This window comes from Pygocentrus nattereri, chromosome 2 (assembly GCF_015220715.1).
Source record: "Pygocentrus nattereri isolate fPygNat1 chromosome 2, fPygNat1.pri, whole genome shotgun sequence".
NCBI lineage: Eukaryota > Metazoa > Chordata > Actinopteri > Characiformes > Serrasalmidae > Pygocentrus > Pygocentrus nattereri.
The window spans coordinates 18,164,146-18,236,234 of NC_051212.1; the positions used below are offsets into that span (position 1 = coordinate 18,164,146).

The window sequence follows — 72,089 nt, forward strand, 5'->3', positions numbered from 1 at the left end:
TAACTGCTTGTAACAACTGCCTGAAACTCAGAAACTCAGGTTACAACTTGTCTTTGTAGTCTGTGATGTATCGCAGGTTTCCAGAAGCCTCATGTTGACGTTTTTACCAAGAAATTCGTACACCTGAAAAAAGTTGCTGACTTACTTAAGGGTGTGATGTTCCAGAGTTAATTACACGTGTGATGTTTCTGACTCTGTGAAAGGTGTAAAGTTACTTACTGAATTAAAGGTGTGATGCTCCTGACTCAACAATTGGCATGATGCTCCGGACCCTAATAAAGATGTGATGTTCCTGACTCACTTAAAAGTGTGAGACTCCTGACTCAAAAGATGTAATATTCCTGACTCAATTAAAATATATGATGTTCCTGACAGACTTAAAGATATAATATTCCTGGCTCAATTAAAGGTGTGATATTACTGACTCAATGAAAAGCATGATGTACATTACTAAATTAAAGATGTGAAGTTCTTGACTCGATTAAAAGTGTGATGTTTGTCACACAGTTCAAATGTGATGTTGCTGACTGAATGAAAGGTGTAATGTCCCTGACTCAATTAAAGGTTGTTAAAATGTTGGTTAAGTACACAGACAAACTAGATAGTAACAATAATGTCAGTTATAGGTGTTAAAATTAGTGTCCATTTCATGGAAACAGTTGATAAACTGCCAATTGAAAATATCTGTTTCTTACTAACAGACTTTACATTTTTAAACATTATATTCCTTTTATAAATAGCTGTGTTCTGCTGGCAGAAGCAGGCTAGACAGGTAGGAGAAAGCCAGCTGGCTATTAGGCTAATCCTAAAACTGTTAAAGACTTCAAGTTCAAGCCTTTAAATAAAGCATAGAAAAACAGACATACGAAGTAAATATTGTTACTTACATGCCTGTTGTAAGCTAAAAATATCTGTCTAGCTTTATGCTAACACAGCTAGCTACTGTAGAGAAGATATATGGAGCATTATCAAAGCAACTGGTTTACAAACAGATTTCTATGTTAGAGATGGTTCTGTGCCTGTACTGGACTCTCAGTGTAAACACAATTTAACAGTTTAAATCAAAAGATTTTATTAGCAGGACTAATTGGCGTAGGGTGTAAACCGGATCCTCTGACACAAGTGCTTCTGTCCTGCAGGTTTACCTTTCTGTTGACAAACTGATTGAGCTACAAACATCAGCACACACGTATTTGAGCATCAGGTTGTGAAAATCAGATTGTGTATCATGACACGATGAATGACTTGTCTTCATACTGAAATCTTATCTTTATGCATTCTTTTCTCTTAGAAAGTAAAGAAACCACAATTTCCACAATGAAACTTCCACATTCATTATATAAAAAAACATCCATCAAAAGTTGTCAAAACCAGTTCTCTATAATCTGTTTCGGTTTTAAAGCATGTTTGTCTTGGAAAGTCACAGAACAAAGCTAGAAAGCCAAGAAGATGTTCATCATCCTTTAAAAAAAAAACAAAAAAAAAAAAAAACAGATAGACCAGAATCACAACCTTAACACTAACAATGAAGAAATAAGATGAAACAGATTACGTATGTTCATTGTGGTCATTTATTTAAACTGTGTTTATAAACAGGACAGGCATTGAGTGTTAAAAGTGAAAAACAAGAGTTGTGCTAAGTGCTCTTAGGAATGAAAAATCAAAAAAGAAGATCTACTTTATATGTTACTGATTTCTCCCAGATAAAAATGAGATCAAATGGAAAGAAAAATACTTGATTTCCAAATTTATGTATAAAAGAATAAAGGTCTAAACAATGTTATTCAGTGGTGTGATTCAAAATGTTCTAGGGAAACTTACTGAATCAGAATTCCAGAGCCTAACACACACACGTACACACACACACACACTGACATGAGTCAGTAAGTTCACAGAGATATACTTATATCTCAAGCACTAGATAATGCATACATTTCCAAATCACAGTGAAGTCTCCTGAATCAAAGAAAGTTATTGCTCAAAAAGGCATTTTCCTCTATGTGAACCCTTCTTAAGATGCTCTTATGCTTTCATGATGTATGTACACAATAATGGTGTCCAGTGTTGTGCGTGAACGAGTTCATTGAACACGCTCATTTTTTCGTGAACGTTGAACTGAACGCAACACATTTTTAATAAAGAACTTGAACGTGAATTAGTTCACATTATGTGTGATGAACGGCAGACATCGCTGTAAATGAACGTTGGAATTAGTTTTCCATTGAAAACTGAGTGACATCTGTTTTCTCTTTTGAAACGCAACGAGAGAAAGTTCCTCCCTCCTGTCTTCTCGCTGGTGCCGCTTAAATCATGCATCACCACACAGAAATGGTTTCGACATTGTGTGCGCAATGCATTGCGGGCAACGTAGTGTCCGGCTGAGAATAGTTAACATACTGGCTTCCGCACGACGTTACCCGTGATGAATTGCAGCAGAGCGGGGTAGGCAGAGCCACGCCGCGTAGCAGGGCAACGACGAGAGCGCGGAGGGCTGGAGGAGCGAGAGAGAGAGAGAGAGAGAGAGAGGAGAGAGAGAGAGAGAGAGAGAGACAGAGAGAGAGACAGAGAGAGAGAGAGACAGAGAGAGAGACAGAGAGAGAGAGAGACAGAGAGAGAGACAGAGAGAGAGAGAGAAAGAGAGAGAGAGCGCTGCAATTAAAAAAATGGCTAGTGGAAGTGATGGCACGGAGACAGACACCGATTCTCCTTATGAACGTTTAAAACAATTTTACACTCTTGCAAACCAAGACCCCGACGGCAAAAATCTTACCTTTCTGTGTAAGATATCTCCACCTGCGCAGCAATGACAAGTTAGGACTTCAACAACGTCCTTCTCGAATTTGAAACGGCACATTGAGTTAAAACATCCATCCAGTGTGAATGCATATATGTACGCCCTCGAGGGTCATAAGGGAGGAAAGGGGAAAAAGACCCCCTGCCAACCCCAAAAGCAAATGACACTGCCAGCAGCCTGTTCCTGTAGATCATGTCCCCAGCACTGAATTGAAAAGGTCACCAAATACTGTATGAAAGTTGAAGTTACCTACCTAAAGTTGCATAAAGTTCCATCTTACACAAAGTTACATCTTAAAAATCACTGTATCAACCATAAAGATACACAGTTTCCTTAAAAATAAAGTTTTTTGTGCCTTTGAGTTTTGCCTTCATTACCTTCATTCAAGAGTTTTGCTCATTTCATACACACACATATGTATATATAATATCATATATATCAAATAATATATACATATTTCATATTATATATTCTTTTTTTAATTCAGAATTCAGCTCAACATTCCTGGACTGGGTTTCAATGATTTTGTGCAAGTTTGTACTCAAGTTTGTATGTAAGTCTTTACTAAGTCTTTAGCTAACAAATTTTTCTTTTACTAAATTTGCGTCACACATCCTTAAGTCATGTCTTAACCAATAATGACTAATGCGTAAGTCACTTTTACATGAGGAAAATATTTAGAAATAATGACACAGCTGCAATGAAAACGTGTTGGCATTTTTCAATGGAAAAATATCCCACATACAAGAGAATGTGTAGAAGAGAACATGAAACTTATAGAAGAGAACATACATATTTAGTATATACTAAGCTTAATGTTAAACTTTGCGTGATGCAACCCCTTTTGATTTAGTAATGCATAAGCCTGACCTCAGTAAGCACTTCTGTTTAAAGTAGCCTATGTTTGAACTTTCAGTGAATGCAGAGGCACACAGTGCACAGAGGTCACCAACTTTCTGCAGAGTCAATCGCTACATACCTCAAAACATCATGTGGCCTTCAGATTAGCTCAGGATCAGCGCAGAGAGCTTCATGGAATGGGTTTCCAATGCCGAGCAGCTGCATCCAAGCTTTGCATCACCAAGTGCAGTGCGAAGCGTCGAATGCATTGCTGTAAAGCGCCGCCACTGGACTCTAGAGCAGTGGAGACGTGTTCTCTGGAGTGACAAATCAAGCTTCTTCATCTGGCAATCTGATGAACAAGTCTGGAACTTCCGGAAAGTTTAGCCACTTATTCCAGGGACTCAAAGGCTAATATTGAGACCAGTGAATGCAAGGAGTTTTATGGCTTAATCTGTCTTAACCTGAACAAAATGTAAATATAGGCACTGACTATGTTTAATTGATTTCAGTGTCTTGGACAGGGTGCACTACTGTGTGGTCAGGTGAAAGACAGGAAGCTTAAAGACAGAGTACCAAATTAATATTTTGTTCATTTGAAGACTTAGATTAGGGCAAATGTGCACAGTAAAGATGAAAACTGCTAACTGGTGTCTGCAAAGTGTAAAGCTATAGCTGCTGTGCTAACAATAGTGATTGGCCATGATTGTTAGAGCTGGGCCTCCAGTTTGAGCCAAAAATGTAAATCTCAGAAAAGAAAACAAGCAATTAAACCATGTAGAGCATAATGCTATTATTTATTAGCAATTTTTTATTATTTAATATTTATTGTTAATATTTTTGTCTCTGTATCTTTGAAGCTTGTATCAGACATTACTTTTTAACAGATATATTAAAGTTTACAATTGGGGCAGTTTGTCAGTGATTCGCTATTTGGAGACTCTCCCTCTCCTGAGTACTGAGTACTGAGCCCTGTTCCAATCGAACCACCTGTGCCCAAGTTCAGTAATCAGCCTCTGCTTAAATATTCCTTCCTTTTGGCCAGGCAGTGCGAAGTATTGCCAGTTCACTTGTGTCTGCCTGCTAAGTGTTTTGCATATTCTCTCTTTCTGGTGTTTTTGGCTCTCTGCCTGGACTTTTGGATTTTGCTTTTGCCTTTTGCCCTTTTTGTGCTGGATGCTTGGTTTTCTGACGGATTTGCTTGTTTTAACCTTTTTTGCTCAACCTTTTGACCATGAGTTTTAGATTGCCCATTCTTCTATTAAGTCTGTATATGGATTGTCCTCCAGTTTCAGAGTCTGCTTTGTCACACAGTTTTAAAGTAACTCCTATCAAACACAGAGTAACTGCTTGTAACAACTGCCTGATACTCAGGTTACAACTTGTCTTTATAATCTATGATGTATCTCAGGTTTCCAGAAGCCTCATGTTGACGTTTTTACCAAGAAATTCGTACATCTGGAAAAAGTCAGTCCCTCAGTTCAGCTGCTGCATGTTGTGCTGGGTGTTTCACTAATTTAATAATTTTGCTTCCTACCAGAACCTAATAAGAAAATAAGAGTATTACTGTAGTACTTGCAGAGTTTAGATACAACAAGGATGACCATTCCTCTTCTATCATTAGGCCTTCTCTGAAGACCTAGAAGACCCTGGGGCTTCCCCATTGACAACTCTTGCTGTTACAATTAAGAACACAAAACATTAATAAACACAAGCATGTGAAGCACAAATTTAGGAAAAAATGGATGAGAAGCCAAGAGACTGGTTTAAGCCTTAGCTCTTAGAATTGGTCATTAAGCTAATTGGCTGTTCACTCAAGTATTAGAGAAGAAATAATGAATGTGGTTATTTTTATCCTTATATCAAAGCTATGCATAATGGTTGATGTTTGCATAATCAGTTAGGTGGTTCATTATGACTTTCATTAATCCCAATTAGCTGGGAAACAAAAACTTACAAAGATTACACACACACATTTTCTAAGCCGCTTCTCCCTCAGGGTCGCAGGGGGGTGCTGGAGCCTATCCCAGCAGTCATGAGGTGGAAGGCAGGATATACCCTGGACAGGTCGCCAGTCCATCGCAGGGCAGTACAAAGAGTATTCATCCTTATATAATGGAAATGTAATAAAATTAAAACACATACCCCATCTTCTTACTCATATTATCTAAACAGAGAGGCCATAGCAACAGAGTTTCTGAATTGCATCTGAAAACTCTCTTTTTGAAACTTACAGACACAATAAATGTACAGCACAAGCAAAATTTACATTTCAGTCCAAGATGCTTTTCTGCATTTCTCTTCTAATGATAAAGCAAAAATAAATGTGGCTTATGTAGTCAGTCATGTAAAGAAATTTGATACATTACACATGTATTTATTATATTACACATCACACACTCCCAATTCACTTAGCAGCCATGTTAGATACAGAGCCGGCAATAACTGTGTTTGTCATTTAGCATTAAACATTTTTATCAGTACATATTCAAGTGGCTGAGTTTCTGCAGTGGATGCACTCACACCTGACATTTGTGCTGCCTGCTGACCTCAGTTTTACATATTGTACAGGAAACCACATTTTAGGTGACATAAAAATCAATTGTCTTCATAGTTAGTTTCTATTTATTTATTTATTTTTATTGGGGGTGTTTGCATGATCTTACACTGCAGTCTCCACTAACTACATTTTCCTGATATAAATCCAAAGGGCAAACATCACTAGCAAACTATTCAATAGCATAATTTGTTGCCAACATTTTTTTATTATTTTCAACACTGAATATTGATAATATTCATCAGTTGTTGCAGTCATATTTCATACATTGCAATGTTATTTAAACCATACTAAAATAACTCAAATTCTCCATATTCTATAACAAAAAAAAACTTTAAATTGTTCATAAGGCAACTGAAGCCCAATTTTTTTATATGGCAGTTTATTAGAAAAAAATCATCATAAAGAGTACAGAGGTGTTCACAACTGAGACAGTCACTCTTGACAGTTCATATTGAGAAGTGAAACTGGAGTTTTGAAATACACCAGTTCAGAAGCCAATGGCTGCTCATTGCATGGGACAGATATTGTAAAATGAAGTCGTGTTGCGTCTTCCAGACTCACGTGAACTAGAACAGATTTTTGCTCCATTGAGATCCTTAAGGCTTTGTGTGAGATAATATACTATACCTATGGTCCCTTTTTCTGTATGTCACATTGGAAACAGTAACAGGTCAATCTATCTCACAACACAAAGTATGTATTATAAACCAAGAAACTGACCTCCAGTTTCAAAAATGAAAAGAAAGGCCTTCAGTCTTTCACACTGTGTAACATTTTATGATAATGACTGCTAAAAAACTGTAAAATGTATTTGTTTAATATAATGTGTCTATATGGGGAACTATCAAGATTAAGAAATAAAAACGTTTCCTAGAAGCATATAACGGATGAAAGCAGTGATTTAAGCCATTCCAAACTCTTGTCTGAACAATAAATGACTTATATTTAAATGAGGTGACTAAGCTGAGAACCATGGAGGAAGCTCTTAATGACTATGGGATGTCTTACACAACTAAAGCTTACATGCAGCTTATCCCATGCCAACTCACCATGAAAAACTTCAAGTAAAAACATCTATTCAATTTATATTGAGCAAAATTTTATCAGTTTTCACCCTCTGGTTCTGAATCATATCTAATACATTGTTCAAACTGTTTACAAAATGACTGAACAGAGCTGAAGTATCAACTTGGTATGAGTACAACACTAAGAATAATAATTGATAAAGAATAAACTAACATCATTTATGTCAATAATTTCTAGCAAACCAGTGAATTAGCAATTTCTGCAAACAACATTTGAAGCTAAACTGTAAACATCTTGAAGGCATTTTAGATCATACATTATAAAAGTAATCTTACCTAAAATATTTTTCTGGAATAAGAGCAGTTCTATCACATCAACATAATAAGGCTTAAAGATAAGCTATGACTCCTTCACCCTTTAGTAGTTTTCTGAACATAATATGTTAGACTAACAGGCATAATATGAACAAATCATAAACAGGAAAGCACTGGATTTCCAAAGTAGCCTGTAAAATGTTCCCGACAGTCTGAATCCCCTTTCTGAGAAAAGATATACTCTTCTAATGAATTGTGATCTATTACACAAATAACGTCTTGTAAAGACCCCCCAACAATGTGCATTATCCCATACCAAAATTACAGGAAAATAAGACCAGTGTATTCCATGATGCACCATGTGGCCCATGCTGTCATCAATAACTACTTCTATGCTTATCATTAGTAACTATTGCTGTGAGGATTACATTCACCAACAACTGCAGCAGTGGTCAAACTAATCTTGTAGGACATCAGCAGTGTATTCATATGTTATGCATAACTTGATAATAGCTGAAAAGAGAATTCATGATAACTGTCCTCCATGTTATGTGGAATAGTTTATGGAAAAGCTGACTCACTCCCACTTTCAAACATGTCTTTGGGTTGATGTATGGCAACAAGGAATATAGAAAGGACAAAAACTGACACAATAATGGGTAACACTACATGTGAAGGCTGCCTATATAGGGACTTTATAACACCTGCATAAGCATTGAATAACCTATTTATAAAGCATTTTTGTTTTCACATAAAGGACCTTAAGCTAAGAATCATTTGTTCATTTTATAAAATTGTTATAAACATTCCCACATGATAGAACTTGAAATACAAAGGCCTAATTAGGAACACACTATATAAGCCAAAAAAATAAATAAATCAAAAGGCTAACCTCCTCATCAAAAAAGGACTTATAAAGAGTTGAATCCAAAAAAGAGAGTTGAAGAATAGAAAATGGGACAGCACTCATACATTCATGGTATATTCAATGAACAGATTTAATGAATTCAACACCGACGACTTTCAGCACAAGGCCTTTCTCAGAGTGCTAATAGTATTCTACCCACCATTTCGCTAAATAATGCAATGATTCCATGATGTCAATGAGGTGAAGCAATAACCAACAGTGCAACACCATGAAAGTGGCTCAGATCAGACTGAAAAGATCTGATTTGTGTGTACACATAGCTCTGAAAACATCAGATCAGAGTCATATTTGGAAAAAATAATTAGATTTGTTCCACTTTAGCTGGGTAATGTGAATTTAGGTTTATATTACAAAAAAGAAAACCTATTGTGCATTTTGCAATGAAACCATTCAAGTATTCTTTATAAATACATCAATCATTGCTTAAACATGTATTATAAGATCCCTTTGTGAGTAGCTCTCAAATAGTGTTACCCAATAATGTATTTATGCTGTAATTCATAATATAATGCTTGTCTATTGGTATTTATTCTTTTGTTTTTGTCTTGTTACCATTGTCCAAAATTCAACTTATAGGAACACTGAATGACTGTGACAAATGTACTAATGTAGATGCTATAGGCACTTAAATCTAAGCATCAGAGCAAGATGAAATCATAATTCAAAGAGATTGACAATGGCATCACTTATTATTGCATGTCTTTTTCAGTCTAGCCTGTTGGATGTCAAAATCAAAAAGCATTGCATTAGCTAAAGAATAAGTGTCTTAAATTCAGCCAGGAGATGTAGAAGCACCTTCATTTGAATGTAATGAGGTAGTCTGGATATGCCTGGCAGTCGTGGAACACCACAAACATCTCAGGATTCTGCATGTTGTCAACCACGCTGTCGAAGCGGTCACTGGGGTCCTGAGAGGAGCGGGGAGGTGGAGTCTTCATGTTACTCTCTCCCTGAGCGAAGTGACCCGTGAGGACAAGGACAACAAACATAAGCTGTGTGCCGTCTGCGGCAGGTACAGAGTAAGTGGGATGGGCAGAGTAGCTGGCGTTTACGGCAAAATATGTTCCAAGACCAAACCTTGTTGCTGCAAGGCAGTAAAGAAGAGGAGAGATGAACAATAAAAAGAGGGGAAAGAGTGAATAACACGATAATGCCTAGTAAGCCTTATTAAGCCAGTAGCTGGTGAGTAACTTGCTATAAATTACTAATTTTTTAAGCAATTAAAGCAAATCAGTCAGGTAATGGGAAGCCAGGTAATTACCATTTGTTACTGATTGACAATTATTTATCAGCTATTGGTTGATGAGGCTTAATACAGGCATAATAATGGACACTTTATTAATAAACTGTTGTACAAAACATTATGATGTATAATCAGTGGCATTGGCAGGATTGGACAGGCCAGTCGGTAGGCAAGTTTGGCCAATAAAATTACCAAACAGGCATTGTCCCACAGTGTCGTAACATCAGGAATTAATCTTAATTTGGCCACAATTGGAGCTTCAAATTTAAACATTGGTATGTTGACATCAAGCTGATGCAATGAAGGCTGAAGGCGGATGCAATGGCTGATAGCTATGTTTTCTAAGAGGGCAAAGAAAGCAATGCAGAGTTTGGTGGAGAGTATAATAATTTTGATTAGCCATGATATAATCACAGCAATTATAGAAAATAAATTTCATTATAACAAATTATAATAAACTGGCTTGGAAGTGCGAAGTCAGAGCTCAGAATTTTCTCTTTGCTTTCTAAACACAAAGTGCATGAAAATAGATGGCTCCATTAAAGTAAGTACTGTTAGCAACATGCTAGTCAGCTAAAGTTAGTGATATGATATGACTATTATATATTATATATTATGAATTATATATTTACCTTGTGAACTTTATGATCAGTGTTATAGATTTTACCAATAACTGTCTGTATATTGATTGATCTCATTACCAAAACATTGTAATTCCACCTTGAACTGAAGTGTTACCAATTAGTCTATCATATTTATCAATCAAGCTGTGACAACTGAAATGTTCGAACTAAAACAAGCTCTTAAATGTCTTTATAGAAACACATTTCAGTCAATTATTACCATTTTGCCCTGCAAATCTGCGATCAAAGTTAGTCCTCTGTATAGATGAGCAGGCTTCTTCTTTGCTTCCATGGTATAGAACTTTCTCTCCTGCTCCCCCTTGAGACCCATTCTTATCCTGCAGCTCTTTCTTGCGTACTTCATAAGCCCGACGGAGGTGCACATTTTGTATGCGCTCAATCTGTGGAGACACAAAATACTTCTATAATATTTCGTGTTTTTTCACTGCCCACTTGTTTTTGTTTCATGCTCCATGAGCATCTGACATCAGCTACTGCTCATTTCACTTTATAGATGTGAGTCAGTCAACTGATGCAATGTTCTTTACTGTTTGGTCTACGTTAACATTCCTATCAACTAAGTCACTGACTAACACTGAAGACTTACTTTGAGCACTGTTTTGTGGACTGTTCTCTTGAAGTCTGCTTTCACCCTTTGGAACTCAGCAGAGCTGGAGGTCAGACATACCAGCTTTAGGGTTTCTCCTGGGTCCATGCTGTCCCAGTACAGAGGGAAAGAGAAATCTAATAAATGGACACAAAACAACATAATCTTTACTTTATAAAGTTAAATAATTTTAATATAAAATGGACTAAAATACATAGGCTTGCACCTGAAAGGTTCTCCAGTCGTTTCAACTTGGTCACTGTCCTTGGAATTGCAATTGCAATTGCTGTGGCCTCCATTTTTGTCAGATTTACTGCCCACATCTGTCCCTGTGCGTCCTTCACCCCTCCCAATAAGTTGTTGTATTCTAGCTGGTGATGGGCCTTTTTGGGCAGTCTCTCCCAGTCACCCCGTGATCCCAGAATGCACCAGCTGAAACGGCCAAAAAGAATGTCCTGTTCTCTTTCTGTCACCTAAAGTGTACACACAAAGCAGAAAAATGTGGTTATGATCAGTCATTTCACTGGGAGCACAGAACCTTTACACAAACGTAAGTGAAGCACTCCATTTGAAAATAGTTCATTTCAATAGGTTGGTGTGGGTTTTCTGCAGGAATGTTAAAGTTAGTGATATGACTGTCATTATATATTTACTTTCTTAAATATGTGAACTTTATGGTCAGTGTTATAGATTTAACAAATTACTGTTTGTATGTTGACCGATCGAAAACTGATATCATTTAACAAGTAGAGACGTGTCTTTATTGCTGTAGACTATGTAAATGGTCAGGTTGTTCAGATGTCATATGCTGATCTCTTGTGAACACCATCCCAACTTTCCGAATTTACATTTTACAGTTGACTTTTTTTTTTAGTTGGCGGTGGGAAATTCTAACTTACAAGCAGTGAAAACTGCATAGGTTTTCATAGTTTTCAGCTTTAGAATGTTCTCAGAAAAACTCACACAGACTGAATCTGAAATGCTAATGTCTGGAAAACTGAAGTGTAATTTGGTGACTAAATATTTTTTTACCATATATTTACCAATATATATTTTAATTAATACAATGAGCAAAAACATACCACTTTAGTATTAGCTCATTTTTTTAGTGACGAGGTGAAAAATACTAGGCTGTAATGTTGACAGAATTATTAAATAATTGTCTATTTATCCATAAGACTTTCTCAGTGTAATTAAATTTCAAGCCAGATTTCAGGTCATCATCTATGGCTTTCAGGAGTCTTATTTTGGGTTTAATTTAATATACAGATGAAAGAATAATGCGCAGCATGCTGCAGCACACAAACACATTTAACACTCTGAATGTTGGCACCAATATGTGCACCTCCATGAAAAACAATAGTTTTGAATTTCTGGACTATGCATGATGCTTTGCATGATGATGTGCTGGCGTTAAATGTAAAAATCATATCTATTGATACAGATATGAAGTTATATGATACTAGTAATACTTGCAGTAAAAACTATAGTAATAATCTTCACAAAAATGCATTGTGAAAATAGCATGCATCAACACAGCCACCTCATAGACCAACCAGGGACCCCCCCCCCCCCCCCCCCCCCACCAACCTCCACTGTTTAATTTCCAGGTTTATTACCAAATACGGTAGTAATTAGCTTTTACATGACAATTTCAACCTCTCTTTATACCTTTTTATTTTTTTAATTCACATTTTGAACTGATATACAGAAATGAGCTCTGTCCTGATCAGCTGCTCCATATTGTGTCTCATTCTCTGCTGCAGATGAAATGGGCAGATATATGTAAATGTGTTGGGTTTTGTGACATGACAAAAATAATGAATGGGCAGTTTGGAGCTTGACTGGCATATATAGACTGCATGGGGAGTGAATGGTATGTTTTGAAACAATGCTTACACTGCATCAGACTCTTATTTAAAACAGAGAAGAAAATTTGGTTTTGTATGAGCCCTGTTAGAAAAAAAACATATCGGATGACATCCAAAATATCAAATCATAATGCTATCCTTAATTGAACAGTAATACGGTACTGAATCTTTTTTTTTTAATTCTGTACATCACACTACGTTTAATTCTACTCCATACCTGTCTAAGAAGAGCCCCTTGCATCATGCGGGTCATTTCATTTACTCCAGTTGTCAGTCCGCATACTACCAAATCATTTCGGCTACTCTGGTTTATCAGGATACCCAGAGATTCCATATTACTGGTGATACGGCCAAATTCATCAGGAGCCAGGTATCGGAGTTCATCTGCAGAGAATGACTGAGATGAGCACGCTCTCTCGTACGCCTGACGAAGTTCCTGACAGGCGTCTGAGACATTCTCTGCAGATGAGCCTATGACAAGAAACTTAGCTCTGCTCCTCTGTTGGTGTGGCAGGGCTTGAACAAGGGAGCTGAGATCTATGGCCAAAGATGGTGGTTGGTGCCCTCTAGTGGCAGCTCTGAAAGGTCTTAGTGGTGCAGGAGCTAGAAAAAACAAAGACAGTGATACATTAACACTCTGTTCTGTTCTACTGAGACATCATTCACTGCATTTTTAATGCTAGCTAGGACAGCTATAAAATAGATACAAAAGATACTTGAGTTTAAAGTTAAATCTAATATAATTTTTATACACATTGCTATATTCCCACCTGTCGCCTGCGTGAATGTGCCGAAGAGCTGCTGTGCCACTTCTTTAAATGCCAAGAAGACATTGATTTTCAGGATGACAATCCGAATTGTTTTGAGTTGTCTGAAGTTAGCACCTATCACAGCATCCTTCACTCCCTGGAGAATGGACTGAGCTACCAAGCGTGCCTCCAGGCCTCCTTTTCCTACATGGCTCAACAGAGTGGTTGTTATTCAAGATTAAACTGTGAAGCTTTCAGAAGCTGTGAACTGTGCTAATCTTTGCACCAACTCATCCAGGGTTCAAATTTGGGGGGGAACCTGGATCCCACATGAGAGTGAAGAGTTACATGTTATATTACATGATGTGGTAAAGCTGAGGCACTCAGACAGCTGTAGATTCACAAAAGAGCACATAATGATATGTATATTAGAAATACAGGAGTGCAGCAAAAATATACACATACAGTATTGAGCTGTGTTTAGATATACAGTAAACTACTGTAATTGCACAATACAGTGTGAGTGTTGAATTGCTGTCAGTTGCTAGGCTAATTGTAAAGTTTCAGCACAGTCATTATATGTGCTTGCAAAATGTGTTCTGTTATAACATAGATTGCAATATCTGTTTAAGCCAAAATGTTTAATTATATTGCATTTAAAGTCTTTATTATAGTGCAGTTGTAAAAGCGGCAAATTTCCCAATATGCCTGTTAAAAAATATTTCATTTACTTTTTATACACTTAATTAATTCATTTTGCTTTATTTAATTTTCAATAAGCAACAGCTCTTTTTTATATTTTATTCGTTCAAGCTGAGGGAAGTTTTAAGAGTTTTTGTGGAGGTGTACAAGATAAGCCTATTAAAAAATTAAGCTTGCAGCTAAAAATGGTGGTGTTGGGGGGGATGTATCATATCATAAGCAAATGTGCCTGGCCCATCCTATAAGTACATTCCATGGTCCATATGCTGAACACTTTTTAATATATTGCTGCATTAATGCAGGATTTAGTTGATGTGTGCAGTCATAAGTATGCATGTATCAAGCATTTTAAGGATTTCAAATTGAATACTTTTCACAACAGGTTATTGTACATACTGGCTGCCCAACCCTGATTATAGTTAAAAATTGGGGTTACTAACCGGCACAGATGGCAGGAATTGCTACTGATTGGTAACCGTCTCTTTCACATTTTGACACTATATCTCGTGCCAGTCCTTTGATAACACCTGCGTCCCTTTCTCCACACACATGCATGAGCTCCTTGCAGGGGAAGTTTCCAGGTTGGGTGGTGAAGATCTCTCCTTTGTTTACTTGCACTAGAGCAAAAGATTATGAGAAAGTACTCAAACTTCTCAAATGCAACCCCACAATCTACATATTGTCATAGCAATCAATAGCGACATATTAAACAGGAACAGTGCTGTGGATCATTTAACTGCACTTTGATTTCAGCAACTAAGTTGTGGGATCAAGGCCAGATTTTAAAGCACAAATAAAATACAGAAATTGTCACAGACAAGCTCTGAAACCTTTAAACAACACTGACAAACCTCTGTTGCAGTTGTCCTCCACTGTAGTCTTAAATGAGCCCCACTAATGGGCTGAAAACAAAATTTTGCAGTATAAAATCTGATTGTCACTACTCTTTCTTACCTCCTGCTAGAGCAGCTTGCACTTGTGGCCCAGCAACAGTCAGGATGTCATTGCATACATCTGAAAAACGCATATTTCATAATAAAGGAACCTGTCCACTCATAAACTTTTAAAATAGCACACCATTTAGAATGATATAATGGAATGAAATGGATACATTTGATATTTAGCAAAAGACAGTACCTGTTCGAAAGTCACTAAAGTCTGTGGTGTTTACAACAACATCGGTAATCTCATTACTGATGTCACCAAACACTAGATGGAGCTGACACCTGCCCGCTGGGATGGTGATTTCATCAATTTCAGAGCTTAGAGACTGAAAAAGAGCTGTGGCAGCCAGTGAAATTAGATAAGGGGAATATGTTTGCAGAGGATCAAATGAACGTATATGTGCATAGACACTAAGGCTGGTAATTACACTACATATTATAGATTATATTTGAACGAATGGACATACCTTGCCCTGTCTGATCCACCATTTGTGCACTCAGCCCTGTGAAGACTGCCTGGTAGATCTAGCAACAGTGGAAAAATATGTGTACAGCTGATTTTCATGATTTTCATATAAGAAGAGCACCAAAAGTAATTTCATAAGAGTGGGACTATAATGTTATTATTAATAGAACATTAATTGCTGGCAGTTAGCAGCAAAGAAAACTTTTCTGAATAATCAGCTGAAAATATTAGAAATACTTTACCTCTTCAGAATTGGCATAATTAGGCATTATGGCAATACGTATAGTGCCACTGAATGTAGACCTGCCAATAGTCTCTGTCAGAATATAAGTGGCATCTTTGACAGGTACTGATAGAGCCGGCCCAGATCCGATTACCGGCATAGCAATAGAGCTACAACCCTGCTGCTCAGTTAGTGATAGGGCTCTCTCCAGGCCATAGCGTAGTGCCTGTAACACATTAGCATTAGTAACACACTGGTTACATTACAGCAGTTGTTCCTATTCCTAATCCAGATGACCCCATAGTTTGCACATTTATTTTCATATTCTCTCCTACTATCACACTCAATTTAACTTCTTAACTTATTAATAAGCCCTCTAATGCAGAGTCAACTAGCTATAGTAAATTAGCAGCATCATTTCAATGGGGCTGGACAGGCACACTGCACATTTTATGGAGGACTGAATCATTCTATTGCATTAGTTCAAAATCAGAATTCAGAAACATTTCAGAGTTTTACAGATTTGTGAATCATTAATCATGTTTATTTTTTAAAATAAATGATTACCTATAAATGTTTCAGTAGTGACAAATTTAGCTAATTTAAAAGATAACTCAAAAACAGTAGCCAGTACATCACTAGCAAACATAGCTTTGAAAAGCTGTTCACACATAAAATTTTAGTTTTCCTTAATATGCAAAAAGGTTTACTTAACTGAAGAAAATAGGCGTTTCAATAGTGACAATTCTTAAGGTTACAGACTGATTTTCAGACTTTGGGACACATTCAAAACAGTGCGATCTAAGTGCTTGCCATGTGGTCATGAGGGACAGGGATATAGTCTCATTCCCGCTCCAAAATAAGGCTCCGCCTATGGACTAAAACTTTTTTTTTTTCAGAAGTGGCATGAAAATGTGGGACAGCATATTTATATATTTAGCTTATTACTTATATTTAGCTTATTACTATCTCAATTGATGCCTTGAGATTAAATAGATTACAACATATTCTAGTGAATACCTACAGTCTAAATACTAATTAGTTTTTAAATAGGTTTTTATTGTAGGGCCACAGTTTAAATTTATGTCCCATAATGATCCATAAAGAAATCAATATGCATGATTTCAGAACACAATATGTATGATATTAGGAAAGCTTATGTAAGGTGACTTGGTGAAGAAGCCCCCTAAGCTAAGATGCCTCCCAATTTATCTCTTGACAAAATGATGGGGTCAAATCTAATATTGACATTCACTAAATGGCTACAGTTTAACTAATTTAGACAATATATCTGAATCACTGCATCTGTGGGACCTATTCACCCATAAGTTTTTGGAATCAGATTATTATACATTATGTATATTATGTACTGGAGATGACTGCATGTGAATTTGGTAGTTAGGCACCTGACTGCATTTGTTATGTGCTCTGATCAACTGCATATGATAAGATTCATGAATCATCATCCTGTATATGCTAAAAATGATCATGGAAAGATGTGGTTTAGTTTACAATAAGTGAACACTGATCTTAAGGGGGGCATTTTTCCTATTTCTCCCCTAAAAGACATGCACAATTTGAGGAATGCCTACATAGAACACAATGTTCACCGCATATGTTCACAGATGTTCATCACCTATTTCACAGACTGCTACTGCCATGATCTTGCAGCTTGTGAGATGCTACCTCAAACATGCATATTTCCCAGTTCTTTAAGCAAAATTCAGTGTCACTAAATTTCCCAGGATTTCTTCCTTTTGAGTCGATTCAGATAATTATAGATAATTTTGCCTGGTTCACTCTTTCTCTACAGTAACTCTTACCCTTTCGCCATCATTTGTGTTTCCACTCCAAGACACGCACTCAATAAAGAACACCTTGCTGCACCCCAGTGGAGTCCCATCTACCTCCAGCACATCTCCAGGAGTTATTCTGCGTCTTCCTTTGGCTGTATCAAAATTGGTTTTCAACTGTTGTCCAGCTTTATCCAACAAGCACATCCCAATTTTTGTTGAGTTCAGGGTGTTTTTCAACATGGGGACAACAAGTACATCAGCCTGTTCCAAACCAATCTGCATTATTACTTTGATATTTATCAAAAATGTATGTAATATGACAAAACAAATCCTTCAAGATTACTTTAGGATCTCCCTAAACTTGTACTGCTGCCCAACATAGTCTTTGTTTATTACAATAGACCATGGCAAACTTTTTTGCCAATGACGGTTCTTCAAGGGTTCTTTAGTAAAAAAAAATGTATGTAGAGCCATGAACACTTTGCATGATTAAAGGGTTCTTTGCATCATAAAAGTATTCTTCAGATGGAGATGTAAATGGTTGCATATAGAAACTTTATAAAAATTTTCTATTTTTTCGATGTCAAGCTTGTAACAATAGAAAAACTATTTTTGGTGCCATATAGAAGCCTTTTCATAAATTTCATATATATAGGACCATCTACAGCATATTCTCTTTCAATCTGAGGAATGCTTTCACAGTGCAAAGAACCTTTTCATCCAGCAATGGGTTCTTTGAGCATTCATGGTTCTATATATAACCATTTTCTTTACTAAAGAACCCTTGAAGAACAATCATTGTTAAGTGTATATTGTTGTTTGAAAATCTTCATTTATGTTTTTGTACCAAAAGTTGTCAGATGCAGCAGTACTTGACTAGGACTTTAGTAGAATACTTAGGAATAATTCATTATAAGCTTTACCTGTTGTTCTTCAAGACCCCCTAATACAATTTCAAGGGCCAACGATGAATCAGAAGGAGTTTGGGGTGTAGATATGGCACTGGATAGATTAGGGAGGCTGTGTATGGCTCTGTGTATGGCTGCTGTAGGACTACTTCTTGTAGTATATTCTGGTATTATCAGAACCTGAAAGGAATTTTGCACTAATGATTGGGTCTTTAAACCGTCCCCTTGAAAGAACTGCACAGCCCCTGGTCCATCCACTTCAATTTTGTCCCAGACAAGACAGCCAATAGCTATACTCAGCTTCTCTTTTATGTCGTTTACTTCACGACGTGGTCCTGAGAGTCGAATGCATGGGCCTGGTAAGTGTGAGGCCACTAGATTCACATCACCCTTCTTCACTACTACTAGTGAAAGAAGGTCTGAGATGTTATCTACCATTTCTGGTAAGGGTAGAGGCAAAGTGTCACTGCATTCTGCATGGTTCTCCTTGTAGTCCTGTATGACATTTTTTAATGTGGAGACATCAGCATTGTAGCCCACCAACTGCACCTTCATTCTGGGGTCAATATTTGTTCCTGGTTCATACGTAACTTTCACATTTGTACTTCCATGGTTAGCTTGTTGCAAGGCTTGCCTCAAAGCTTCTTTCAGAGTGTCTATTCCTGGTGACTCTGCTTCAGCTCGTTCCAGTGGCATTGATTCCATGCACACGTCCCTCTGCACTGCAGTTGCTGCTTCCTGTAGAGCCCCAGTAGACAGACTTAGCAGGACCAGGTCTGAACCTCTGGTCTCAAGCAAAACTGGCCTACGCAGACTCTGTTGGAATCGTGTCTGGTACTTCTGCACTGCACCACTTGATGACAAGAATGCTGTGAGCGCAGGATGAAGCTGAATCCTTTTCTCTTGAATCTGATTCACTAACCCTTGAAGCTTTTTGCCAGCAGTCTGAACTTGTTCTTCAAGACCTTTCAGTGCAACATAGTTTGGCCTGTCCTTTACAATTTTGATTCCTGAAAAATTTGCCTTCATCTCCTGTTCAAACTGCTCTTTCACAAGAGCGTACTGCGTGTCAGTCAGGGCATACTCTTTATAGACCTGCTGCTGCAACTGCAACTCATCCATGAATTTTAAGAACTTCTCCATCTCCATATTCTCTCCAACAATCACTGTTAGACCACCTTCTCTATAGATTTTAAGGTAGTCACTGGGTGGGAAGGGGTTCTGCTTCAGGATCTTTAGCCTTTCAGGCTCCACCTCAAAACGAATAAGATAGCGGTCCTGCAGGTCTGAAAATAACTTTTCCACTTTTGCTTCCCACTTCTGCTGGGCAACATCATCTTCAGCTGATTCATCCTGATCCCTGATTACAACTACCTTCTCAGACAAAAGGTCTAACTTATAGGAACTGGACAGAAAGGCAAGACTCTTCTCCAAGTCTGAGCTTGCTGCTGCACTCTCTTTCAGGAACTGCAATAAAAAAGGGTCCAGTTTCAAAGTCTTTTCCACGGGCTTACCTCCAGAGGCCATCTGAAAACAGAAATGAGTGAATTAGAGTATAAAATGCTAATAATTGCTAGAAACTCTCACTAGTTTGGACAAGCTTCAGGCATGGCCCACCTCCCATACTTCAGTTATTTATCAACTATGTGTTATGTTTAGGTTCTTGTAGATCCCAGGTTATTCTTTAAACTTAATTGTTTCCATTTCCAAAGAAGCTGGATGTAAAAAAATTTAAATAAACTGAAATGATGTGCAAATCATTTAAGCCAAATATTTCATTAAAAATAGTAGCAAGACAACATCTTCTTCTTCTTCCGGCTGCTCCCTTTAGGAGTCGCCACAGCGGACCATCTGCCTCCATCTTGCCCTATCCACCGCCTCCTCTTTTACACCAACCATCTCCATGTCCACCTTTACTACATCCATAAACCTTCTCTGAGGTCTACCTCTTCTCCTTCATGGATGGATGGATGGATGGATAGATGTTGTTGGCATCAAATTCAAAATGGCCATATATTTAGCAAAAAAAACAAACAAAGTTTTCTTTGTAGTATTTTACTTTAAAAATATGGTTTATATGATCACTGCATTCTACTTTTTTTTTACATTCTGCATAGCATCCCAATTTTTTTGGAAATTATATTCTACATTTATTGTGGCAGTAAGATGTTTTTTTTTTTCTACGGTTTTAAAAGGAAAACGCAAACTTTATAAAGAAAGAGCGCTGTCAATAACTCTTGCTAAAGTTTTGAAGGAAGAACATATTGCTGGTGTCTTTTTTTAATTTTATTTTTTCTTTAAACCCCGGGCCACTATCCACACCACCACCCCCCACTGGGGATTCTTAACTTCTTTTAAGCATCTTTTTCCTCATATATATATATATATATATATATATATATATATATATATATATATATATATATATATATATATATATATATATGAGGATGTAATACTGTAAGTATCAGGAGTATCCTGAGTGTCCTCAGGAGAGGTTTGGAAATGCTTACATTAACAGTTACATACATAACACTACTTGTTTTTTTTTGAGCAAATAAATCTGATCAGACAAACAGCTTTTTGACATAAGGTGCTTTATATATTGCTTTATATATAATTTGTTTTAATAAAATTAATGCACACACACACACACACACACACACACATATATATATATATTTATATATATATATGTGTGTGTGTGTGTGTGTGTGTGTGTGTGTGTGTGTGTGTGTGTGTGTGTGTGTGTGTGTGTATGTGTGTGTGCATTAATTTTATTAAAACAAATTATTGAACTTTACACTTTGTTGCTACTAAAACAATCAAAACACCACCCAAACTTTACCAAATGTTTTGGTGGTGACTGTTTTAGTAGTGATGATTTCAGCTAATTTTGAGCATAATTAAATAATTAAATCAGTTTTAAATTGAAAATGTAATTAACAATTATATAAATTAAAAACACTAAAACATTACCATGAAAGCAGAAAATATACGTGTTTATGGTGACAATTCAATAATTTTCAGACTTTTCAGATACATCTAAGCATTTTCTGTCTACTGGATTTTAATTGGACCAAAAAAAAAAACAAATGAAAGCAATCTGTTGAAGTAAAAATATATTAATATTTATATTTAACGTGTTATTATTACACATTTGGACTTTATACTTGACCTCAAAAAATGAGGAAGTAAATCCAATAAATCCAGTTTCAACAAAACAAGGAGTCGAGAAAATAGATCCAGCTCATTTTGTGTCAGATACTGATTTTTAAATCAGCTGATTTTTGTTTTCATTTCCTGCAGACGTGTTTGTTAGCAGTACACACTGAGATCAGCCCCTACAGTGAAAGAGCGAAACATGTGCTCGCACTGGTCGAACCACATGCCTGTTAAATGACGTGCATTACCTGCCGATCCTCTGAGGAGGATGGTTGTTTTTTATCATGGCGACGAAGCAAGATGTGCAGATTTCTTTGACTGGCTACAGGGACTGTGTGCTCTGTTTTGCCTAAAACTCGTTCCTGGTCTTTCATTTGAAAAATGAAAACAAACAAAATTAATGAACATTTCAACTTTTTACATCACACTGACAGCCCAGCCAGCGGGCACAAAGCACAGCAGCTTTACACGACGGTTCAGTCATTAATGAGAGACGAAGCGCAGCCAGTTGTCTGAAACCCACACCCTCACTAACCTGCTTGCTCTCTGAAGGCGATCTTGTAGGTGTTCTCTCCGACTTGCTCCACTTCCCCACAGTCCCCCCCGCCCGACCGCCGCCTGATGTGAAAGTACTGTCCAATCCTTCTCAAGTCGTCATTTGAGAGGCCACTCGCCTCAAAAAACACCGCGTGCTGGAAGACGGACATCTTCAGATTTGAACTGCCACTGTAATTTAATGACCTGCCTTAAACATTTCACTCCACTCCGAACGCAGCGCCCTGTGCGTCCTACCAGCCTACATGTCAAAGGAGAGGCGGCGACCCACTGTATGCTTTCACTTTCACTCCAGGCCCTCTGCACAACACTTCCACAAACGATATGGTCACTCTTTACTTTCAGGAACGTGCCCTCTTGGTCAGCGTATAGAACAGTAATGTTTTATGTGGCCATTCTTCAAGACCCATTTCACGAATAGATAAACGAGTCGATCTGCATCAGTTTGTGTCCACAACTTTTATCCCACTTAGTCGCCCCCTGCGGTGCAGTACAGGGGCGTCGCCTGGCCTTGGCGTCCGAGCCTGTTTACTATTATTATTATTATTATTATTATTATTATTATTATTATTATTATTACTACCACAAGACACACACTTTTGGGGAAGACATAATAATATAAATACAATTAATTAATGAATTAAGTCAAAACACATAATTTACCAACCAAAGTATTCAGTACGCTGTGAGTTTTAGCAGTTTGCTGTTCAAAGGCCTTGACATGTTGCCTAACAACTGGTAAAGAGACTCAAAATAAAAAAGTTTAAAATCAGGTTTAAGCTTTATGAATTTTTGAAACTGTCCTAGAAGACAAAACAATAGTGTGTAAATATTCAATATGTTTGTTTTTCTGTAAGGACAGTAGTAAAATAAATGTTAAATTCATTAATCTTCCTTTTTGCAGAAGGGGCATTGAACATTGAAGAGATACACTTAAGAAGAACTTAGTAACATATTATACAGACAGTGATTATCAAAAAAAAAGTAATATTTTTCTTTTTTCAAATAAATCTAAATAGTAAAGGGTCAATAGGTTTAACAACTTAATGTCCATATGAAGAGAAAGTGCTAGGTACAGCAGATATGATATATAGCCTTAGACAGCAGAACCCTGCCATAAATGTATATATATACTGCTCAAGAAAATAAAGGGAACACTCAAATAACACATCCCAGATCTGAATGAATGAAATATTCTCATTGAATACTTTGTTCTGTACAAAGTTGAATGTGCTGACAACAAAATCACACAAAAATCATCTATGGAAATCAAATTTATTAACCAATGGAGGCCTGGATTTGGAGTCACACACAAAATTAAAGTGGAAAAACACACTACAGGCTGATCCATCTTTGATGTAATGTCCTTAAAACAAGGCAAAACGAGGCTCAGTATTGTGTGTGGCCTCCACGTGCCTGTATGACCTCCCTACAATGCCTGGGCATGCTCCTGATGAGGTGGCGGATGGTCTCCTGAGGGATCTCCTCCCAGACCTGGACTAAAGCATCCACCAACTCCTGGAACGTCTGTGGTGCAACGTGATGTTGGGCTGTGAGCACAACCCTCATCTGTGGACGTCGGGCCCTCATACCATCCTCATGGAGTCAACAGTTTCTAACCGTTTGTGCAGACACATGCACATTTGTGGCCTGCTGGAGGTCATTTTGCAGGGCTCTGGCAGTGCTCCTCCTGTTCCTCCTTGCACAAAGGCAGAGGTAGCAGTTCTGCTGCTGGGTTGTTGCCCTCCTACGGCCTCCTCCACGTCTCCTGGTGTACTGGCCTGTCTCCTGTTAGCGCCTCCAGCCTCTGGACACTACGCTGACAGACACAGCAAACCTTCTTGCCACAGCTCGCATTGATGTGCCATCCTGGATGAGCTGCACTACCTGAGCCACTTGTGTGGGTTGTAGAGTCCGTCTCATGCTACCACGAGTGTGAAAGCACCACCAACATTCAAAAGTGACCAAAACATCAGCCAAAAGCAGAAAGGTACTGAGAAGTGGTCTGTGGTCCCCACCTGCAGAACCACTCCTTTATTGAGTGTGTCTTGTTAATCACCAATAATTTCCAGCTGTTGTCTATTCCATTTGCACAACAGCTGTGAAATTGATTGTCAATCAGTGTTGCAAGTGAACAGTTTGATTTTACCGAAGTTTGATTTACTTGGAGTTATATTGTGTTGTTTAAGTGTTCCCTTTATTTTTTTGAGCAGTGTATATATATATATATATATATATATATATATATATATATATATATATATATATATATATATATATATAGCACTGCAGCCATACAAGAGGTGTTTGTTCTAAGAGAAAACCAGTGAAGGGAAGCATACAACTTTCCTCTCATAATCATGTATTTTGTGTTCTCATTATCTTTGTTTCCCATTCTACTCAGCCTTTGTTTGAGCACACCGGTTGTGGTGTCGCCTTTGTTTGTCATTCCTACGCTTTTTCCCCGACTTCTGTGAGTTACGTTGACCATTGCCACTTGTACACTCTAGGTGTTGCCTGTTTGTTTTTGATGGGTTTTAGTTCTGTGCTTGGGTCCACCTCCCTGCCATCCTGTAACAATAAGACTATGTTTCAAATGGATTTCACAGGGAACTTCCTTGTAACACCCACATGCAACCAACTGCAGCGCTCTTTCTCTTCTTTGAATTTATGACAGTTAACATAATGCAGGGAATCACCTATAGTTAAAACAGAGGGGCTTGTGTTGGCCGGGTCTGGGCATCCTGGTGATTAGTGAGCTGGGTGAAAACAATTTTTTTCCATTTCTGAGCTGAGGTTCTCTGGAGTGCAAATGTGAGAGATAGTGGTGGTTGATTTTCTTTTTGATCTGAACTATGGCCTCACAAAGTTCAATAAACTATTGTTCTTAAACGGGTTTTAGTTTGTTTCAAATGAGGTCACTACATTGAATATCAGAAGCAAAACCTCTGAGCTGGCTGTCCCTGGTATGATGTGTTATTGTGTTTTAGCTTAGTTGCTAAAGGAATTAGCTCACCAACATATCACAGAGAATACTTTCCATTGACCACAAAGCCATTCAAATTGAGGAGGACATTTACAGCAAGAGCCAAGAGGGACGGCACTGGTAAAGATTAGTGTGGTGTCTTGTCACAAAGCCTGGATCTGAGAGACTGCAGAAAGTATGGCAGCTGAGATGTGATTTTCTTTACTGCACCCGCATGAAGATTTAGCAGGTGACGGCAAGCATAAGAGCATCTCAGTCCCTGAGAGTACTAGCACATCACACTGAGAGTGTGACCAGAGGCATGAAAAGGCCAGAAAGAGATTTTCAGAGCTGGTGCAGCCAGTATGATGCTCCCAGCAGAACAAAATGGATGGTGGCAACCCCAAGCAAAGCAGTCCAGCTTGGATCACAAAGATGACTGAACCTGAATGCTCTGTTAAATCTGTATGAACCCCATGTTCTGAACTTAAGGTCTCTTGGGGGTGGTTGTATGCAGAAAGGCCACCTCTTGAGACTGCTCCAGCTCCCTAGAGGTGTAGTCATGGCAGCTCCTTTCAGTCAGTGCTGGGAGTGCTATGACAGGGACTAGAGTGTCTGTAGCAAGCCTGAAACTTCATCCTGAAAAGTGTCTTTTTTTTTGTGGAGGGAGGTAGCATTTTTAAGCATAAACGAGGAGTAGGCAAGCATAAGTACAGTGAGTGGCAAAGTCCAAATGGTGAGGGACTGGTCTGTACCTGAAAACCAACCAGCTTTGAAGTTTTCTTGAATAAGCCCCTTATTACCAGAGGTGTGCATTTGGCATCTCCTGTGTTGCTGAATTTCTCTTTAAGCTGCTATGGACTCACTTTAAAAGCTGAGGACTTCAAATGGTCTGAAAACTGCCTCACCAACTCACCAACATATGAACACAGAGAAGGCCTTTTTTGACCTCAAGAAGGCTCTGGTTGATGACCACCTTGTTCACAAGCTACTTGACCATAAATTGGCATTCATCCAGCAGTGACTGGATTGGAGCTGTTCTTGCTCTGGTAGGGGCTGAAGGAAAGCGAGTGGTGGCATACTATAGCCGGTCAGTCAACAAAGCTGAACACCATTATAGTGTGACCAGATGAAAACTGTTTGAGCTGTAATGTGCTCTGTCTACCATTTTAAGTAATACCTGTGGGCCCTGCCTTTTACTATAAGACAGTTGTAATGTCTGATTTCTGTATGAAGTGATCAGGATGATTACCAGTGAAATATATTATAGTATAAAAAAAGTGGGTAAATTGCTGGTGTTCCTGAACAAAAGTCTTAAGACTTTTGCTTTAATGTTTTTCTGTACAGATTATTTCCAGTGATGTAGCAGAGTCAGCTCAGAAATATTTTCAGTTTGTGATAGCAGAAATACAAAAAAGTAAATCAGTAACTGTGTACTTAAGTAGTTCTTCAACTAACTACTTATTTACTTTTCTTTGAGTAATTGTATTTACCAATTATTTCTTGGACTTGAGTAATTTATCACTGCAGTAACAGTACTTGTACTTAAGTAGGGATTTTCAGTACTCTTTACACCCCTGGATTTCATGGCATAGCTCGAGTCTTATTGTGTGTGTGTGTGTGTGTGTGTGTGTGTGTGTGTGTGTGTGTGTGTGTAAATAAACAATTTTATTTAATGCGTATATTACTGGCTAAGTTCAGAGTGTTGTGTAATGCTTTCTGACACTGAGACTACCTCACTGCACTACATCTTACATGTTAGATTGTATATTAGAGTTTGTCTGAGTGAAACCTGATTTTGGTGGCATTGTACTGGCCTTTAAATCCTCTGAATTATCCAAGTATTTATACCCCTGTGTTTTTTCATCTGCCTCAAATCTACTTCATCAAAAATGTTTTGGAAAAAGCCTTTCTAAATGTTTATGTATGCTTGTGTTAAGTCATGAAAGGCTGATGTGGGTTGTCATCCTTATGAACGCTGTTTTTCACTGAAATGCTACCAAAGCATTTTACCTGTCATTGCAAACTCAGTCTTCATCCTCGGTCCAGCTGCACTTAGAATCTTATTATATGGAAATATGGTAAACATGGACTTTGTCAGACTAAATCTCCATTTTGAAAAGATACAGCATTTAAAACAGATTAAAGCAAAAAGACACAAGAAGCTGTGCATTACAGTGATGTTATCATAAGTAGGAGTGTTATTAGGAAAGACACAGCAGAGATATGACTTTTATATCTCAGGTGACTTACTGCGTTTTACAGCAATGGAAAACAAAATATAATAAACTACAGTTTTTCTATAAGTAATGCAAGTTATTATTAGTAATAGAGATGTTTAAATAAGCACTGCAGTTTTCTTATTGCAACCTAAACAGAGTCAGCTGAACAGTATAAAACCAGGTCATCTGCATACAGGTGTACTTTGCAGTCTGAGGCAGAGGCAGCAAGTTCATTAATATATAAAGTGAATAAAACTCACAACATTGAACCTCATGGTACCAATCTTACCATGGTACATCAATAAAAATGGCAGCACAATGCTTCTTCCTGTATATAGGCATATAGAGATCATTTAAAATTAGTGTGGTAGCAGAGATGTTGCTGTGTCTTTCTCTAAAGCCAGATTGATAATTAAACAGGACACAATTTTCTCAAGACCAATCTCAAATTTGTCCTGTTTAACTAAAATGTTTGAATTTCTACTAAATAGTCAACAAATAATTTGTATATGAAAATTCAGTCCTGTTTAATTATCAAACTTCATGTCATTTTTGCAGTTACATGAGCCATTTTTCAAATCCTGGGAATTCTGCATGATAAAACAGAGAGATTAAAATATTATGTGGTCTAAAGTAATTGGGGCTGCTAGACTCAAGAAGTAAGGATCCAGCTGTCATGCATCCCTCTGTCTCTGAGGCACACTCAGATTTCATCTCCCAGAATCCTCTGAGAGATCATGTGACTCATGTGACTCCTGACCTTCCCTCATACTCCAATCAGCACTCACAGTTTCCTGAATACTAACTTTGTTCAATTGTGTTCCACGTCACATGACTTGTTTAGTTTCATTTAAAGCCCGGGCTTTAGCTTAGCCAGATTGTGAAGTCTTGCTTCTCCTGTAGAGCTACTAGGTGTTTCTCCTGAGTTTTTGTGATTTGCCTTTTTGTGTTTGGATTGTTTTTCTGTTTTTTCCCTTTTGTCTTTGCCCTCTGGTTATGGTTGCACTTTTGTGCCTTTTTGCTATTTTGGATTTGACCCATACCTGTTTACTGACCACGTTTCTTGTTAAACCCTTTGATATTAAAGCCTCATCTTTAGTTTTTTGTCATGAGTGTCTGGACCTTTTTGTCTTGTTACACCAGCCCATCTTCACCAGTAGTTTTTCGTGGACTAATAGTAGTAAGAGATTTAGCTACTATGATTGGAGAGAAGGGCTGGAGTGTGAAAAGACCATGGCTCTGGCTAACAGTAGAGTTGATATCAGTTTGAGCTAACAGCAGATATGAATTGGTAAAATGTGACCAGCTACAGCAAAATGTGTGTTAATATTCTAAAGATTTCCTTCTGATCAGATACCAGCTGATCATCAACTATAACACTGGTTGGAAGGCTAGATGAATTGTTTTTAGGGGTTTTACAGTTTTCCAAACGTTTTCAGTGTTTGTAGAGCTTGCAATTGGGGTGAGATAATATTTTGCTCATGTAACCCCCTGTGGAGTTAACAAGATGGGGTTTACCTTATGTTCAGTCAAACTGTATGTGTGTTAAACACATTGTCTGATTAGGGATTCCTGATAACCATGTTGATTAAAATAACCATGGTGTGGCTTAAATATCATAATTGGTTTTAAACTAAAATAATGCTCAAAGGACTACAACAAATAGCTAATAATACATATTACTGTGAGGCCATTAGATTTCTGCCAAAATAATGCACTGTGATGTCCGACAGGACACATTTTTTATAAGATGACTTCTAAACTTCAAAATTGTAAATAAAGAAAACTCTTGCTTCTTTCATTTTTTGCTTGTTCAAGTCTTTAATTTTATTTAAATGCCCTCTCTGTTCATAGCTCAAGGCTTAACAAGGCTGCTGAGTGCTACTTTTTAAAGATTCTGGGGCATGTTCTAAGTCTCTGGTGAGTGCACTGTTATGATGCAGATTTTATATTTGTATTGAACTATAAGACTATTTGTTTTATGTGTGCTTGTCAAGTTAAAGTCTTAGTGTAAAAGCTGTGGCATTGTAATGTCTAAGCAAGCAGAACTACTCAAGCACTATGAATTAGAGCGTGGTCATTTTGGACATGGTCACCACTTAAAATGTTTCTACCCAGGTTGCCCCTTTGGTTTCAATACTTGGAATTCACTTTCATTGCACTTGTCTAGGAATTATAGTCCCTCTAAGCAGCATAGAGCAGTGGTTTCATTTCAGTGTCCTTTACATCCTTTCAATGAACTTGGGACTGAACACGGTTACTTTGTGAATTTTACGGCTTTATTTAAGAAATAATGAGACTGTTTATAGTAGTTTTAAGTCTCATAAAAGTCAACAAATACTGAAAATCTCAATACAGACTTTTGTTAGTGAGGTGTGTAATAGGAGATGGGACAGGTGATAAGTCTGATCTTATTACTGATCTTGTTGCACTTTTTTGTCTTTGTAATAGATAGGTGCTGAATTCCAGTGCACAACAGTGCCACTTGAAATCACATGTTACAGTGGGATAATCTTGTACCCCAGTTGACTTCTGTTTTCCATAAGAGAGATGTTTCTGCCTGAAATATTGCCAAACATTTGAAGAAATTTGATAACTACTGAGACAAATGACAATGAAAGTCATATCATATTATTCAGGCTCTTTATTTGACATAAGCTGTATTTTTTTAATTTTTTTAAGCTGAACATTGAAATATATACATTTATCCAGTGCAGTTTGACAAACATAGAAAACAGTTTGGCTACCCATGATGTACAGTTTAATTAGCTCTACTCCTAAGATCTACTCTACAAACACTAAGTTAAAAAAAAAGAATGAATAAACAAAAACAACAACAAGGATAATGACTAATGATAGCAGGTCTGCACAACAACAATAATAATAAGTGAAATGTGATAATCTACTGGACTAACCTGAGTACATTTTTACTACACATTGAAATATAACTTTACTTGTCCACAAGGGAGCAGTACCTTATAGAGGGAAGAAACAACAAAAACACGCTGGTAAAGAGCATTACTTTAGTCATATAATAGTATTTTCATGAATAAAAATCACTCCCAATATCACAAATTAGGCCTACCCTGTTTTTAAACAGTCTAGAAATAGTCCTAACATTTATGGAGCAGAAGTAGGCTGAGGGTTTCCTCTATAACACAAATCTTCAACAAGACACTTCTCATGGTTTAAAAGACTGTTGTAAAACTCTGCCTTCAGCATCTGTCCTGCTCCATCTAAGATTGTGTAGAGCTCCCTCATTTTGTCCGGGTTCGTTTTAGCGAGTCGGATTTGTGAATACTTATCATCGCCAATAAACTGATATAATTCATCAAGAATGGGATCCACTGACACAACTCTTTTAATGAGTTCTTTGCGGTTTGAGTCCACAAATTCTGCCCCTAAGTGAGAAACAGCACAACATGACATGGTTATCATTCAGCATTAAAATGGATGCAACATACGTAATATGACTAAAATCTGGAGACTTCAGCATGACTAATATAGGCACCACCTGATCATAGTTTTCCTCTTGGGGCAGCATATCATGAAAAATGGTGTCTTCCATATTGGAGTGTGTCTAGAAATCTCCAAGATTATTACACCAGGGCCAGTTTCCAATTTTAAAAAATAATAATAACAATAACAATGATGATGATGATGATTATTATTAACAGCACATTATTGTACTAATAAACTTGAATTGTAAACACTCATTGCACTGCCATATACACCTTAAACAGCACTACACAAAAAACAGGTGAACATAAATAACTTACCTGCCATGCCAGCTTGTTTGAATTTTTCCATTCCACCTTCAATGTTGCTGCAGTTGCAGTCTGGCATCACGCATTATAATAACAACAGATGCACCATTTAAGACAGAACAGGAAAATTAGAATAGGAAGCCAATAGACAGTCTTGTTAAGTTGTATGGCTCCATATTGTTGTATGCTTTCATTGATTTTCTTGAATATGAGGGTGTCTAGGGGACAAGGTATCTGCTTGTATCTATTGCCTCCGTAGCAGGCAAGTCTTTCAATTCAAATGGAAAAATTGCTCCTCTTCATAACATAAGGATCACATCCAACATATGCTGTGATTTTTTTCTCAGCCATCTGAACCATGAGTTAAAATCCTCTTTATCAGGAAGCTGGATCTGTTTCTTTCAGAATGCACCATTTTTTAAACATCAATCTGCTGTATTTAAGGAAGCAGCTGTAATCCATATTATTTTGTGTGAGACTGTTATGTAGGGCCAGTTTCTTTACTAAGGATTTTAAAATGAAGGCACTGACATTATCTGGATGGATAGCCCTCCTTGTATTTATATACCAAATTATCAACAATAACAATTATTTTATCTGAGCTTTTGTGCAACATTGCTCACTATCGTAAAGCTAGAAATTCTAAAACTCAACCATAATTGACTTCCATGCAGCTTCTCTGAATGCTATCAGATCCTCAATAAACTAAAAATGCCAAAAATGGAGAATACAGCTAGGACTCTGAGATCAGTCTCTTCCAGGTCCTCTAGGGTCCCATGTCCTCTCTTTTGGGCTCTCCAGTCAGGCCATGTCAGAAGCCTCATTCTGTGGTCATTAGACTATGGTTAATCTTGCCTATGCCAATGAGAAAGTTTATTTGGCCTCTGCATCAACACTTATCCAGTAAAACAGGAAGTCATGAATCATTGTTTAATTTCCTGATCTCTCAGGTGAACATAAGAACATGAGACCATAGAAATAGGCCAATGTGTGTTTCACATGGTCGCTGTCAGAACAAATTAATTAATTAATTAATTAATTAAATAAAGTATCCCATTATTTTCAATAATATCCCATTATTTTCAAATGTAAAACAAAATGCAACAATATGCAAATAACTGAAATCCTATCTTTACTAAAAATGCTTCAGAGATAACATATGTTGAAATTAGAAATGTTTTTTGTAATATTTGCCCATTTTGACTTTGATTTGAGAGGCTGAATCTCTCTGCAATACCTTACAATTAAATAGTGCAACAATTAAAAAATAACATTTCTCAACATAAAATAGCAAAGAATTTTTGCAAGTGAGAAAAAGCAATGCAAATGCAAAGCAACAGCATCAAATACAGTCTTTACATTTCGTCACTGTCCAGTGAAAAATGTATCTCCATTTTTGTTGATTTTTAGCTTTCTACATCATTTCAACGCACCAGCTGTCCTTTACATTGTGTAAAAATTTAAAGATGAACAGACCAATAGAAATGCTTTAAAATCACTTGGAACAAAATCTCTTTGCATTGACTAACATTGAAAGGTAAGAGTATTTTTCCCTTCTCTTATAAAGTAAATATTTTACACATATTCGGTTTTCATTGGACAACAGCAATATACAATACATTAATGCCCAGTCTTTAGGCTTTCTTTCATAAAAGTGAAAGATCACCAATGTATACTTCTGTTTATAGAGGAATCTGTGATGTACAGAGTGAAGCGCTGGTATTAGCAGATGTTCTAATGAAAGTTATCCAGAAGATTTATTTGGACATCGTCCCTAAATATTGTTAAGTCTTGGATTTTTGTTGCTGCCAGAGTTACTAATGCACGTCTATTCACTCAGAGTGGTACACACACAGAATGAGTGTTGTTACAAAAAAATAAAAAATATTAGCAAGATTTATAGCAAGTTACCTGTTGGGAGCAGCACATATAATTCAAATGATTCTGCCTCGGTTCCGTTTGTCATCCTCCTTTGGATTTGCCTCTTTTTTCTTTCTTGCACACACAAAATGTCCTTTAATTCTTGATTTTCTTCTTTCAATGTTCTTATCTCTGCCTTTTTCTGTTCATTTTCTTCCAACATTTTCTGAAGCTCCTTTTCTCTTTCTCTTCCTTCATTCTCAAGCTGTGTTATCCTTTCATGCAGGGCAGACATCTCTGTGGTACTTTGGTTTGACCTTAGTCTTTCTGTCGCCTCCTTCATTTCTCTCAGTGCTTCCTCCTTTTGTCTCAGCACAGCTTGTAGATTCCTTATTTCTTCATTCTTTAACTCTATTGTTCTTCGCAGTTTAGAAGTCTCTGTCTGGTTGCGTGATTGTAATTTTGAGATGTACTCACTCAGATCTGAAATTCTCTGTTTCAGTCTATTCACCAGAGTAGCCAGCTGCTGAACCTGCCGTTCAGGCTTTGGTTGTTCCTTCCCAGTGGAATGAAAATTAATGGCTTTCTTCTTCATAATGAAGTCCTCAATTATTTCAATTAACTCCATGTTTTGCTTTCCACACATGCATCTCCTAAAGAGGTGATATCTTTTTTTGCATCTGTCAATTGTTGTTTGTCTCCTCTCTGCACAGTGGTCAATCATGGTAGCAAATGAAATCTTTGCTCCATCTATAGAAAAAACTAGCATATGCTCAGAAACATTGGAACCCAAAAGTTTTTCCAGTGTCTCTCTTGTTGTCTCTGTAAGTGTCGTGTTTCTTTTCACAACCAGTAGAATAGCATGAGGTCCATCTTTAAACGACTTCACACTGTCTTTAATCACTTGCTGGATTTTAAATTGCTTAATATCATCAGAGCTCAAGTCTTGAGACCAACCAGGGACACGGATTAACGTAATGCGTCTTCCAAATATTGTGTTGTCATCCTTCAAGTAGTGTTCTTTACGTGTGTTCAGGTATGTGAAGGCGTTCTTCCCGAGAATGGCATTTCCAATCTTATTTTTCCCAGCTTTCTGACATCCAATGAGCACAATTTTGATCTTGTCAAAGAGCACTGTTATTTCTAAATAGAAGAAAAGAAGCTTATTATTAATCAAAAGCCTAAATAAACTACCAAGTGATGGTATTACTGTGTGAAATGAAGCTGTCAAACAACAAAGCTATTTCTTTCTTGAGATACATAAACCTCTTACCATCATCTGTATCCCCTAATAAATGTTGTTCATCATCTGGTTTGGCTGTGGATTGACAAAGAAAAATATGTTGCAGTAATTTAAATTTTTTGACAGAAGACCAAAAATACAAAACATAAAAAACAGGCACACTCACATTTCTTAGATCCCATATTTTAAGTTGTCGTTGCACAACCTACAGAAAGACAATCCACTGTGCTTGAAAGCCATCTGGAAACTGCAATTTCAGTTGGTATTCTAGGCGTGCAGAGGTCTCCACACGTTACTCTTCTTTGGAAGCTGTACAGGTATAATAAATGTGTTAACTCTCTTACCCTATTGTGCGACACTGTATCCTGGGTTATGTCTTCGTTACGACATTATAAAATATGAACATACAGAACAGAAAACTCTTGGAGCATTAGAACATAGAACCTAAACAGATTAATGTTAACTGACTCTAGAGCCGAAAACTCTATGACCTTTGAGGAAAGGAGTCCTTGTTTTATCTTCAAAGCAAATAAAAAACTGAATAAATGAATGTTGCCCCCTCAACACAAAAAGAAACATTAAGTGACCCCCTTTTTTTTTAAACACTCTCTTTCTCAGCACTGCCAGCCCATAGTCACCTGCATTGCTCTTTTGCAGATGACGCTACACTCGCTGGTTTTGGATGTGATTAATTACATACTGTAAGCCATCTCATGTGCCATCTTATATGAGTACACAAAAACAGTCAAGGTCTTAATTTATTAAGGTGCCAACCCCACTCCCTCCTTTCAAAATACCTGGCTTTACAGTCAGTACAGTACAGTCTTGCACCCAATATGACACAGGACATAAACATAACTGACTGCTCCTCATAATGCTTTGAGTGACTTATAGACTGAAGCATAAACAGACGATATGACATCCTAACTTGATAGAAAAATATAAATAAATAAAAATTGCTAATTTGCTTGAAGGGCGCATGAAGGCTTGTGTGCTGATGTTTGTAATTGACCTGGACAAATTACTTCTGCTGATAGTCATTTCATTTCAACTTTTTAGTTTAATTTACTGCAGTCTGTGTTTTATTATTGGACTAGTGTTCTGCTAAACCTTCTCAGCCTGTTCTCTAGTGGCACCAGAAATGATCAAGTAATAAGGAACAGCTATGATATAAAGACCAGTTATGTACGGTCAACTGGCAATTCTTCTTCACTGGCCTGCAAAATACATGTTGTCGCAGAAAATCTGGGAGACATTAAAGGGGACTTAAAATGATAACTACACAACTTAAAAATAGTAATTAACTACACTTTTCCTCCCAACCAGATATTTTGGCAATGATATGAAAGTATGGTGATCACATAAAAGGGTGATAATTAAGAAACAGGCCCAGCAACACTTGCACTTTATTTTGACAAAATGTTACTAAATCATTACTTTCTAAATGTCTTCAGAACAGTGTGTGATGTGCAGAGAAAATCATTATCTGCTGACAACCTCGGCTACAGGGCCCTAAGAACTTGCCCTAAACATCATTTTCACTAGTAATCCTGATAATGAAGGACTCTTCTCGCATATCTCATATGTGACAAGTTGTACTTTTGCATTTGGTGCTGAGCATTAATGTTTATAACATAGGATATAAGGCCAAATTCAGTTTAGAATGGGGTGAGGAACTGAGAGTCCAGTATGATTTCATGATTTCATGATTTCTCTGTTCTAATACACCAGACAAACCAGGTAACTGATTTCTGACTTATATTAGGTGGGTTTGAGCAGGAAATAACTAAACTGTGCAGACATCTGACACTTCAGGGCCAGAGTTTCCTACCCTTGATAAAGACTTTTGGATCTTTGGAGTTTAAGGTGTTTAATCAAAGATGTAAATCGCAATCAAATATGAGTAACCACTACTGCTTATGAATCAGAATACTGACTGCAGGATTTTTTTTAATGTTGAGAAGATTACAGCTATGTATCTATGTTTTTCTGATGCTAATAGAAATAGAAAGACACATTTTATATTCCAGGACATAAACATTCCAGTTCCTGGAGAGGTCATATGTAGATCTCAATACAGTTGCCCTTTTAATATTCTCCAGTGTGCAGTCCACATTTTATTAATAAATTTAATAAACTATATTGATCCTTTCATTCGTAGTTTACATTTGTGTCTAAATATTTTAATCAGCAATCTCACTCTAGAAGTAACATACACTGACCTTTTCACTAGTATGAATCGCAACATGAGAAATCAAAGTTTAGTCATTCTGTTGCGTTCTGTTTAGTCATAGTTGCATAATGTGAACTTCTCTTACCAGCCTCTTCTCACAGTAGGGAAAAATCCTTTATCCTTTAAGATTCACTTGCTGTTTACTGGTCCTTGTGCACAAAACAACCTGTGTTCATGTTCTACTGTCTTTTGAAGGGTGTGGCCAAAGCAGCAAATGTCTTTCAATTCAGTGATAAAATTCTTTAGTCTCTCCCAACCTGTCTTAACATGCTACATCATTTTAAGTGAAACGCACTTTTGAGTTATCTCAGTGCTAAAAAGATTAGGGATGCTGATTCTATGGTTATCAGTCTCATCATTTTTTTTGTTATGCCTGCTGTTGTCAGCTTGTCCAGCTGCTCTTTCTGGTAAGTCATGTGACAGGATGAATAAAAAAACAGCAAGTCTTTACTGCTCAATGCAGGAACGTACTGTTTTTTTCTGTTGTTGGTTTGCAAAAGGAATTGAGATCCAAGCAATTGAGAAACAAAAACTCTTAACTAAACTTAAGCCCTTCAAAAATCTTATATAAGGCTTTGCCTGCAAATATTAAATAAACAAAATCCTGAATACCACATTTCACTCTGTAGACTGTGGTTATTGAGCTCATTGGCTGAATAAAACTCCATAATATCAGTTTTTCTGCAGCCATATTAAAATATTTTAAACATATAAACAGGTATAAACAGATTTTTAAACTTCAATCTCTTGAACTTCACATTCTCTTCAGCTGGCAGTTGAATCCTGTTATTTGCCTCATATCACCACCCCAGCAACCACGATATAGAACAGTGTATTGAGTAGCATTGTCTGGCTACTGGTCTAAGCAGCCTGCTCTGCTCTGTGTTTCCTCAAGAAGAACTTTCTACACACGCATTTCCTGCAGAAGCCCTCAGTATGAGCCTTTCTGACATTTCTGGGGTCGACACTTCCGGATTGGGAAGTTCTGTGTAGAATCATTTTGAGTTTTTACTCATTTCCATTTGATGATTTCCCTCATGTCTTCAATGTCTGACCCTGTCATTATCCAGACATTTCTTATATAAACTGGTCTGCCTCACCAAACTCAAAACCTACCCTCAGTCTGTTATGCTCCTTCATATGACCTCCCATATACTGCCTTGTCTTTTTGTTTGTATTATTGTGCTCTTGTTGTCTGTGTTAAGTGTGTTATCTATGTACTTTGAATTGTAAGCATCTTTGGGTCCTTGACAAAGCGCTATATAAAAATAAAGAATTATTATTATCATTATTATTATTATGTGCCCTGCGATGGACTGGTGACCTGTCCAGGGTGTATCCTGCCTTCCGCCCGAAGACTGCTGGGATAGGCTCCAGCAGCCCCCCGCGACCCTGACGGAGAAGCGGATTAGAAAATGGATGGATGGATGGATGGATGGATGGATGGATGGATGGATGGATGGATGGATGGATGGATTATTATTATGATGATCTCGGAAAGAAATGGTTAATCGCAAGAAAAAAGGAGCGAGGAGCCGACATCAAAGTAATTCGAAACAGGATGTATATATGTGACCCTTCCTATCGGGGTTTCGTCCGCCCAGGGTCAATGATGGACACCAGATTGGGAGGATGCAGTGTTATTTGCCTGTAATGAGTATGGCAATCACAGTATAAGTTTCTGTTCATGCTTCAGTCAGTGGACAACACGGCAGCACGCACCCATTCTACTGCCGAGACTGCACCGAATCACCTATATATATTCATATATATATATATATATATATATATATATATATATATATATATACACACACACAAACATATATATATATATATATATATACATATATATATATACGCTGACCAACCAGCGGGTTGACAGGAATTATCAGGAATTTCATAGCATAATATTAATACAACTATTGTACACCGTTACATACACAAGCAGTCTGTGTATAGCAGAGTGAGGGCCCACCTCCGAGACTCTACTAAGGAGGAGGGGATGGTGGAGCAGCAGGATAGAGGAGGTGTGTGTATATATATATATATATATATATATATATATATATATATTAGGGACGGGACTTTAACGCATTAAGTTAGATTAATTAATTACAAAGACTTTAACGCGTTAAATCTTTTATCAGAAATAATCCCTTTTTTAAGTTTGGAGCCGGAACCTTTGTATTCGCGTGTTCTAGCATGCCTGTAAATCTGATGCACAAGCAACATCCGCAAACAACAACGATGGACGACGTAGCCGCTTCTTTTGGTCAACTGAGGCACAATTTAGCTTTAAAAAACCTCCTGATGGGACTTTCGAAAAGACTGCTGTTGTATGCAAGTTGTGCAAAAAGGAGTTTGCTCATCACCGAAGCTCCTCAAGCCTAAAATACCATCTCAATGCTAAACTTGTTGCGGTGAGCGGAGCCGCCCCCGCAGCTGATTTCAGCGATAAATAACCGGCCCAGCCGGCCGCACTGGACCAGGCGACCGGGTTCAGGGCCAAAATAAGTAAGTCTACGTCTGAAAAATGAAGCAGCTCCCTGATTAAATGGATCGCAACAGACTGTAGACCGCTTTCGGGGGTCGAGGATGGGGGGCTACAGTCTGTGTTAGATCGCGACATCGGACCCTGCTCACCAACTCCCGTGTAGGAAAACCATGGCGAGTAAGATCAGGGCAGCTTTATGGTGAAAAGCAGCCAAAACACGACGTATTGAATGCAGTTGATTGTGTTGCATTGACAGGGGACCTTTGGACTTCCGCCAGCAAGTCTAACTGCCTTGGCGTGACCGCGCACTCAGTGTGCGCTGTTAACAAAGTTTGGCCATCAGCATCTTTCACTGTAGAGAAAGTCAACAGACATTATGCACTAAACTCCGCAGAGCATTTTTTCTGTAGCTGAGTCCTGGAAAATTGAGCAAAAGGTTACAACAGTTGGCACCAATTGTGCCAGAAACATGATGGCAGCAGCAAGACGGCTCCCATTTCAGCAGATGCCGCGTGTTGCGCATATTTTGCAGAGATCCGTCACTGAGTGCCTGGACAGTTGTGGATTTAATGATGTACTAGCAAAGTGCCGCAAGATTGTGGGTCATTTCAGACACAGTCCAGCCAACACAGTGGAACTGTATAAAGAGCGAAGGGCACTTGACCAGGAAAATGACCCCCTAATCCAGGATGTTTCCACAAGGTGGAACTCCACACTGTTTATGATCCGTCGTCTTCTCAAAAACAAAGAGGCAGTAAAGGCTACTCTGGACAAACAGGCACAAACTGGTCTTATTATCAGCAGCAGAGTGGACAAAACTAGAGAAGTTGGCAGCCATCCTTGAACCATGCAGGTAAATGGAACAATGTAAAATATTTTCTAAATAATTATTGCCTAAATTGATCACTGTAATTGATAAACTAATTTATTTTTATTTCTTTCTCACTGCAGACATGTGACTGATCTTCTTGGTGGAGAGACTTACGTCTCATGTTCTGCGGTCTTGCCTGTCCTATGATTCCTGGACCACACTATGAAGGTCCTGATGAGGATTCTACCTACATTGTGAAATTCAAGACAGCCTTCATGAAGGACTTCATGAAGTCAGAGCGGAAAGCTGCACTTAATTATGATTGGCTCAAAATGGCTACAATGCTTGACCCTCGCTTTAAGGACTTAAAGTGTCTTCCAAGAGAAGAGCGAGAAGCCGTGTGGAAAAAGCTTGAAGAACTCCTTCAAGATGGATCTATAAAAGCTACCTCACAGATGAGCCACCAAAAAAGAAAGGCCCCTTGTGCTTTTCTTCTGACTCTGACTCTGATTCTGATGTAGGGTCTAATGCCTTTAGCCTCTGTAAAGCAGAACAGACAATCAGTGAGACAGACTGCCCACTACAATGGTGGTCAGCACATGCAGGGGCACATCCACAGCTCTCCACTCTGGCTAGAAAGTACCTAGCAAGCCCTGCCACTTCTATCCCATGTGAGAGTTGGTTCTCACTTGCTGGGAACATCATCCAGAAGAAAAGAGCAGCCTTAAGCTCTGAAAATGTGAACAGGCTCGTTTGTCTCAGTAACTGGCTCAAGGAGAAAAAGTAGCCTCAGTGTTGTATGTTTTGGTTGTACAAAAATATTGCAGGTTGAATGTTGTGCTAAATTCTATGCTCTTAAATGCAATATGTAGTTTTGCCATAATTCTGTTGTTACTTTAGAAATGGCACTTTAATTTTTGTTTACACCAGATGTTAAACTCTCAGGAGTTGCAATATTGTATAGTTGTTTTATTTATTTTTAATTTTTACAGTTCTGTACAAGAAATGGTGCTATGATTGTCTAATGTGCTGTTTACATTTATTTATTTATTTTTCAAATAAGTTAAACAATCAGGGGTTCCTGAAATACTTGAAATCTGAATAACTATAATAGCACCAACACATCTGTTGGTTTAATAACAATAAAAAAGAAACATTTCAAAAAGTAATAAACATGTTTGTTGTTAAGAATATACGTGTATTCATTCAAAATTTTTGTAGCAAAACAATTTTTGTAATTGCGATTAATTACAGACCCTGTAATTAACTCAATTAAATTTTTTAATCAAGTCCCATCACTAATATATATATATATATATATATATATATATAACACACACACACACACACTCACTCACTCACCGGCCACTTTATTAGGTACACAGTTGGCAGGCGTGGTTGTTGGTACCAGACGGGCTGGTCTGAGTATTTCAGAAACTGCTGATCTACTGGGATTTTCACACACAACCATCTCTAGCGTTTACAGAGAATGGTCCGAAAAAGAGAAAATATCCAGTGAGCGGCAGTTGTGTGGACAAAAATGCCTTGTTGTTGTGAGAGGTCAGAGAAGAATGGGCAGACTGGTTCGAGATGATAGAAAGGCAACAGTAACTTAAATAACCAAACAAAATCTCTGAGCCATTCCAACAGCTTGTTGAAAGTATGCCATGAAGAATTAAGGCAGTTCTGAAGGCAAAAAGGGGGTCCAACCTTTTACTAACAAGGTGTACCTAATAAAGTGGCGTGTGTGTGTGTGTGTGTGTGTGTGTGTGTGTGTGTGTGTGTGTGTGTGTGTGTGTGTGTGTGTGTGTGTGTGTATTTTATTTATATATATATATATATGTTAGAAAGCCCAGCAGGTGAAACGTCATCTGCTGGTAAAACAGCATTAACGCAGTCTGAACATGTCAGGACATGCCCAGTCACACTGAAACCTGAAGCTGCTGGGTCAGACTGAAGCTGCTGGGACAGACTGAAGCTGCTGGGACTCTCCGTGTGTATTTGCCATATCCCGTGTGCGTTCTTGAACAAATGTAAGCATTTTCCATCTCCTTAGTGATAGATAGTTTGATTATTATTACAGTTTGTGTTAAACGGAAATATATTGTGGGAGTTTGGTTAGCTTGAGTTAGCCAAGTAGCCTGCAGCTCAATGTTGTTAGCTAGCACTGCAGCTAACTTTGAATGCCTGTAATGGCTTAATAATGACGAATATTTCATTTGCAATGTATATTTTATGACACGGTTTATCCGACTTGGTTTATTGTAGTGTTTGTGACTAAGCTTTATTTGAGAGTTTGAAACATTGACTTATTCGTTGTCGTTTATACCATATAAAGTTATGCTGTTACGCATGTTTACCTCTGCGAATATTACGTTGGCAATTCTATACTTTTCTCCGCCATTGATATTACATGGCTGTTACGGTATTATGCGTAAGTGGCAATTTGTATCGAAGTAAGGAATCTTACTAGTCAACTTCTAACTGTATGGCAGGTTATTTGTTAATGTTTAAATGTAATTTGAGGAAGGTTCTCATCATTTCTAACACATTGTATTACCTTTCTGTATATTTTCAGACCACACACATACACACACACACATACACACATACACATACACACACACACATACACACACACACACATACACACAAATACACACACATTCACACGTGCAAAGCGATGTCAAGATAAACCCTTTAATAAAGAAGAAAGCATCTCTCTATCCAAGTGCCTTGATTCTTTAACGGGGATCATAGTCCATGATCTGCCGCCTCAACCAGCAATCCTTCTTCCTGAGTCTCGCCCCCTCAACATTGGTCCTTCGAGCCGGATTGAGTGCAGCCTAAGAGGAGGATCATGGACAATGCAGCATCAGACAACGTAGAGCTCCGAAGACGTTCACAGAGAGAACATCACTTACCTGCTTACCTGGATGACTACCAAGTTGGATTCCAACCCTCTGCGACCATGGACCTAACAACTGCTGTATCCCGCTCTAACAGCCAACGCAGCAGTAACCATAGCAGGTTGTCCAACAGAAGTTCCCACATCCATAGCAGAACTAGTAGACATACATGTTACTCAGTCGGTACCTATCCCACTCAGGGTCTCTCTACAACTCAAGCTGCAATCCTGGAAGAGAGAATAAAGCAGTTGGAGCTGGAAGATATGCACTGTATGATCGAGCATGAAACTCAAGCTGACTTTGAGTGTGAACTGCTGGATGGTCAAGCCAAGGAAGCACAGCGACTCCAAGACGAGGCACTCAAAGCCAGAGAAGCACTCACTAAGTGGCTAGAAAGAGAGCGGCGCCTGAAGAGGGCTGAACAAGACCTTGAGATTGCTAAGCTTCGTTCTTCTATGCTTTCCAGTAGCTGGACACCTACACATTCAGCTGCGCACTCTGACGAGTCAGACCCTTTTCTGGGCTTACCAACGCCAGAGCAGGTGAGACAGGTCAACGAACGTACAACCTCCTCCCAGCTACGGTCGACCCAGTTACTTCCACCACCTGCTCCTGTTACGCACTCACCCATTTCTTCCCTACAAGTGAAGCAACAAGCCACTCCAATCTCTATGGCCCTTCCTGCTGGATCACAGCAGCTGCAACCTGCGGCCACCCCAGCGAGACCAGCTTCTCCTACAGATCCAACAGCTCAGCCCCAGAGTCCAGTACCCATGGCACCTATGTCTGTGAGACTACAGCCCGTGCCACACCCTTCAGTGCATGTCACCTCAGCACCTCTAACTCATCACGCGCCTCAAGTGGCATCAACCTTTGAGTCAAACCACTCTAGTCGCCTAGCACCGGCGATGAGTTTGCACTCCAACCTACAATGTCCCGCTAATCCTGTAGAGTCTCAGTTCTCAACAGCGTACCAACCCACGTACAGCTACAGCCAACCAGCCATGGAGCCACTTAACACTGCTCAGCATGCCAGCCACAGAGCTCTACTGCCTCACTCGACTCACCATGGGAACCAGCCTGTGCCAGTTCTCTCTGCTCCCTACCCTGGTTACACACTACTACCCGGAGCTGAGTTACTCATAGCATCAGCCCTTGGAATCCCTCGGCCTTCCCTTCCAGTGTTCGAGAGTGGTCGGGAGAGTGACTTTGCTCTGCTTAGGCTTGCACTAGACAACATACTGGGGAGCAACCATCACCTCAGTGAGCAATATAAATATCAGGTGTTGATAGGACACATTAAGCTCCCAAGCGCGCTGCAGCTTGCCAAGGCGTACATGCATCACCCGGCACCCTATACGAGTGCGCTGCAGGCTCTACAAGATAAATATGGGCAACCAAGACAGCTGGTCCAGAGTGAGCTAGGTGCTATACTCAACGCGCCTGCTCTAAAGATTGGTGATGCTGACGCCTTTGACTCATTCGCCTTGTCAGTCCAGTCCTTGGTAGGCATGTTAAAGACACTCGAGGGACAGAATGGATATGAGCTCCACTGTGGTTCCCACGTTGATCGTCTGCTCAGTAAGATGCCCCCCACTTACCGCGATGGCTTTGTTGAGTATTGCCTGCGATATGGTATTCTACAGACTGGCACCGACAGAACCTACACCCTTTTGGACTTGGCGACCTGGCTCCAAACAAAGTCACAAGCAAGGCGGATCTCCAGTAGAGCGGCAGCACTGTATCAGATGAATACCCCTAGACCAGCTCGAAGGGATCAGCGAAATGCTCAAACTAAAGAGAAGCTAGATACTGTGTGCTTCAATGTAGCTGACAGGAAAGAGACATCTTCCACAGAGCTTACGCGGATGAAGGCCAAACCCAAGTTCAAACCGTTCTGTCCCTATTGTGACAGTCAGGACCACTACCTTAATTCCTGTGAGGAATTTAAGAAGTTGACCACCAATCAGATCCTGAAGTGGCTTCAGGATGGCAATCGGTGTCGGAAATGCGGACGCAATCACCCCGAGGACCGGTGCACACTTAAGCGCCCCTGTAAAACCTGCAAGGAGACACACCTCACCATCTTGCACGAGTCAGTCCAGGAAACCAAACAGAAAGTGTACGCAGTCAGCCTACTTCCCACAAGGGTATTCCTGGATCGGCCCAACAGGTCTCAAAGAGTAATGCTCAAGGTGGTCAAGGTCCTCCTCCATAACGGCGACCAAATGATGGAGGCTTACGCAGTACTAGATGACGGGTCAGAAAGAAGCATCGTTCTTCCTCAAGTGGTGCAACAGCTCAACCTCGTCAGCCATCCAGAGACTCTTCACTTGCAGACTGTGCACCAAAGCGTTAAGCAACTTAATGGCGCATCAGTCTCCTTGGAGATATCATCACCGCTGCGGCCATACGAGAAGCACCTGATATCCCACGCCTTCACCGCCGAGGGATTAGCTCTCGCTGAATACACTTATCCAGTTGGTGTGCTGCAGCAGAAATACAAACACCTCCGAGAACTTCCCTTACTTCCTGTGAACCGGGTTCAACCTCTGCTCCTAATCGGGTCTGATATGCCCCACCTGATCACTCCAGTCCAACCAGTGCACGCAGGACCATCAGGCGGACCTGTTGCCATCTGCACTAAGCTGGGCTGGTCTCTTCAAGGGCCAGTTGATACTGTCCATTTCTTACCTGGAGTCCAACAATGCCTACACATCACCACGGCCTCAGCTCCCAGCGAGCTCCTTAGGAATGTGGAACGCCTTTGGCAAATGGACACCTTGTCCTACAGTGAGAAAGTTATCACTCACTCGAAGGAAGACCAACACGCTCTCGCTCTGCTCCAGACAACCACCACTAGAGTGACCGTAGATGGCGTGCCACGCTACGCCACTCCTCTTCTTCGCCGTACGACCGACATAGCTCTCCTGGCTCCTGCGGAAGCAGTACTCCCCAGGCTTCGCAGCACAGAGCGGAAGCTTGCTAAGAACCCAACACAAGCTAAATCTTACTGTGCTGAGATCCGGAGGCTGGAGGAATCAGGCTACGTTTCAAAGATCTCATCAGAAGAAGCCAGCCAGTCACCAGAGTCGTGGTTTATACCACACCATATGGTCCACCACAACGGAAAGGATAGAGTCGTCTTCGACTGTTCTTTCCAGTACCGAGGGCAGTCACTGAATGAACTCCTGTTGCCTGGACCGACCTTGGGACCTTCACTGCTAGGTGTCTTACTGAGATTCCGTCAGCACTCAGTTGCTGTGAGTGGGGACATAAAGGCAATGTTCCATCAGATCCGTTTGCAGCCCACTGACAGACCAGTGCTGAGGTTCATCTGGAGAGACATGCAGAGGGAGGAAGAGCCAACTATCTATGAATGGCAGGTGCTGCCGTTTGGGACCACATGCAGCCCTTGTTGTGCTGTATATGCTCTCCAACGTCATGTTCAAGATAACTGTGGCGACAATTCCAACTTAGTCGAAGTTGTGGAGCACTCCTTCTATGTGGACAACTGTCTCCAGAGTACCCAAACTGCAGCGGAAGCCAAAGCTCTCATTGACAACCTACGCAAGCTACTCCTGGACGGAGGATTTGATCTCCGGCAGTGGGCGAGTAATGTGCCAGCAGTAATCGAGCATCTTCCCCCAGAAGCCAAATCAGACAGCTGTGAGCTTTGGCTGTCTAAGGGTAGCAACAACCTGCAGGAGTCGACCTTGGGCCTCCAGTGGAACTGTCTCACCGACTCACTAGGCTTCAAGCACCGCCCAGTGGACCACCTCGAGCCAACCCTGAGGAATATTTATAGAGCTCTGGCTAGTCAGTATGATCCACTCGGCTTTATCAATCCTTTCATCACCAGGGCGAAGGTCATCATCCAGGATATCTGGAAGCAAGACATCGGATGGGATGATCCAATTGAGCCTCAGTCTCTGAGAGAACAGTGGATCGATTGGGTGACGGAGCTTCCTGATCTCATCCACCTCCAATTTCCACGAACCTATGCGCCTCCATGTGCCGACGGGCCCACTGCATCTAGGGAGCTTCACGTCTTCTGCGATGCGTCAGAGAGAGCGTATGCTTCAGTAGCCTACCTACGCACCGTCGATGACCAAGGTCATATCTACACCTCCTTTGTGCTAGCTAGATCGAGAGTGGCACCGAAGAAACGCCTTAGCATGCCACGTCTGGAACTTAGCGCAGCACTCACTGGCGCTCAGCTCGCCAAGCTTATCCAGACAGAGCTGACCATACCCATTCAACAGACGTTCCTCTGGTCAGACTCCACTACGGTGCTCCAATGGCTAAGATCAGAGTCGTGTCGTTACAAGGTCTTTGTCGGCACGCGTATTGCAGAGATTAAAACTCTAACTGCGGTAGCCAGCTGGAGGTATGTGGACTCGGCGAGGAATCCATCGGACGACATAACACGAGGCCTGAGGCTCTCAGATATGGCGCATTCACACAGATGGATCAATGGTCCAAATTTCCTCCGTCAGCCTCTGGACCAGTGGCCGGCTATGCCCACAGCAGCAGACGATGAATTTGACTCTGTCGAACTCCGGAAGTCCACCTTTGTCGGTATAACATCTGAGACTCGGAACCCAGGCCTACCTGATCCGGTGCAGTTCCACACCTGGAAGGAGCTAGTCCAGACTACCGTCACATCCCTTCATGGGGCGGCTGCCTCTAGTGACTGTCAGGCTGCAGATGCTGCAACCTACCTCTTCGCAGAGAAGCTATTCCTGGCCCAGGCTCAGCAGGACTCTTTCCCTGAGGATTTAAAGGCCCTTAAAGCTAGTCGATCTGTTTCAGCTAATAGTCGCTTGATCACACTCTCACCCGAATATGACAAGGCCACAGGACTACTTCGCATTGGGGGTAGACTCCGGCAGGCAGAGGATCTGGAAGCAGATGCTATCCATCCGATCATTCTGGATCCAGCACGCCAGATCACTAAGCTGCTGATTCAGGACTTTGACGACAAGCTTCTCCATCCGGGGGCCGAACGGGTGTTGGCCGAGATGCGACGGCAGTACTGGGTCCTGCGTGCCCGGGAGGCGATACGGAAGCATCAGCACAGCTGCAGGGGGTGCCAGCTCTGGCGCGCCAAGCCAGACGTTCCCAAGATGGCGGATCTTCCACACTGCAGGCTGCGTATCTACAAACCACCATTCTACTCCACGGGAGTGGACTGTTTTGGCCCATTAACTGTGAAAATCGGCCGCAGGACTGAGAAGCGATGGGGGATTGTGTATAAATGCCTGACCACCAGGTGCGTCCACCTCGACTTGTTAGAGAGTCTTGATACGGATTCCTTCCTGCTGTCCGTGTGCAGATTCATAGCCAGGCGCGGCACTCCGTTTGAATTCCTGTGTGATAATGGTACCAACTTCGTTGGGGGTAAGCGGGAATTACGGGAGGCCTTTGATGCCATGGCACCCGAGCTGCAAGATCAGCTAGCAAAACAGAAGATCTCCTTCCGGTTCAATCCACCAAGTGCCCCACATTTTGGCGGGGCCTGGGAGCGAGATGTCCGATCCGTGAAAAATGCGCTCAGAGTCATCCTCCGTGATCAGTCAGTACCAGAACCGGTCCTGCACACCGTTCTCGATGAAGTGGGAGGGATTCTAAATTCTAAACCACTTGGATACGTTTCAGCTGATGCTGCTGACCCTGACCCAGTTACGCCACACGTTCTACTTATGGGGCGTCGTGATTCCTCATTACCGCAGGCCCTGTATGACTCAAGCAGTATTCTGGGGACACGACGATGGAGGCATAATCAGGTGTTAGCAGACAACTTCTGGTCACCCTTCATCCGACGGTACCTGCCAAGCCTACAGGGAAGATCTAAGTGGCAGACTGATGGAGGCCAGCTGGCCATGGACCAGGTCGTTCTAATAGTTGATCCACAGCTCCCACGAGCGCTCTGGCCAGTGGGAAAAGTGGTCAAATTACATCCTGGAGCAGATGGGAACGTCAGAACAGCAACTGTAAAGGTTAAGGAAAGGACCTACGTTCGACCTGTCGCCCGGCTCATCCAGCTGCCTAAAATCAGTGACTCTGAGGATGGCACAAACTGATGGGCTTTCTCTGGGAGTTCAAATGTCCTCAGGACGGACATTTGGGGGCGGCTGTGTTAGAAAGCCCAGCAGGTGAAACGTCATCTGCTGGTAAAACGGCATTAACGCAGTCTGAACATGTCAGGACATGCCCAGTCACACTGAAACCTGAAGCTGCTGGGTCAGACTGAAGCTGCTGGGTCAGACTGAAGCTGCTGGGACTCTCCGTGTGTATTTGCCATATCCCGTGTGCATTCTTGAACAAATGTAAGCATTTTCCATCTCCTTAGTGATAGATAGTTTGATTATTATTACAGTTTGTGTTAAACGGAAATATATTGTGGGAGTTTGGTTAGCTTGAGTTAGCCAAGTAGCCTGCAGCTCAATGTTGTTAGCTAGCACTGCAGCTAACTTTGAATGCCTGTAATGGCTTAATAATGACGAATATTTCATTTGCAATGTATATTTTACGACACGGTTTATCCGACTTGGTTTATTGTAGTGTTTGTGACTAAGCTTTATTTGAGAGTTTGAAACATTGACTTATTCGTTGTCATTTATACCATATAAAGTTATGCTGTTACGCATGTTTACCTCTGCGAATATTACGTTGGCAATTCTATACTTTTCTCCGCCATTGATATTACATGGCTGTTACGGTATTATGCGTAAGTGGCAATTTGTATCAAAGTAAGGAATCTTACTAGTCAACTTCTAACTGTATGGCAGGTTATTTGTTAATGTTTAAATGTAATTTGAGGAAGGTTCTCATCATTTCTAACACATTGTATTACCTTTCTGTATATTTTCAGACCACACACATACACACACACACATACACATACACACACACACATACACACACACACATACACACAAATACACACACATTCACACGTGCAAAGGGATGTCAAGATAAACCCTTTAATAAAGAAGAAAGCATCTCTCTATCCAAGTGCCTTGATTCTTTAACGGGGATCATAGTCCATGATCTGCCGCCTCAACCAGCAATCCTTCTTCCTGAGTCTCGCCCCCTCAACAATATACAGTGCATCCGGAAAGTATTCACAGCGCTTCACTTTTTCCACATTTTGTTTTGTTACAGCCTTATTCCAAATTTAATTATATTAATCTTTTTCCTCAAAATTCTACACAAAATACCCCATTGTGACCATGTGAAAAAAGTTTTCTCGAGAGTTTTGAAAATGTATTAAAATTAAAAAACAAAGAAATCATATTTACATAAGTATTCACAGCCTTTGCCATGAAGCTCAAAATTGAGCTCAGGTGCATCCTGTTTCCACTGATCATCCTTGAGATGTTTCTACAGCTTAAATGGAGTCCACCTGTGGTTGATTGGACATGATTTGGAAAGGCACACACCTGTCTATATAAGGTCCCACAGTTGACTGCATGTCAGAGCGCAAACACCAAGCATGAAGTCAAAGGAATTGTCTGTAGACCTCCGAGACAAAATTGTCTCGAGGCACAAATCTGGGGAAGGATACAGAAAAATTACTGCTGCGTTGAAGGTCCCAATGAGCACAGTGGCCTCCATCATTCGTAAATGGAAGAAGTTCGGAACCACCAGGACTCTTCCTAGAGCTGGCCGGCCGTCTAAATTGAGCGATCGGGGGAGAAGGGCCTTGGTCAGGGAGGTGACCAAGAACCCAATGATCACTCTGTCAGAGCTCCAGCGTTCCTCCGTGGAGAGAGGAGAACCTTGCAGAAGGACAACCATCTCTGCAGCAATCCACCAATCAGGCCTGTATGGCAGAGTGGCCAGGCGAAAGCCACTCCTTAGTAAAAGGCACAAGGCAGCCCGTCTGGAATTTGCAAAAAGGCACCTGAAGGACTCTCAGACCATGAGAAACAAAATTCTCTGGTCTGATGAGACAAAGATTGAACTCTTTGGTGTGAATGCCAGGCGTCATGTTTGGAGGAAACCAGGCACTGCTCATCACGAGGCCAATACCATCCCTACAGTCAAGCATGGTGGTGGCAGCATCATGCTATGGGGATGTTTCTCAGCAGCAGGAACTGGCAGACTAGTCAGGATAGAGGGAAAGATGAATGCCGCAATGTACAGAGACATCCTGGATAAAAACCTGCTCCAGAGCGCTCTTGACCTCAGACTGGGGCGACGGTTCATTTTTCAGCAGGACAACGATCCGAAGCACACAGCCAAGATCTCAAAGCAGTGGCTTCAGGACCACTCTGTGAATGTCCTGGAGTGGCCCAGCCAGAGCCCAGACTTGAATCCGATTGAACATCTCTGGAGAGATCTGAAAATGGCTGTGCACAGACGTCTCCCATCCAACCTGATGGAGCTTCAGAGGTACTGCAAAGAAGAATGGGCAAAACTGCCTAAAGATAGGTGTGCCAAGCTTGTGGCATCATATTCAAAAAGACTTGAGGCTGTAGTTGCTGCCAAAGGTGGTTCTACAAAGTATTAAGCAAAGGCTGTGAATACTTATGTAAATATGATTTCTTTGTTTTTTAATTTTAATAAATTTTCAAAACTCTCGAGAAAACGTTTTTCACATGGTCACAATGGGGTATTTTGTGTAGAATTTAGAGGAAAAAGATTAATTTAATTCAATTTGGAATAAGGCTGTAACAAAACAAAATGTGGAAAAAGTGAAGCGCTGTGAATACTTTCCGGATGCACTGTATGTATATAAAATTCTATAAATTTTGTTATTCAGATATTAACACTTTTCTCAGCAAATAAACTTTAAAATTTGAAAATGTGTCTTGGATGCCTAAGAATTTTGCACAGTACTGTGTATGTATATATACACACACGCAGACACACACACACATATATAATAGGTAACCATTACTTACATTGTGTCTGAAATGCTGTTATTAAAATATACCCTTAATATTTCAATTCCATTATTTTCGTTTAGCTTTGTACTACATTTGAACATTCATATGTGTTGAGTTTTCATTTTCTCTCTATGTCTGCATGGGTTTTTTTGTGATGGACTGAAATCATGGCCTGCAAGACCCTTGAGACTGGCATCAAAGAACTTCTGTGGCCCAGGTTGATAGCAAATGCTTAATGGAAAGATGTGTGTATATGTGATATATGTGATACATACAATATAAGCATAATAGTGAATCAGCTTATAAAATAGTAAGACTAATTGTGTAAATTAAAATGGGTTTGTGAACTGCAATATTTTAACAATGAACTACTTCAAAGTTTTCACCACTAGTCTGTGCGATTCCTCACTTTTCCCGACAGGGAGATCCGAGCCCTTACATGGATCTCCCTATCTACAACATTGGATACTAAGAAGGATATAATTTAACATTAAGTAAGGTAGCTAACTAAAACACTATGAACCAGTTAATGATTTACCTTCATAATCAAAAATAAACTGCTCAAAAAACAATATCCCTTACTGAGTTTGGCACATTTGGTGCTCAAAGCTCTTCCAAAATCATCCGGGTTTACCCAAACCAGAAACCATGGATGACCAGCCAGGTCCGCTCTCTCCTCAGAGCCCGGGATGCCGCCTTCAGGTCAGGCGACAGAGCTATGTACATCACCGCTCGAGCTGACCTGAAGAGAGGGCTTAAAAAAGCCAAGGCGGACTACAAGAGGAAAATAGAGTCCCACATGTCCAGCAACAACTCACGGGAGGTGTGGCGGTGCATACAGAACATCACAAACTTCAGAGGCTGTGATGTGACAGCAGGAGTACTGAGTGCACCGTTGGCAGAGGAGCTGAACTGCTTCTTTGCTCGCTTTGATGCATCTCAGCAGCACTCTTCTGCTCCTGCCCGACCTCCACCCCCACCCGGCTTCCACACCACTCCACTCACTGTACAGGAGCGCGATGTCAGACGGGTGCTCCTGGCAGTGAACCCCAAAAAGGCTGCTGGTCCTGATGGAGTACCCGGCAAGGTGCTCAAAACGTGTGCCAACCAGCTCGCCCTCACCTTCACCAAGATCTCTCAATCTCTCCCTGGCCCAAGCCATCATCCCGCCCTGCCTGAAGTCAGCCACAGTCATACCAGTGCCAAAAAAGTCTACCATCACCAACCTTAATGATTACCGCCCGGTGGCCCTCACACCGGTAATCATGAAGTGCTTCGAGAGATTGGTACTTCAGCACATCAAAGACTCTCTGCCCCCAGACCTCGACCCCCACCAGTTCGCATACCGTGCAAACAGGTCAACAGAGGACGCCATAGCAGCAGCTCTCCACTTTGCACTGAGCCACCTGGAGCAGCAGCACAGCTACGTCCGAATGCTCTTTGTGGACTACAGCTCTGCTTTCAACACAATCATCCCGGACATTCTTATCACCAAACTGGGCACCCTCGGACTCCCCCCCCTCACATGTGCCTGGATCAAGAACTTTCTCACTGACCGGCCCCAAACTGTGAGACTTGGCCCCCACCTCTCCTCCACTCGTATGCTTAGCACCGGCTCACCACAAGGCTGTGTGCTGAGCCCCCTCCTGTACTGCCTCTACACCTATGACTGCAGTCCGGCCTGTGACAGCAACCTCATCGTCAAGTTTGCTGACGATACCACAGTGGTCGGACTCATCTCAGAAGGAGACGAGACAGCCTACAGGAAGGAGGTCCTGAAGTTGGCAGCTTGGTGTTCAGAGAATAACCTGGCTCTGAACACCAAGAAAACAAAAGAGATCAGACTTCAGGAAGCACAGCACTGACCCAGACCCCCTGTCCATCAACGGCGAGTGTGTGGAGAGGGTCTGCACCTTCCGGTTCCTTGGAGTCCAAATCTCTACCAACATCACCTGGACAGACAACATCACAGCCGTCATCAAGAAGGCTCAGCAGCGACTACACTTCCTGAGAGTCCTCAGGAAGCACAACCTGGATTCCAACCTGCTGCTGACCTTCTACCGCTCTTCCATCGAGAGCCTGCTGACGTACTGCATCACAGTGTGGTACGGCAGCTGCACCATGGCAGACAGGGAGAGGCTTCAGAGGGTAGTAAAGACAGCACAGAAGATTATTGGCTGCCCTCTCCAATCCCTGATGGACATCTACACCTCCCGCTGCGTCAGCAGAGCGAAACGCATCACAATGGACAGCTCGCACCCCGGATCTGTACTGTTTGACATGTTGCCCTCAGGAAGGCGGTACAGATGCATCAGATCAAGGACAAACAGACTAGTACAGTTTTTTCCCAAAAGCAATAACACTTCTCAACTCACAGATGCACTGATAGTCTATCCCCAGACTTCCATCACCACCTACATACCAGTCTATTCCCAGACTCCATTACCAGCTACTGTGCAATACTCTGCATATGGAAATGTGCAATCATACTGTACATGTATGTACATTATACAGGAATATGTGCAATACTTAGCAATGTGCAATATTTAGTGTACATACAATACAGCTGTAAATATCTCCATATTTATATCTTGTAAAAAACATTTTTTATTTTGTTTCTATATTTATATTTATTTCATATACATATATATACAAAACGCATAGAACTGTGCACAACCCCTCCCCATTCTATTCCGTGTCATTTGTTTACATTGTGTGTTTGCACTGAGATGGAGTTGCTCTTAATCTCATTGTACTATGTATAGTGACAATAAAGGCATTCTATTCTATTCTATTCTATTCTATTCACAGTTCTGACCACATCGTCCTGCCTAAAGCACAGGAGTTCAGCCAAAGATGATAAATAAAACACAGCCATAGTCGTAGTGGAGCGGCGCGGAACCTGGAAATAAGTTTACACATAATCATCCCTGGAACTTGACCCCTCCTCCATGCATGAAAAATGCCTATTACCTGACAAGTGCAGATCATTGTGTGTTTAATGTGTTTAATGTTCATAAATCCAAGACCAGATATTTGTGCATATTTTCCCCTGCTTTCGCACAGCAAAACTAGCTGATGAAGGGATGATTTGTATATGAAGTTCTGATTTTTGTAAGTTTAGGAAAAACATACAAACCACTTTCCTTAATTGATTTAGGTTATAATGTATCTTGCCACATTTTTTACCTTGCAGGAACATTTAATTGCTGTTACATTTAAACTGTTAATTCCAGAATTTGGTCATATCACTATCACACATGCCTAAAACTGTTTTGAACCCATCAAACAATACGTAAACTAAACTAAACAGAAAAGGAAATTCCGTCTCACATCTATGGTGGCAGCTCAGCTTCACATGACATACAACTGTCCTTGGCAGTTAAGGGGCTGCATACATTTTGAAAAGCACTGATATTTAGCTTGGTTCCAAGAGATGTCTCTTTAAGGTCCCAAATGGCTGCCATTCAGTAATAAATCTGAAATATAAAGTTCAAAAATTCAGTTCAGACCTATCAATATTAAGGCTAACTGTAAATTTGAGATTAAGTAAATTAGTTTAAACTCTTTGTTTAAATCACTTTTCTGATAAACAGGGGCATGAGCAAAACTGCAAAATTCACAATGATAAGAGGCAGAATTCTTGTATCATCCTTTTACCCAATATCTGTTTTGAAATCATAAAATGGGGGGGATTCTTTTTTTTTGAGGAACTAAATTGAAATAAACACACAGTTCATGCAAAACATGCAATTAAATAATGAATTCTCAGCTTTTTTATTTTTATTTTCATTCTTAACAATAAAATGAGAAATATAAGGACAGAATATAAAAAAGTTTTGTTTTAATAAATTTCATCAACACGCACAAAGGTCACCAGCAAGGGGGATATGATGACCTGAATAGGAACGAGGATAAGAATAGGAAAAACAACTCTAACCTAATAGTAAAAGATGGTGGAAAGGTGGCATCACTGGAGACAGTATGCCAGGAGATGATCGTTAAAATATTTAATGATAATATGACATGCGACACAAATGGGGACACCACTAGAGGATTATAGATGTGAAGCCTGTCCTAGGGGTATGGGGGTATGGTCCTCCCAAAAGAGGTTTTTTAATGGCCCCAAAATGTCTATTTATCATAAACATTTTGAGTAGCAACAGCCAGAAAATGTATCAAAAATGGCTATTTGGATGAACAAGTCGATTTCTCTCTTTGTAGTTTGTATACAATTGCCTTACAACTGTTGGACAGTTGGATGGTTACACAGCAGCAGTGATCAGAGAACATAGATAATATATTAATCTGACATGGATCAGAATCAAATATTAAATATTGAAATACAATAATCCATTTATACTAAAGAGCTGAATGGACTATGTCTAAATGCAACATCTTTATTTTATTGTTACAAAAAAATCTATTTCACAATCTCACTAGTATGTAATAATGTAAGCCTGTGCAAACTATCATGGTAAGCTGTTGCACTTGTTGGTTAAAAGAACTGTATGTTGTGTAAAACTGCACTGGAAACATAAGAACCCAAGATTTTTTTTGACAGGTTTGTGACTTTTTGTATTCCATAAAATGAAATTCCTCACATGTGGGTCTTAGAATGAAAAAGTTTAGGAATCTTTAAATGAACCTTTTTACACTGAAAGACTTACAAAGTTCAATATGCAAATTGACCAAATATATATATATTTTTCTATTTGAAAAAACAGCTCATATTTTGTGAAGCCTCTTTACCAGCACCTAAAATATTCAACCAACAGTGGGGCTGTATCCAGAACCACTGATTAAGGGGAGAGGATGACTATCCTTGAAAGGAAAAAGATGAGCTGACAGTTCACTGAAATAGGTTTATAAGTGTACACTTACAACAATATAGGTGTGTGTGTATATATAAAAGGAATAATGAAGTAAAGAAGCTTAGATTGGAATATGTATGTTCGTGTGCATGTTTGGTATTGCAAGCATGTGCGTGTGTGTGTGTGACAATTAGTGACAATTAGAATTCAGGAGATGATGACCTCTGGTAGGCAGTTTGTGAGTTACACATGACACTGAGTGTGTTGACATGCACTTAATAATCCGATAACTGCAGAAAAACTAATTTTGTCAGTAATTCGATCAATGTGTTTACATGCACTTGAGTAATCTGATAATGGGGAAACTCCATGTCCACATGAGTCAGGCAGTAATGGGATTTCTGCTTTGTAATGATCCAATAAACTCACAGAAGAAGACGTTGCATAAACGTAACGTAAATTTTATGCCATGGCTGAAAGAAAAGTGTCACTTTACCGGAACATATGAACTTACATCATCTAGAAAATAAATAATATTTAAGTTCCTCATTTCGTCAAGCATGTAGTTGACTTCATCGTAGGTCCGAAAGTGTGTCCCTGCATCTGGAGGCAATGCTGCTTGCTTATTTCTGGTCTGTTTCTGCTCATTCACATATTGAGAAATCCAATAGAAATTGAAGTAAGAGTATACATGCATGGAGAAATCTGATTACTGAGCTAAAATCCAGCTCTCTTTAAAAGATTTCTTAATTGGATTTTAAGATCAGAGTACAGTGTTTTCATGACCATTTGAATAATCAGATAACTGCAGAAATCTGATTATGATTGGATTATTAAGGGAATTTTTGACCATTCTTCAGGAAGTGCATTTGTGAGGTCAGACACTGATGTTGGACGAGAAAGTCTGGCTCACAGTCTCCGCTCTAATTCATCCCAAAGGTGTTCTGTCGGGTTGAGGTCAGGACTTTGTGCAGGCCAAGCAAGTTCTTCCACACCAGACTCACTCATCCATGTCTTTATGGACCTTGCTTTGTGCACTGGTGAGCGGTCATGTTGGAACAGGAAGGGGCCATGCCCAAACTGTTCTCACAAATTTGGGAGCATGAAATTGTCCAAAATCTCTTGGTCTGCTGAAGCATTAAGAGTTCCTTTCACTGGAACTAAGGGGCCGAGCCCAACTCCTGAAAAACAACCCCAAAGGAAATTTCACGACTGGACTTGTTACAGGTGGCATCCTATCACGCTATCATGCTGGAATTCACTGAGCTCCTGAGAGCGACCCATTCTTTTACTAACGTTTGCAGAAGCAGTCTGCAGGCCTAGGTGCTTGGTTTTATACATCTGTGGCCATGGAAGGGATTGGAACACCTGAATTCAATGATTTGGATGGGTGAGTGAATACTTTTGGAAATATAGTATAACACATATTAGAAAACAAGATCATATTAGACAATTTCTTGCATCACTCCACTGACTACCTGTACACCTGAACAAATGTATAACACCATATTAGTACTTTTACTTTTAACATGTCTTCATAACTTATGCCAGTGGAGTTGTATAACTGATATATAGCCTTGTATTACCACGCTTCTTCAATCTTCTGTAAGAATGGCGTAATGAGGTCAACCGTGTTCTTGTCATTCCGTGGGATGTCTTTCAGAACATTTATTGTGTTAATGATACACTGCTCTTCACCCCAGTGTTCAACCATGAGCCATGCCAGGTTGTTTGGACTTCGGTCCCTTACATGGCCTTTAGGAATTCTGCATTGCCCTCTGTTGCTCCTGATGTACTTCATTTTTTCAAGCTGTTGTTCAGTCAGGTCACTCAAGATTTTAACAAGCATGTCATACCAGTCTTCAAGATCAATCTCTTCCGAATTGAATACATGGGAGCCACCTGTATAAACAAAAGCAGGTTTACAGGCAGTTGATTAATACAATGTGGTTAAACAGAAAAAACAAAAATGTGAATTAGAAAAAAGTGTATCATCAGTGCTCACATGTGAACTCTGAACAGTTCCAGTTGCAATGCTAATTGCAGTGTTAGAAATAGTCATTTCCTCTGAAATGATCATGCCAATTTGGGTGAAAACATGGCCGCAGGTGTTCAGTAGAGTGAATAGAAACTGACATGAAATCTCCAAAAAAGGATGCATTCTTAATAATAAGCATCCTTTTCTGGTATTGTTGCAATACTTGAAACAAACGCTCTGGGCAAGTGTGCTCACTGCCCCCTAGTGTGTGTGCTCACTAGAGTGTATGTGGTATTTCACTTCACAGATGGGTTAAATGTGGAAATTTCCCTGTTGTGGGACTAAAAAGATCGGCCGCAGGCTGGGCCAGGCGGCAGTAATGCGGTCACTGTACCGGACTGTAGTGGTGAAGAGGGAGTTGAGCCATAAGGCGAAGCTCTCTGTTTACCGGTCGGTCCACATCCCAACCCTCACCTTGGTCATGAGCTGTGGGTAATGACCGAAAGAACGAGATCGCGAATACAAGCGGCGGAAATGAGCTTTCTTCGTCGGGTGGCGGGCTACACTCTATATGATAGGGTGAGGAGCTCGGTCATCTGGAAGGAGCTCAGAGTAGAGCCGCTACTTCTCCGCATTGAGAGGAGCGAGCTGAGGTGGTTCGGGCATCTGATCCGGATGCCCCCTGGACGCCTCCCGGTGGGGGTGTTCCAGGCACGGCCTACCGGGACAAGACCCCAGGGTCATCCTAGGACCCGCTGGAGGGATTATGTCTCCAAGTTGGCCTGGGAGCGGCTTGGGGTCCCCGGGAATGAGCTGGAGGAAGTTGCGGGGGACAGGGTCATCTGGGATTCTCTGCTCTCCCAACTGCTACCGCGACCCTGTTTGGACTAGCGGTCAACGATGATGGATGGATGGATGGGACTAATAAGGGTCACTTAAACTTTACCCACACAGCTCGTTTTCCTGTGGGTTCAACCCAAGAGCTCCCTCTACTGGATGAAACAAATATAACTTCTTTGTCATAAAAGAGTAAATGATTTTACATTCTCAGCTCTGTCACCAAAATAAACAACAGTGTACTAATGTTCATAATAAACAAAATGTAATTAAAATAAGTCAAATAAAGAAATAATAAAACATGTAAGGGTCCCTGTTTTACTGAAACTAATAAACCCTTTTATTTTTCAGTCTGCTACATACTCATTTTTACCACATTGTGTAGTACCTCATGTAAAGATATAGAAGAACAGGGCAAATCTATTCAGCAAGCAAATGCTTGAACGTTCATGCATGTTTAACAAACAAGAAACTATTGATGTATGCGTGTACAACTGTTCATCATGTATACCATGAACTGAACATCCCATTACAGCAGTTATTGCACTGATAATAATACCTGCTCTGTGAGTGTCCATGGGGGCCCTAACCACTGAAGAACAGGGTAAAAAGGGGCTAAAAAATTATGCAGAGAAACAGATGGACTATAGTCTGTAATTGTAGAACTACAAAGTGCACCTATACAGTAAGTGTAGCAGATAAAATGTATGTTAGAAACAAGGATGTTATGCTGGATATGTGTATATTAAATTCATTCAAACATGTTAAAACGAAACAAAACAAAACAAAAAAAAAACTAAAGTAAAATGAACTGTGGAAGAAATTTTAAAGGTAACTAACAAAAGCTAACAAAAACAAAAAAGAACACTGGGAAGCTCCACCCTAATCACCACAATATTTAGTGACCAGCTGCTCAAGACAAAGTTCCAGCCACTTGCCCAACATGCATTGCAGATAATGCTCATTAATATAAAATCCAGCATTTAAAATTTTTTTTTTCACAAGGAGCTGGGTCTCCCAGAATACACAGCAATGCAACATAATCTCCTCCGTAAATTTACATCAGTCCTTTAGAGTGTATGAAATCCCAAACAGTAGCAAAAGTGTTGTTAGGCCAGTTTTATCCCAGGAGGTTTATTAGATGTTGCTAGGCTGTAGCTGTAGTATCCCAAGTGGTTGCTAAGGTGTTGATAGGCCATTGCTATAATATTTCAGTTGGTTGCTAAGGTTTTGCTAGGCTGTTATGGTATCCCAGGGGGTTACTAGGCTTTTGCTGTGCTATATAAGGAGTTAATATAGTGCCAGAAAATGATAAACAGCGAGCAGCAGAGGTCTCCAAAGGGTAGAACATTCCCCAAAACCATGACAGCTAGCTTCTTATTATCTGTTCAGCAGGTCCATATTCAGTAAAACCCGAGTCCCGATTTCTTAGATGTCCTGAATTCCAAATTAATGAAGTAGATTTCTTTAAATATTGTCTAAACTCCATTCATTTTGACAACAAGCTATGAAAAATATATTTCTATTAGACCATTGGGGTAGTATATTTCTTTCTATACAGGTACACTTGTGGGCAAATCTCTCATCTGTTGAGAACACTTCCAGTAGGGTCACCACTTATACTGCACAACAAATACTGAAAATCTCAATACAGACTTTTGTTAGTGAGGTGTGTAATAGGAGATGGGACAGGTGATGAGACTGATCTTATTACTGATCTTGTTGCACTTTTTTGTCTTTGTAATAGATAGGTGCTGAATTCCAGTGCACAATGGTGCCACTTGAAATCACATGTTACAGTTGGATAATCTTGTACCCCAGTTGACTTCTGTTTTCCATAAGAGAGATGTTTCTGCCTGAAATATTGCCAAACATTTGAAGAAATTTGATAACTACTGAGACAAATGACAATGAAAGTCATATCATATTATTCAGGCTCTTTATTTGACATAAGCTGTATTTTTTAAATATTTTTAAGCTGAACATTGAAATATATACATTTATCCAGTGCACTTTGACAAACATAGAAAACAGTTTGGCTACCCATGATGTACAGTTTAATTAGCTCTACTCCTAAGATCTACTCTACAAACACTAAGTTAAAAAAAAAAGAATGAATAAACAAAAACAACAACAAGGATAATGACTAATGATAGCAGGTCTGCACAACAACAATAATAATAAGTGAAATGTGATAATCTACTGGACTAACCTGAGTACATTTTTACTACACATTGAAATATAACTTTACTTGTCCACAAGGGAGCAGTACCTTATAGAGGGAAGAAACAACAAAAACACGCTGGTAAAGAGCATTACTTTAGTCATATAATAGTATTTTCATGAATAAAAAACACTCCCAATATCACAACTTAGGCCTACCCTGTTTTTAAACGGTCTAGAAATAGTCCTAACATTTACGGAGCAAAAGTAGGCTGAGGGTTTCCTCTATAACACAAATCTTCAAGAAGATACTTCTCATGTTTTAAAATACTCTTGTAAAACTCTGCCTTCAGCATCTGTCCTGCTCCATCTAAGATTGTGTAGAGCTCCCTCATTTTGTCTTGGGTCGTTTTAGCGAGTCGGATTTGTGAATACTTATCATCGCCAATAAACTGATGTAATTCATCAAGAATGGGATCCACTGACACAACTCTTTTAATGAGTTCTTTGCGGTTTGAGTCCACAAACTCTGCCCCTAAGTGAGAAACAGCACAAAATGACATGGTTATCATTCAGCATTAAAATGGATGCAACATACGTAATATGACTAAAATCTGGAGACTTCAGCATGACTAATATAGGCACCACCTGATCATAGTTTTCCTCTTGTGGCAGCATATCATGAGAAATGGTGTCTTCCATATTGGAGTGTGTCTAGAAATCTCCAAGATTATTATACCAGGGCCAGTTTCCAAGTTTAAAAAATAATAAAAGCAATAACAACGATGATGATGATGATTATTATTAACAGCACATTATTGTACTAATAAACTTGAATTGTAAACACTCATTGCACTGCCATATACACCTTAAACAGCACTACACAGTTGTCTGAATGGGAGGCTAATTTTAAAAATGTATTCCAGTAAAGATTACTGATTACTAAAAATATGTCCTGTAACCTAGTCCTCAGGATTACTGTAATACTTTAACCTGATTTCTTTGTTATTTTTGGATTGCTTGTCTTTTTAAAGTATTGTATTCTATTCAGACAAGACATGAAGTCTGAAAAAAGTTTAAAATAAATCGTGTATTATTTGGTAACTTTGTAAGATGTGTGAATCGCAGATGTTAGGTGGAGACATAAGTGGCTGATACTGTGCTTCACACAAACAGTCTTAGAATAATTGGAAATCTAAGTGGTGCAATATATGGAAACACTTGAAACATAAAGATGACAAATTCATACACTAAGGCATCACCCTCCAGGAGAAAAAAAAAACTAACACAAAAAAGAGGCGTAAAGACTAAAGTACAGGACACAACTGCTGAATAAAGATTCAAGTAATTGAGTCAAGTGCAAGACAAGTGAAATATATTATTATATCTGATATATATACACTATATGCTGGTGATAGACCTAAAACAACTACAGGCAACACCACTAACACTTAAATTGGGGTTAACAGTTACACAAAACACAGGTGAACATAAATAACTTACCTGCCATGCCAGCTTGTTTGAATTTTTCCATTCCACCTTCAATGTTGCTGCAGTTGTAGTCTGGCATCACGCATTATAATAACAACAGATGCACCATTTAAGACAGAACAGGAAAATTAGAATAGGAAGCCAATAGACAGTCTTGTTAAGTTGTATGGCTCCATATTGTTGTATGCTTACATTGATTTTCTGAATATGAGGGTGTCTAGGGGACAAGGTATCTGCTTGTATCTATTGCCTCCGTAGCAGGCAAGTCTTTCAATTCAAATGGAAAAATTGCTCCTCTTCATAACATAAGGATCACATCCAAAATATGCTGTGATTTTTTTTGTTTAGATGACTCGAGAAAGGTATAAAAAGAGAATCTTGTCCAACATCCGTTGTGATTTTCTATTTACGTCATTCTCTCCTAATTTCTAAACTAGCAGGGTACAGGCCTCCATCTCGTCCATTCTGCTTTTTACCTCCCACCCTCCATCTGGATTTCTCAGCCATCTGAACCATGAGTTAAAATCCTCTTTATCAGGAAGCTGGATCTGTTTCTTCAGAATGCACCATTTTTTAAACATCAATCTGCTGTATTTAAGGAAGCAGCTGATATCCATATTACTTTGTGTGAGACTGTTATGTAGGGCCAGTTTCTTTACTAAGGATTTTAAAATGAAGGCACTGGCATTATCTGGATGGATAGCCCTCCTTGTATTTATATACCAAATTATCAACAATAACAATTATTTTATCTGAGCTTTTGTGCAACATTGCTCACTATCGTAAAGCTAGAAATTCTAAAACTCAACCATAATTGACTTCCATGCAGCTTCTCTGAATGCTATCAGATCCTCAATAAACTAAAAATGCCAAAAATGGAGAATACAGCTAGGACTCTGAGATCAGTCTCTTCCAGGTCCTCTAGGGTCCCATGTCCTCTCTTTTGGGCTCTCCAGTCAGGCCATGTCAGAAGCCTCATTCTGTGGTCATTAGACTATGGCTAATCTTGCCTATGCCAATGAGAAAGTTTATTTGGCCTCTGCATCAACACTTATCCAGTAAAACAGGAAGTCATGAATCATTGTTTAATTTCCTGATCTCTCAGGTGAACATAAGAACATGAGACCATAGAAATAGGCCAATGTGTGTTTCACATGGTCGCTGTCAGAACAAATTAATTAATTAATTAATTAAATAAAGTATCCCATTATTTTCAATAATATCTTCAAATGTAAAACAAAATGCAACAATATGCAAATAACTGAAATCCTATCTTTACTAAAAATGCTTCAGAGATAACATATGTTGAAATTAGAAATGTTTTTTTTATATTTGACCATTTTGACTTTGATTTGAGAGGCTGAATCTGAATTAAATAGTGCAACAATTAAAAAATAAAATTTCTCAACATAAAATTGCAAAGAATTTTTGCAAGTGAGAAAAAGCAATGCAAATGCAAAGCAACAGCATCAAATACAGTCTTTACATTTCGTCACTGTCCAGTGAAAAATGTATCTCATGTATATCATTTTTGTTGATTTTTAGCTTTCTACATCATTTCAACGCACCAGCTGTCCTTTACATTGTGTAAAAATTTAAAGATGAACAGACCAATAGAAATGCTTTAAAATCACTTGGAACAAAATCTCTTTGCATTGACTAACATTGAAAGGTAAGAGTATTTTTCCCTTCTCTTATAAAGTAAATATTTTACACATATTCGGTTTTCATTGGACAACAGCAATATACAATACATTAATGCCCAGTCTTTAGGCTTTCTTTCATAAAAGTGAAAGATCACCAATGTATACTTCTGTTTATAGAGGAATCTGTGATGTACAGAGTGAAGCGCTGGTATTAGCAGATGTTCTAATGAAAGTTATCCAGAAGATTTATTTGGACATCGTCCCTAAATATTGTTAAGTCTTGGATTTTTGTTGCTGCCAGAGTTACTAATGCACGTCTATTCACTCAGAGTGGTACACACAAAGAATGAGTGTTGTTACAAAAAAATAAAAAATATTAGCAAGATTTATAGCAAGTTACCTGTTGGGAGCAGCACATATAATTCAAATGATTCTGCCTCGGTTCCGTTTGTCATCCTCCTTTGGATTTGCCTCTTTTTTCTTTCTTGCACACACAAAATGTCCTTTAATTCTTGATTTTCTTCTTTCAATGTTCTTATCTCTGCCTTTTCTGTTCATTTTCTTCCAACATTTTCTGAAGCTCCTTTTCTCTTTCTCTTCCTTCATTCTCAAGCTGTGTTATCCTTTCATGCAGGGCAGACATCTCTGTGGTACTTTGGTTTGACCTTAGTCTTTCTGTCGCCTCCTTCATTTCTCTCAGTGCTTCCTCCTTTTGTCTCAGCACAGCTTGTAGATTCCTTATTTCTTCATTCTTTAACTCTATTGTTCTTCGCAGTTTAGAAGTCTCTGTCTGGTTGCGTGATTGTAATTTTGAGATGTACTCACTCAGATCTGAAATTCTCTGTTTCAGTCTATTCACCAGAGTAGCCAGCTGCTGAACCTGCCGTTCAGGCTTTGGTTGTTCCTTCCCAGTGGAATGAAAATTAATGGCTTTCTTCTTCATAATGAAGTCCTCAATTATTTCAATTAACTCCATGTTTTGCTTTCCACACATGCATCTCCTAAAGAGGTGATATCTTTTTTGCATCTGTCAATTGTTGTTTGTCTCCTCTCTGCACAGTGGTCAATCATGGTAGCAAATGAAATCTTTGCTCCATCTATAGAAAAAACTAGCATATGCTCAGAAACATTGGAACCCAAAAGTTTTTCCAGTGTCTCTCTTGTTGTCTCTGTAAGTGTCGTGTTTCTTTTCACAACCAGTAGAATAGCATGAGGTCCATCTTTAAACGACTTCACACTGTCTTTAATCACTTGCTGGATTTTAAATTGCTTAATATCATCAGAGCTCAAGTCTTGAGACCAACCAGGGACACGGATTAACGTAATGCGTCTTCCAAATATTGTGTTGTCATCCTTCAAGTAGTGTTCTTTACGTGTGTTCAGGTATGTGAAGGCGTTCTTCCCGAGAATGGCATTTCCAATCTTATTTTTCCCAGCTTTCTGACATCCAATGAGCACAATTTTGATCTTGTCAAAGAGCACTGTTATTTCTAAATAGAAGAAAAGAAGCTTATTATTAATCAAAAGCCTAAATAAACTACCAAGTGATGGTATTACTGTGTGAAATGAAGCTGTCAAACAACAAAGCTATTTCTTTCTTGAGATACATAAACCTCTTACCATCATCTGTATCCCCTAATAAATGTTGTTCATCATCTGGTTTGGCTGTGATTGACAAAGAAAAATATGTTGCAGTAATTTAAATTTTTTGACAGAAGACCAAAAATACAAAACATAAAAAACAGGCACACTCACATTTCTTAGATCCCATATTTTAAGTTGTCGTTGCACAACCTACAGAAAGACAATCCACTGTGCTTGAAAGCCATCTGGAAACTGCAATTTCAGTTGGTATTCTAGGCGTGCAGAGGTCTCCACACGTTACTCTTCTTTGGAAGCTGTACAGGTATAATAAATGTGTTAACTCTCTTACCCTATTGTGCGACACTGTATCCTGGGTTATGTCTTCGTTACGACATTATAAAATATGAACATACAGAACAGAAAACTCTTGGAGCATTAGAACATAGAACCTAAACAGATTAATGTTAACTGACTCTAGAGCCGAAAACTCTATGACCTTTGAGGAAAGGAGTCCTTGTTTTATCTTCAAAGCAAATAAAAAACTGAATAAATGAATGTTGCCCCCTCAACACAAAAAGAAACATTAAGTGACCCCCTTTTTTTTTAAACACTCTCTTTCTCAGCACTGCCAGCCCATAGTCACCTGCATTGCTCTTTTGCAGATGACGCTACACTCGCTGTTTTGGATGTGATTAATTACATACTGTAAGCCATCTCATGTGCCATCTTATATGAGTACACAAAAACAGTCAAGGTCTTAATTTATTAAGGTGCCAACCCCACTCCCTCCTTTCAAAATACCTGGCTTTACAGTCAGTACAGTACAGTCTTGCACCCAATAGACACAGGACATAAACATAACTGACTGCTCCTCATAATGCTTTGAGTGACTATAGACTGAAGCGTAAACAGACGATATGACATCCTAACTTGATAGAAAAATATAAATAAATAAAAATTGCTAATTTGCTTGAAGGGCGCACTGAAGGCTTGTGTGCTGATGTTTGTAATTGACCTGGACAAATTACTTCTGCTGATAGTCATTTCATTTCAACTTTTTAGTTTAATTTACTGCAGTCTGTGTTTTATTATTGGACTAGTGTTTCTGCTGAACCTTCTCAGCCTGTTCTCTAGGCGCCAGAAATGATCAAGTAATAAGGAACAGCTATGATATAAAGACCAGTTATGTACGGTCAACTGGCAATTCTTCTTCACTGGGCTGCAAAATACATGTTGTCGCAGAAAATCTGGGAGACATTAAAGGGGACTTAAAATGATAACTACACAACTTAAAAATAGTAATTAACTACACTTTTCCTCCCAACCAGATATTTTGGCAATGATATGAAAGTATGGTGATCACATAAAAGGGTGATAATTAAGAAACAGGCCAGCAACACTTGCACTTTATTTTGACAAAATGTTACTAAATCATTACTTTCTAAATGTCTTCAGAACAGTGTGTGATGTGCAGAGAAAATCATTATCTGCTGACAACCTCGGCTACAGGGCCCTAAGAACTTGCCCTAAACATCATTTTCACTAGTAATCCTGATAATGAAGGACTCTTCTCGCATATCTCATATGTGACAAGTTGTACTTTTGCATTTGGTGCTGAGCATTAATGTTTATAACATAGGATATAAGGCCAAATTCAGTTTAGAATGGGGTGAGGAACTGAGAGTCCAGTATGATTTCATGATTTCATGATTTCTCTGTTCTAATACACCAGACAAACCAGGTAACTGATTTCTGACTTATATTAGGTGGGTTTGAGCAGGAAATAACTAAACTGTGCAGACATCTGACACTTCAGGGCCAGAGTTTCCTACCCTTGATCAAGACTTTTGGATCTTTGGAGTTTAAGGTGTTTAATCAAAGATGTAAATCGCAATCAAATATGAGTAACCACTACTGCTTATGAATCAGAATACTGACTGCAGGATTTTTTTTAATGTTGAGAAGATTACAGCTATGTATCTATGTTTTTCTGATGCTAATAGAAATAGAAAGACACATTTTATATTCCAGGACATAAACATTCCAGTTCCTGGAGAGGTCATATGTAGATCTCAATACAGTTGCCCTTTTAATATTCTCCAGCGTGCAGTCCACATTTTATTAATAAATTTAATAAACTATATTGATCCTTTCATTCGTAGTTTACATTTGTGTCTAAATATTTTAATCAGCAATCTCACTCTAGAAGTAACATACACTGACCTTTTCACTAGTATGAATCGCAACATGACAAATCAAAGTTTAGTCATTCTGTTGCGTTCTGTTTAGTCATAGTTGCATAATGTGAACTTCTCTTACCAGCCTCTTCTCACAGTAGGGAAAAATCCTTTATCCTTTAAGATTCACTTGCTGTTTACTGGTCCTTGTGCACAAAACAACCTGTGTTCATGTTCTACTGTCTTTTGAAGGGTGTGGCCAAAGCAGCAAATGTCTTTCAATTCAGTGATAAAATTCTTTAGTCTCTCCCAACCTGTCTTAACATGCTACATCATTTTAAGTGAAACGCACTTTTGAGTTATCTCAGTGCTAAAAAGATTAGGGATGCTGATTCTATGGTTATCAGTCTCATCATTTTTTTTGTTATGCCTGCTGTTGTCAGCTTGTCCAGCTGCTCTTTCTGGTAAGTCATGTGACAGGATGAATAAAAAAACAGCAAGTCTTTACTGCTCAATGCAGGAACGTACTGTTTTTTTCTGTTGTTGGTTTGCAAAAGGAATTGAGATCCAAGCAATTGAGAACAAAAACTCTTAACTAAACTTAAGCCCTTCAAAAATCTTATATAAGGCTTTGCCTGCAAATATTAAATAAACAAAATCCTGAATACCACATTTCACTCTGTAGACTGTGGTTATTGAGCTCATTGGCTGAATAAAACTCCATAATATCAGTTTTTCTGCAGCCATATTAAAATATTTTAAACATATAAACAGGTATAAACAGATTTTTAAACTTCAATCTCTTGAACTTCACATTCTCTTCAGCTGGCAGTTGAATCCTGTTATTTGCCTCATATCACCACCCCAGCAACCACGATATAGAACAGTGTATTGAGTAGCATTGTCTGGCTACTGGTCTAAGCAGCCTGCTCTGCTCTGTGTTTCCTCAAGAAGAACTTTCTACACACGCATTTCCTGCAGAAGCCCTCAGTATGAGCCTTTCTGACATTTCTGGGGTCGACACTTCCGGATTGGGAAGTTCTGTGTAGAATCATTTTGAGTTTTTACTCATTTCCATTTGATGATTTCCCTCATGTCTTCAATGTCTGACCCTGTCATTATCCAGACATTTCTTATATAAACTGGTCTGCCTCACCAAACTCAAAACCTACCCTCAGTCTGTTATGCTCCTTCATATGACCTCCCATATACTGCCTTGTCTTTTTGTTTGTATTATTGTGCTCTTGTTGTCTGTGTTAAGTGTGTTATCTATGTACTTTGAATTGTAAGCATCTTTGGGTCCTTGACAAAGCGCTATATAAAAATAAAGAATTATTATTATCATTATTATTATTAGTGCCCTGCGATGGACTGGTGACCTGTCCAGGGTGTATCCTGCCTTCCGCCCGAAGACTGCTGGGATAGGCTCCAGCAGCCCCCCGCGACCCTGACGGAGAAGCGGATTAGAAAATGGATGGATGGATGGATGGATGGATGGATGGATGGATGGATGGATGGATGGATGGATGGATTATTATTATGATGATCTCGGAAAGAAATGGTTAATCGCAAGAAAAAAGGAGCGAGGAGCCGACATCAAAGTAATTCGAAACAGGATGTATATATGTGACCCTTCCTATCGGGGTTTCGTCCGCCCAGGGTCAATGATGGACACCAGATTGGGAGGATGCAGTGTTATTTGCCTGTAATGAGTATGGCAATCACAGTATAAGTTTCTGTTCATGCTTCAGTCAGTGGACAACACGGCAGCACGCACCCATTCTACTGCCGAGACTGCACCGAATCACCTATATATATTCATATATATTATTATATATATATATATATATATATATATATACACACACACATATATATATATATATATATATATACATATATATATATACGCTGACCAACCAGCGGGTTGACAGGAATTATCAGGAATTTCATAGCATAATATTAATACAACTATTGTACACCGTTACATACACAAGCAGTCTGTGTATAGCAGAGTGAGGGCCCACCTCCGAGACTCTACTAAGGAGGAGGGGATGGTGGAGCAGCAGGATAGAGGAGGTGTGTGTATATATATATATATATATATATATATATATATATTAGGGACGGGACTTTAACGCATTAAGTTAGATTAATTAATTACAAAGACTTTAACGCGTTAAATCTTTTATCAGAAATAATCCCTTTTTTAAGTTTGGAGCCGGAACCTTTGTATTCGCGTGTTCTAGCATGCCTGTAAATCTGATGCACAAGCAACATCCGCAAACAACAACGATGGACGACGTAGCCGCTTCTTTTGGTCAACTGAGGCACAATTTAGCTTTAAAAAACCTCCTGATGGGACTTTCGAAAAGACTGCTGTTGTATGCAAGTTGTGCAAAAAGGAGTTTGCTCATCACCGAAGCTCCTCAAGCCTAAAATACCATCTCAATGCTAAACTTGTTGCGGTGAGCGGAGCCGCCCCCGCAGCTGATTTCAGCGATAAATAACCGGCCCAGCCGGCCGCACTGGACCAGGCGACCGGGTTCAGGGCCAAAATAAGTAAGTCTACGTCTGAAAAATGAAGCAGCTCCCTGATTAAATGGATCGCAACAGACTGTAGACCGCTTTCGGGGGTCGAGGATGGGGGGCTACAGTCTGTGTTAGATCGCGACATCGGACCCTGCTCACCAACTCCCGTGTAGGAAAACCATGGCGAGTAAGATCAGGGCAGCTTTATGGTGAAAAGCAGCCAAAACACGACGTATTGAATGCAGTTGATTGTGTTGCATTGACAGGGGACCTTTGGACTTCCGCCAGCAAGTCTAACTGCCTTGGCGTGACCGCGCACTCAGTGTGCGCTGTTAACAAAGTTTGGCCATCAGCATCTTTCACTGTAGAGAAAGTCAACAGACATTATGCACTAAACTCCGCAGAGCATTTTTTCTGTAGCTGAGTCCTGGAAAATTGAGCAAAAGGTTACAACAGTTGGCACCAATTGTGCCAGAAACATGATGGCAGCAGCAAGACGGCTCCCATTTCAGCAGATGCCGCGTGTTGCGCATATTTTGCAGAGATCCGTCACTGAGTGCCTGGACAGTTGTGGATTTAATGATGTACTAGCAAAGTGCCGCAAGATTGTGGGTCATTTCAGACACAGTCCAGCCAACACAGTGGAACTGTATAAAGAGCGAAGGGCACTTGACCAGGAAAATGACCCCCTAATCCAGGATGTTTCCACAAGGTGGAACTCCACACTGTTTATGATCCGTCGTCTTCTCAAAAACAAAGAGGCAGTAAAGGCTACTCTGGACAAACAGGCACAAACTGGTCTTATTATCAGCAGCAGAGTGGACAAAACTAGAGAAGTTGGCAGCCATCCTTGAACCATGCAGGTAAATGGAACAATGTAAAATATTTTCTAAATAATTATTGCCTAAATTGATCACTGTAATTGATAAACTAATTTATTTTTATTTCTTTCTCACTGCAGACATGTGACTGATCTTCTTGGTGGAGAGACTTACGTCTCATGTTCTGCGGTCTTGCCTGTCCTATGATTCCTGGACCACACTATGAAGGTCCTGATGAGGATTCTACCTACATTGTGAAATTCAAGACAGCCTTCATGAAGGACTTCATGAAGTCAGAGCGGAAAGCTGCACTTAATTATGATTG

At 39.6% G+C, this 72,089-nt stretch overlaps 3 protein-coding genes across 5 annotated transcripts; all 3 read right to left on the reverse strand.

Annotated features, from left to right (window-relative positions):
- Positions 1-6,556: 6,556 nt before the first annotated feature.
- Positions 6,557-22,766, reverse strand: LOC108411082 (protein mono-ADP-ribosyltransferase PARP14-like). Of its 2 annotated transcripts, XM_017682466.2 has the most exons (15): positions 22,295-22,766; positions 22,008-22,126; positions 18,610-20,121; positions 17,714-17,947; positions 15,910-16,116; positions 15,669-15,726; positions 15,395-15,538; positions 15,212-15,271; positions 14,698-14,874; positions 13,577-13,759; positions 13,024-13,409; positions 11,162-11,408; positions 10,936-11,072; positions 10,549-10,729; positions 6,557-9,546 (listed from the first exon to the last, which is right to left on the reverse strand). In XM_017682466.2, exons 1-15 carry the CDS (start codon positions 22,464-22,466, stop codon positions 9,260-9,262), a joined length of 4,104 nt encoding a protein of 1,367 aa, XP_017537955.2. In that variant the 5' UTR covers positions 22,467-22,766; the 3' UTR covers positions 6,557-9,259. The 2 variants fall into 2 exon arrangements, 1 of the variants encoding a protein (XP_017537955.2); XR_005129350.1 differs by lacking the exon at positions 6,557-9,546 and having other exon boundaries at positions 10,588-10,729; positions 10,936-11,044.
- Positions 22,767-30,127: 7,361 nt separating this feature from the next.
- On the reverse strand, positions 30,128-36,924 carry LOC108416208 (GTPase IMAP family member 9-like). 2 transcript variants are annotated; one of them, XM_037544503.1, is made up of 6 exons: positions 36,690-36,924; positions 34,538-34,680; positions 34,402-34,446; positions 33,180-34,271; positions 31,281-31,340; positions 30,128-30,902 (listed from the first exon to the last, which is right to left on the reverse strand). In XM_037544503.1, the coding sequence occupies exons 2-6, from the start codon at positions 34,551-34,553 to the stop codon at positions 30,622-30,624; spliced, it is 1,494 nt and encodes a 497-aa protein (XP_037400400.1). In that variant the 5' UTR covers positions 34,554-34,680; positions 36,690-36,924; the 3' UTR covers positions 30,128-30,621. The 2 variants fall into 2 exon arrangements, with proteins under 2 accessions (XP_037400400.1, XP_037400406.1); XM_037544509.1 differs by lacking the exon at positions 31,281-31,340.
- A 21,193-nt stretch (positions 36,925-58,117) lies between these two features.
- Positions 58,118-68,788, reverse strand: LOC119264785. Its single transcript, XM_037543696.1, has 6 exons — positions 68,554-68,788; positions 66,406-66,548; positions 66,271-66,315; positions 65,619-66,140; positions 63,017-63,076; positions 58,118-58,437 (listed from the first exon to the last, which is right to left on the reverse strand). Exons 2-6 carry the CDS (start codon positions 66,419-66,421, stop codon positions 58,118-58,120), a joined length of 963 nt encoding a protein of 320 aa, XP_037399593.1. The 5' UTR covers positions 66,422-66,548; positions 68,554-68,788.
- Positions 68,789-72,089: the final 3,301 nt, after the last annotated feature.

Coding starts and splice junctions, on each gene's coding strand:
- LOC108416208 (XM_037544503.1), bottom strand. Junction 34,272..34,401: donor ATTAGGGGATACAGATGATG/GTAAGAGGTTTA, acceptor TCTTCTATTTAG/AAATAACAGTGCTCTTTGAC. Junction 30,903..31,280: donor CAAACAAGCTGGCATGGCAG/GTAAGTTATTTA, acceptor TTTCTCACTTAG/GGGCAGAATTTGTGGACTCA.
- LOC119264785 (XM_037543696.1), bottom strand. Junction 66,141..66,270: donor ATTAGGGGATACAGATGATG/GTAAGAGGTTTA, acceptor TCTTCTATTTAG/AAATAACAGTGCTCTTTGAC. Junction 58,438..63,016: donor CAAACAAGCTGGCATGGCAG/GTAAGTTATTTA, acceptor TTGTTTATACAG/GTGGCTCCCATGTATTCAAT.
- LOC108411082 (XM_017682466.2), bottom strand. CDS start 22,466: ATGTCCGTCTTCCAGCACGCGGTGTTTTTTGAGGCGAGTGGCCTCTCA. Junction 15,727..15,909: donor ATTATGCCAATTCTGAAGAG/GTAAAGTATTTC, acceptor CACTGTTGCTAG/ATCTACCAGGCAGTCTTCAC. Junction 15,539..15,668: donor GGTGGATCAGACAGGGCAAG/GTATGTCCATTC, acceptor TGGCTGCCACAG/CTCTTTTTCAGTCTCTAAGC.